Source organism: Lissotriton vulgaris, unplaced genomic scaffold, assembly GCF_964263255.1.
Source record: "Lissotriton vulgaris unplaced genomic scaffold, aLisVul1.2 SCAFFOLD_1057, whole genome shotgun sequence".
NCBI classification, from domain to species: domain Eukaryota; kingdom Metazoa; phylum Chordata; class Amphibia; order Caudata; family Salamandridae; genus Lissotriton; species Lissotriton vulgaris.
The window spans coordinates 561,504-633,592 of record NW_028250023.1 but is presented as its reverse complement, the minus strand read 5'-3'; positions in this window follow the sequence as shown (position 1 = coordinate 633,592).

Genomic DNA, 72,089 nt, shown 5'->3' with positions numbered 1-72,089 from the left:
GGTGGTGATTCCCAAATTTAAAGGTGATTTAACTATCACCAGAGCCCATCGGGTTCTGGCCCACCCACTTCCCAACTCTACTCTTCCTCGTACCATTTTGCTAAATTTTGCGGATGTTAGGATTAAAGAGCAAATCCTTTCGAAAGCTATTAAACAGAGGCAGTGTCCTGTAAATGCAACGGTGAAATGTCGGATTTTTTCCGATATGTCAGCCACTGCAGCTAGACGAAGGAAGGAGTTCGTAAAGATTCTACATCTATTTAAGGCTAAGGGGGCTCAGGCTATGATAGCTCAGCAGTCAAAGCACAGAGTTTTGATTAAGGGCAAATGTTATATGCTGTCGGATGTTCAGGAAGCTCAGGAGTTGCTTAAGGAGATGGGAGATGGATAGACAGGTTGGGATATTCCATCTTCCCACCCTTGCTCATCATCATTATGCTTTTTTGGGGGGGAGGAGAGCTAAGGGGCGGCTGAAGGGGTGTAATAACACGACACCTCAATGTTAAGGGGTAGAGCCTTGTGGCTAGCGTGGGGAAGGGGAAGTAGAGTAGGAGGAGAGCCACAAGCTGAGGGGGGTTTAGGGGTTGGTGGAGAATAAAAAATGAAGTACTTGATGTTGTAAATTTCTCCTTTGTCAAGCACAGAGGACAAAGAATTGGCTTTTCTTTTGGCAAGTCTAGATTGTGGGGGTTTATCTTTGTTCTATTTGAGGACAATAGAAGCTGTTTGTGTAAAGTTAAATGTCTTTTAGAATTGGGTTGATAATTGTTTCTTTTAATGTGAATCGATTAAACAACAAGAAGAAAATGCGTGCAATAGAAACACGGATTATGACTGAGAATCCCGCAGTAATATTGCTACAAGAAATCCATATTCCAATCTCAAAAGTTGAATAATTCACTGTGCTTAAAGCTTGGGCCTCATACCGTGGATTTTCTCTATTTACCGAATCTCAGAGAGGCGTTGCACTTTTTTAAAACAAAAATCCGCACGCTGAAATTATTCAGACAGAAGAAGGAGGTCAAGGCCGCTGGTGTTGGGCTACATGTAAACTGAAAAACAGACAAATACCTTTGACTTTTGTTAGTTTGTATGCCCCTCTAAATGATAATTCTTTTATTAATGAAGATTTGTTTCAGTCCTTTTTAATGGTGGGAGGGGATATTGTTATTGGAGGGGATTTCAACATTCTTATGAATTTAAAATTAGACTCCACTACCGTTATAAAAAAACAGTCTAAACCTAAATCACTTAGATCTATTGTTAATAATATGAGGATACTGAATCTTTGTGATCCATGGCAGCTACAGAATCCTTTAAAAAAAGAGTTTACGTGCTGGTCAGGAAGATTTAAGTCATCTTCTCGTATTGATTTTTTTCTTGCTTCTACAAAATTAATTTTTTTGTATCAGAAGATTTTACGTCATGGTTTTTCCGACCATGCTATGTTAATTACTGAGTTTTTTTGGGGGGAGAGTAATAGAACTTCTAAACGGTGGGTCTTTAACAAGATATATCTGTCTGATGAATCATGGGTAGCATCACTTAAATCGGAGATAGGAGAATTTATCGCACGCAAAATTGGTACTGCTCCTCTTCATGTTGTATGGGACTCCTTGAAGGCTTTTATTCGGGGAGTTATTATAGGAAAAGATGCAATGGAATCCTCTCTTACTAGGAATAAGAAAGAAAATTTGCAGCAAAGAATACAGGTGGTAATAGAACAAAGATATAATCCTTCGGGTAGTGTACAGAATCAATTAAACATGGCCAAGCGGGAGCTTAGTGCGCATTATTTCAAAAAAAGTGAGGAGATTTTCTGCATGCAATCACAAAAAATGTGTGTACATAGCAACTTTACTGGTAAATTTTTAGCTTGGCAGATTAAGGAACAAGCAGCGGCTAATATGATTCACTCGTTAAAATCCCCAATCACCCACACGGAAACTTCAGACTCTGGAGAGATAGGGTCAATAATGCTTTCTCATTATGAAAATATTTATAGCACACTTCACAATACAGATCAACAAAAGTTAAATGACTTTTTAAATAAATATCCTCTTCCAAATCTTTCCCAAGTAGACCAACATACAATGGCAACACCATTTTCTACGGAAGAAGTGGAACTGGTATTAAAAAGTCTTCCCCACGGGAAGGCTTGTGGTCCTGATGGACTTCCTCCCGAGTTTTTCTTGGCTTTTTTTAGCTCCTTTTCGGAATTTTTTCTGTTATTATTAAACTCTATGTTGGAGGGAGGTCCAATCCCAGTTTCCTTTTCTTAAGAGGGGGAAGGAATCTAAGGATCCTAATTCTTATAGGCCAATCACATTGTTGAATTCGGACTATAAAATTGTTACAAAATTACTTTCAATTCGTTTTAATAATGTTTCCGCAGAATTGATTCATCCTGACCAGACTGGATTCATTGCAGGTCGACATCTTTTCACCAACACACATTATTTGATTGAAGCTTTAGAATATTTTGAAACTCGAGAGATTCCTGCCTTAGTTATACTTATGGATGCGGAAAAAGCTTTTGATTTACCGGTTTGGGAGACACTTTTTTTTATTTTACAGCATTTTGGGATTCCATCACAAATTATTAATTTAATTCAGAAATTATATAGGGGCGCAAAATCTAATATTATTATTAATACAGTTACTGTGGGCTCGATTGCAGTTCAGTGAAGCGCAAGGTCGCCCATTGTCACCTGTCCTTTTTGCTTTCTTTATTGAGCCATTAGCTGCCGCAATTCGGAACTGCGTTCATATTTCTCCTCCCATAACAGCTATGGCCAAGATCAAATTATACGCGGACGATATAATGTTACTGATTAAACCTGAAATGGATTCTCAAACACAGGCTCTTTTAATTTTTGAGGAATTTGAGGCTCTCGGGGGATATCGAATTAATAAAAAGAAAACTGAGATTCTAGTTTGTGGTGGCATAGATCCCGAACTTCACCCTGATATACAAAGTTGTATTAATAATAGACCGAAGAGATATTTGGGGGTCTTTTCTTCTGCCTCAGTAAGAGATTTGTATTCACTGAATTTTGATCCCCTTATTCAAAAGGTCTGTAACATGTTTGTACTTTGGAACGTACTACCACTATCTATCCTGGGCAGGGTGGCTTTAGTTAAAATGTCATGCTTCCCCTATTTAATTTTCTATTTTCTACGATTTCTTTTTCTCTGCCTGGCTCATTCTTTTTAAAAGTTGAGTCCTTATTCTCAGCCTTTGTCTGGGCAAAAAAGACCCCCCGAATTGCAATTAATACTCTCTACGAAGACACAGACCAAGGAGGTCTTGCTTTACCAAATCTTAAAGATTACTATTGCGCATATTTCGCACAGTATCTCTCAAGATTTAAACAACCAGTTAATGGTCAGACATTATTTATGATTTTTTTTTTACCTTATTTGTCAAGAGATTAAAATTCCTTCCTGTTGCAGATTCTCAAATCACCCAAATTTGTGCGTTATAAGGTCCTAATCTGGTTTTTTTTAAACGTGGCGCTATGCTTAAAAGATATCCACTCTCTCTCCTGAATTTAACAACTTCACTAAGTAGCGTTTCTTCATTCTTAGGTTTGAAAGTTGGGTCTGAAACTGTTGCTAACTGGGGTAGAGCAGGGTTTTCAATGTTGTTAAATTTTGTGAAAAATGGATCATGGATTACTCTGAATGAGATGGCAAGTTTAATCCAGGGGAATTTTCTCTTGATGGGATCGTATAAATTGATTTAAAAATCCCTGGGACAAATTGATCTAGTACTAATCAGTCAATCCTCTCATCTGACCAATGATCTTTTTGGGTCCTCATGCTCTAAGAACCCCAGTGAATGGAGTCGCTGCTTAGCGCAAAGTAGGGAAGGAGAGCTAAGTGCTAAAGCAATTAGGAAATGGCAGAAACACGAAAATTCAGAGTTGACTCCTAATACTAAGAAAACTATAAATACATTTAATTTTAGTGTTTTGAGAGGCGCCAACTGGCGAAGAATGCTTTTCTTTAGTAAATGGCTTTTATATCGTACCCCAGCGGTTATTTCTAAAATGTATCCCAACACTCCATCTATTTGTTTTAGATGTAGACAACAAGGTTTCGCTAACTGGTCTCGTATAAGGGTCCACTGTTCTAAAATTAGGAAATTTTGGCACAATATTTTTGCTTTGCTTCAAATTTATTTAAAGACTATTGTTCCTTGCTACGTTAATTTAATATTATATGGTTTTGATCCAGAACTTAAATTGTCTGAATAGCTAGCTAAACTTCTTTATATCGTTATTGCAGTGGCAAGATCATTGTTACTTCAGTATTGGAGGTCAGAAACGGTTCCCACTACAGATGAGTGGTTTCAAAAAATTTAACGAGTCAGGAAAAGTGAATATGTATATGCACAAAGGATCGGGGGTTGAGAAATTTTTCAAAAATATGGAAATCATATTTCGATTAATGGATACTTGTATCAGGAGATAAAGACAAGTACGTCTTTTATCTCGATTTGATGTCTGTATTATTATTTTTAGTTCCAATATATTGGTTATGTTAGAGTATTAAAGCCTTATCATTCACTGTGTATTATTTTGTTATGATGTAGAATGTCAAGTACTTCAATAAAAACTAATTTAAAAAAAAAAGGAAGAGAGAGAAAAAGCTTGCATCCAGGAAGCACAGTGAGAAAACAGAGCAGTGTGCCCACCACATGAAGAGTTTATAAAAAAGAGGGTACCTGGCCACCAATTCACAAAACTGCTTATTTTTTTTAGCAGATTTTAGGTGCAAAATATTCAGTTGCTGTACCTTACTTCATCAATTGTAATCATTTAGAAAAACTTTAAAGCAACATTTTGGTTTTCATTGATGCATTCAAAAGATACATTCTTAATTTTTGAAAAGAAAACTTGATCAACCAAAGTCCTTTGTGCTTTGTTTCTTTTAAAGGGCAGATTAACTATGGGGAAAATAAAGTTTGAGTTCTCTCTATGGGTATGCTTACTGCTGGTAAACCCTCCAGTCAAATTTAGTTCCCTCAGAGGTTCAAAGGAAAAATGCCAACGTGTTTCCAATCCCCTTCAGAGTTTGGAGAATATCGCCAGGGCTATACCACGGTGTAATCTGATATTTTTAAGTGGTTTTCACTCTTGGTACACCATCCTTTATGTAATTAAGCTAAAATGGACGGGTAATTGGCAAATGACAGTTTCAAAAGCGTGTATTCAAGACGGATGTCAGTGAGACGTCGTTGTTCGTGTAGACCGTGGTTCAGCCCTGTCGATAATCCCCAAACTCTGAAGGAGATTGGAAACGCATCAGCATTTTTCCTCTGACCCTATGAGGGAACTAAATTTGACTTGGACTCTCAAGAGGATTTACCAGCAAGAAGTATACCCACAGAGAGAACTCAAACTTTCTTTTTCCTATAGTTAGTCTGCCCTTTAAAGGAAACAATTTGCTCAATGGCAATCCAATTATTAGAGGGAGGGTGGCAGAAGGAAGAAACACACCTGTACCAGTTTGTAACAATTTCTTTGTATTTCAAACAAGACAGATAATACTGTAAATATATCTGCGACGTACACACAATATAGAAAGGTGCAATGTGTCCCAAGTGATACTGTGAGCGAAACAAAAAAGAAATTGTTACAAACTGGTACAAGTGTGTTTCTTCCTTCTGCCACCCTCCCTCTAATAATTGAATTGCCATTGAGCTTTTGTACTGACTAAGTAATATGCCACAGGAACCATTGTTTTCTGGATAAACGCATTACCCTGGTTCCGTTGTGAGTAGGGTTTCCCTTGTTCTCCTTTTCGCTTTAAAGGAAACAAAACACACAGGACCTTGGTTACAGGCAGGCTGAGTACTAGCAATCACGGCTGGTGTAATTATCTGTAAATGCACATGAGTTGTAATGTTATGTATTAATATTTCTTAATGTTTTGTTATATTTTGAACAATTTTGTTCCATATGTTGATCAAGTTTTCTTTTTGAAAAATGAAGAATGTATCTTTTGAATGCATTAATGGAAAACAAAATGTCGCTTTAAAGTTGTTCTAAACGCTGGGTGAATTGGTGGCCAGGTACCCTCTTTTTTATAAACTTTATTACGTCCTACCAGGCCCCCGTAATGAACGTGACCCCTTTGGTTTGTCACCACATGAAGAGAGCATCGTTAGGAAGAGGGTACTCATTGAGGAAGAACCAGCGGTAGAATTAAAATAGAGGCTTGTGGCTGGTATCCGAGACTTACAAAATATTCAACGTAGTGGATAGGATGATTGGGAAATAGGAGACCAAGGTAGCCTGGTGCTGACCCAACCAAGACATAGGAAGATGACACCTTTGCACTTGCACGAGGGGCAGCAGCTGCGAAGATGTACACTGCTCCACCCGAACGCAAGGGATAGATAAACTAAACCCAAGGGAGATCGTGTAAGGGGAGATCTTTGCGCATCCATTCACCTACCTGCTAGCCCATTGGACTGAGGAAAAAGACCAGTACAATAGATCTTTTTTAATTTTATTCATTATTTATTTGAGTTTTATAAAGCGCTGGCTAAACCCGGAGGTATCAGAGCACTTTACATAAGGAAACAGCATGTTACAAGTTAACAATCTTTCACATTAGTTCCAGCATGATTACGTACTCAAGACAGGAGTTACTAGCAAGCAAGAAAATCAAGACCCAACAAAATACCAAGGAGAGTTGGGAGACCACAGGAAGGAGACAGCAGCGGAGAAACTGATGAGACATATGTCCAAAGTCCAGCTGGGTAGGTGACGGCCCTAGTGGTGTGCCAGAGCCAATCTCCCCTATAGCTGTCGGAGCACTCTACTGGGAATTGGCCATGTGATTCGTGCTCAGCCGGCTTAGTGTGAAGATCAGGAAGTGACCGAAGGTCATTGAGTCTGGAGACGGACGAGTGTAGAAGATGAGGGTGGCAGGATAAGAAAGGGAATGAGGATAGGCTGCCATGTTATAGTCAGGCAAGTTGAGTCAGATTGATCTCATGGGGCCCAACATGGGGTCAGGCAAGTGGTTCTGCCCCTGGTGTTCCATTCGACCAGTCTCAGGTGGGCATCTGCATCTTTCTGTGGTTTTCAAAGCTGCAATGTTTCTCGTGACAGGGCTATGGGCTCAAATGGGCTCAAATGGAGCGCCCTTTGGGGAATAGGGGACGCCTCCTTCCGCTACTGTAGAGGGTCAGGCTAGTGAGAGGGTCCAGAGTTATCCCGAGGCATTGTGTCATCACAGGCACCATTTCAAAGTCAGGCAGCGCCGATTCCAGTTTGAATCAGACGTCAGTGGAAAATTTACATTGCCCTGGCAATTCACGCCTGTTTTTGTGCCTGCCGCCGCACTCAGATAGCCGCTGCAATGCCTTCCTGGGCGGCCTGCACCTCTCCTCATGCTGTGCAGCATTGAGGGGAAAATGGTGGCCACGTCTTTTTTTTTCCGCGGCGATGTCATTCACTGGGCCATTGGGCACCACTTTCTTCCCCGATCCCCCGGGAGTAGGTCACGCCAAGTCAGGTACTCTACCGATTGGATATGTCTGCAGCAGCTCCAGCTAGAGGATATTTGCAGTGAAATAGGTCACTGGTCAATGGAGCTCCCGCATTGAGCCAGCCATCCAAGAGCGCCTGGAGGTGGAAGGTAACGTCCAGCTACACTTCTTCCAGCATGGTAAATCACCACCCGGGGAGCATGGTGTTTGGCGTCGGGACCTGCGGGGGAGCAGCGAGGTGCAACGGCACTCACTCCTGGGTCGTCCAGCGATGTGTCCTCGAGGCTACCAACCATGCACGCCAGGGGTCCCGGAGACCATCTTAGCACTGTCCTCAGTGTTGGGATGTGCGGGTTAGTAGATGGTGCAGCAGCACTCAGCCCTTGGATCGTCAGGTGATGTGTCCCTCGCAGCCGCCACCTAGGCTTGCCAGTGGTCCCTAAGACCGTCACTGCATGGACATCGCAGCACCGCAGCAGATTGAGGCGGAGGGGCTGCAGAATGTTGAGACGAGGTAAGTTTCAAATAGGTTCGGGTGATCCAGTGCTACAGGGCACCGAATTCAGGGAAGAGAGAAGGGCAAGTGGCGGGGTAAACCAGGGATAAACACCGATACATTAATCCCCAACCTAGAGCTCTTGCAGGAGAGCTCCTAATCAGCGTCCCTTTTGCCTTGGCCGGAGGAGGGATCGTTGGAACCAGCGTACATTACTATAGCAGAAGATTGCATCCGACATGGATAAGGATATCCCAAGTGGAACCTCCCTTACAAGCCGGAATGCCTAAGAAGATGGGAGCTTCATATTAGGGATAAACCAGTTAAGCTACCCAAAGTAAGAATGTACCCGCTACTACAGAAGGGCTTGTCCGTGACCATTGATGTGCCGTGGCTCGAGTGGATAAAAAATGACTAAGGACAAAGTTACCGCCGTTGCTGGATTGAGCAAGGAAATGGATCTCATGAGAAAACTGTGAGAGTAAATGTAGCGATAGGTGATATCAAAAGTCTGCTAAGCTGTTGTTTATTTTTTTAATATTTTTTTTGTTTTTTTCAATGGATCAATAGCAACACAAATTATAGCATATGCACCAAAGTGCCATTACATAGAATATGCAGTTTTAGGCTAAAGGCATAACAGGTTATGCAGGTCTATGCATAAACAACAGGCAAGACAAACTAGAGAAGAAGCAAGTCTAGGAGTTTAAAGTTAACCGTTGTGATAAGTGCTGCATTGTGTTATCCCACCCACGAATGAAAATAAACTGTTAGCTTGAAGTGAACTCTGGGAGGGATGGTAAGGGGGGATGGGTGTGGTTCTAGTGCTGTGATGGTAGTAGGGAGCGCGGGTCTAGGCACAGGTAACTGGCAAAGGGATCTCTGGATGTTAACACTAGTGAGAATAATGGGGGCCTGGGCAGGGCAGCACTCATGGGGGGCTGGGGTTAGTCAATTATGCTGGGAAATGTACCTACCTTGGTACCTATAGCGGGTGCTAGAACTGCGGGGTTCGGAATCTTTGTCAGTTGCTTGCAGAAGTGCGTGAGCAAGATAGCCGAATGTGGAGAGATGAGGCATCAAGGCATCCGATGTACCTCCTCATACCGAAGTGCTTCCTCCTCTGCAGCACCCCATTTGCGTGCTGCTCCAGTCCATGCGTTCACTGGGGGACCTGCTGGTGCTCACCAGTGTAGTGTGATTGCTCGCTTGGCTAACAGCAGGGCTAGGACCCGTTTAGAAAAATATCCAATTTTTATATACTTAAGACAAGACCAAAAACAATAAAAAAAATCCACAATATTATACTTCAAAATCTTCACTTATAAAAATATGCTTTAAATAACTTCCTTGATGTTGATAGCTCTGTCCTGGGCTATCACGGCATCGTGAACAACAAATCCAACAGTTTTGGCTGACCGCAGGGTCGCAGGCCAACTACGGTGTCGGGAAGACCCACAAACAGTACCTTTCAGAGATGCAGGGTGATGAGACCCTTGTGTCATGTGCTTATCTAGGTTCCTGATCGATACTGTGACCTTATGCCCCTATTCGGCTATAAAGCCCTTTTATTCCCTATATTGGCATAACCGTTCAAGTGCGATTTTCTGAAAAGTCATCTCTGGCCTCACACGAGCAGAGCCACAGAGCCACATTCCAGCATGACTCTCTGCTACTTCCTTTGCGACCAATTAGTGCAATGACAGAGCAGCAGTCACTATCTGATATTCCTAGATAACACTCCGAGTTCTTCAACAAGATAAAAACTTAGCAAACCTGGAAATCCCCGCTTGCTATGTTTTGATTAGTAATGGAACTCTAATGAGCAACTGATAACTATCACTTCCTAGTGACATCTTTAATTGACGTCTTATGTCCAGCAAACTTGCGTCAAACCCGGCACCTGTCAGGTATAAATATTACCAACGTTGCCTTAAGCAATGAGCGTTGCCTGTTGCTGATGCCAGCTGCCTTCATGACCAGTGTTGGTAACAACTAGCACTCTGTCGCTGCAGCCTGCTATCCTGTGGTGGTGAAGCTACTGATTACCATTATCGCCGCTACAGCGCGAACTGTGGTTCAGTACGCTTGAGGAGCCGTGCAGCCGTCCTCTGCGAAGACATCCAGCCCAGCTGCCCGCGGACGCTGTCACCCCTCCTTCCTCGACGCGCTGAGAGAAGCCGCTGCCTTTCTCGTGCAGAGAAATCCAGTCCCGGCGCTTCCGGTTTACCCTCGCAGGTGACTGGGATATCGAGAGAGACCCCTGAAGGAGATACCAATCCTCCATCATTCTATTCAGAGGTATGGTGTTGACTAAACCCTTAGAAGAGAATTCTTGAAACAAACCTTGGCAAAACCAACTTAACTTAAGCTACTTACTTACTCCCCCTTCTCACGTGTTAGGCCTAGGTCAGGCACACTGGGGTAGGCTTAGTTAGAAGCACCAGTTGAGTATGTTAGCCTAATGTATATATGACTGTATATATGTTTTATTACTTTTAAACCATTGTATGGCTAAGAAACCATATCAATGCTTTTACAGTTCTATTTCGCAATTCTTATCTTACTGTACGTACTTTTTATAATAACAGTTATTGCAATTGTGGCAATACATTTCTCTTGTATGAGAAGAAAGACTGTTCAATAAATGTTAACCTTTATTGATAAACGCCCGTCTCTCTATTCTCTACATGTTGTGAAAGTAAACTGCACCAGACTGACTGAGTGAAATCTATGTCTATTGTTTCACACGACCCTAGAGATCGACTCTTGATCTGAGGAGCAAAGTTGTCATGTTGCACGGTTGTTGGAAAACTGAATCCCTTCTTGTCTGTGCCAGGGAAGCTGATCACTTCCTATGCAGAGAAGAAAGTTTCCAGTGACCTCTGAGCTAGTTGGTAACACAACCCAATTAAGTTTAGCATAGTCAGTGGAGGCCTGGAATATCCGCAGTTCCACGTCGATACTACTGTTTATGTTATTCCAATGCGCAGGGCCTAGTGGGAAACTAGGAACTACACTACATGGCGCCCTAACGTTTGGTAAGGCGATAAACTAACGTAAGACTTGTAGAGTAACTCAGTCGTGCATATTTCACACCCCTTTCTCCCGTAAAAACTCCAATAGACGTCTGGAGTGGGTGAAAGGTTAAAATCCGCCCGACCTTAGTAGGAAGAGATTCCTATGTAAAGCTCTGGTTTATTCAACGTTGAAGGATACAGTGTTCCAAAATATTGTGCACCTAATCTTTGTCTCCTTGGAGACCTACTCTGCAAACCTCGCATTTTTACAATGCCAGAAAACGGCACCTCTGGGGCCGCAGTAGATGCGACTCAGCAAGGTCCCGAATATACAGACCCGGATGCTATTATCATCCCGGTCCAGTTAAGAAGATCTATAACGTTAAAACTTATAGAGAATGGACTGACACCTCAAGGTGGTACAGTAATTTTCGTGATAGAGGCTCACGAGTATCGGCAGACAGAGGTATTCTATTCATGGATAAACTTTCCAGCGGTAAACGCTATAACACAAGAGTTTCACTATTACAAAATAGAGGAACCTCCGGGAGAGTACGCTCCTTTCGAGGAGATTGAAATCCCACTTAAATTTCAAGAGCACCTGCTCTGGTTTAATGGCGCCCTAAAACACAATGATCACATAACTAGGCTCGGTCCACTAGGTAGACCAGGAGCCACGTGGCCTGTTCTAGCCAGCTACACACCACATCCTGACATTGCAAAAATGTCTAAGGAAGAGCTGTTAGCACAGCTAAACACATTAATAAAAATACATAGGCAATTAGTCCAATATGTAATACGGACTGCAACAGTCCAGCCAGCTGTTAATTCACACCAGCTGACCCCTCATCAGGGGAACACAAATAAAATTACACCACAGAACATACAGTCATGTCTTGGTAAAACACCCGTAAAACGGGAACAAATTCCTTTCTGGTTAGCCCAGAAAATAACTCAAATAGAGGCAGTATTTCCTGATACTACCCCTATTGAGAAACACAGAATCTTGACCATCTGCCTTCCTATGGGAATCGCACCACACGTGGAGGACTGCGACACTTGGGGTACAGTCTTTGCTTCCATTTACACAAAAACACACGGTGTTCCGTCTATGGCGGTAATACCAGACGTGCTAAAACAGATTCAAAATGAATTCGGTCCAGAACCCGCTTTAAATCTAGGTATGAAATTACTGAAAGACTTCAAGCAGGTCACGGCTATATTATTAGCCAACGTAAAAGGAGAAGCAGCATCTGTGGCGATCCGCCAGAAGTTGAAGGAAACAGATATAAAAGATCCTGTTGAGCTTGCAAAAATCATAGAAAAATGCTATGAAGAATTAGGTAGAGACAGCTTGGGTGGAAAACCAGTTAAGCCCCAACTGCTCGAAAATCCTGAAAAATTATTTATTAAAAATAATTTAAACACTCCTAAAAAGAGCTGGGATGGAAATAAACAATCCACTCCCAAGGAAAAAGTTTTCCAGTCCAGAGGAAGGTCTCCTCGACGGAGGGAAAGAACTCCGACTCGAGAACGCCAGTCTCCCCAACGGGAACCCTCTGAGAAAAGATATAACCTTAGAAATAGGGATAATATAAAAAAACCTGATAGATATCAAAGTATTGATACACGTCCCTCTCGATCTTCTCCACAGAATTCGGAAAGAAGAGGACGGTCAGACCCAGGAGAGCACACCAAGTCCAAAGACAAGGAACCTGCTCAAAATAAGAAATCTCAATTTCAGAAAAAGAAGGTAGCCAGTATTAGAGTAATCAACCATGCCGAGAATACTGAGGACACAGTTGAAAAACGGGGAGTGGGCATTGACAATGTTGGACAGTGCAGCAGAAATAAGTATAGCGCGCAAGAACTTGATGAGTCATCTGGAGACAGTGGACACGAATGAATACATTCAGGTTGAAACTGCCGACGCCAGACTTAGCGAGCCCCATAAAATATACGAAATAACATTGCGTATGGAGGGTGATAAGACTAGGAAAATTAAGAGTCTGTTTTGGGATAAGCTCTCAAAAGGCTATGATATTCTGTTAGCTGAAAAAGATTGGCCCCCAGAGTTTGTCAGGGAGTGCCCTCGTGGCGAAGAAGTGATTATGCCTGCCTTCTCGAATCACATACCGATTCACAAAAAATATACATATGCTAGGAAATGGGCAGTAGCCCAGGCACCTGCATTGTATAAAAATCATGTAGGATGGGATGAGGAATCTCCGCCTCACAAAATCCAATTAAAAAGTGAACCAACTGCCCAACGGCAGTATCCCATAAGGCAAGAAGCTAAAAAACAGGTCAGGGAGATCTTAGATCAACTTGAGTACCAGGGGGTGATTGAAACATGCACCTCTCAAATGAACAATCCTTTGTTTCCTGTCTCCAAGCCAGACAATTCATATCGTCTAGTTTTGGACTACAGACACCTTAATACGTGTTGCAAAACTTTTGCAGTACAAAACTCGCATAGTGCAGCCCTAATGAATAATATAGTTAGGAAAAAATATAAAACGACATTAGACATTTCTAATGGTTTCTTTTGTCAAAACATTGCACCAGAAAGCAGATACTTGACCGCTTTCTCCGCATTTGGGTCGCAGAAAAAATTCTGTCGACTCCCACAGGGGTTCAAGAACAGCCCAGGACTATTCTCAGCTAGAGTAACAGAGTTACTACAAATCTATGATGATGAAGCATTATCTTACGTAGATGATATTTATCTCACAGACGACGACTTGGATACTCACTTGAAAAGAGTGAACACCATTATACTTGGGTTCGCAGCAGAGGGTTACAAATTCAACTTTAAAAAGTCAAGAATTGCCCATCTGACAGTACTATTTTTAGGGTACGAATTATCAAGTGAAGGGAAAAGCCTAGCGGACAACTTCTTAGAGAAGTGCGCTGTACTCCAAGCTCCAAAAACGCTGAAGAATTTACAATCAATACTAGGTTTTCTGAATTTCGGAAGAACTTACATCCTAAATTACGCAGAGAGGGTTAAACCTCTCTACGAACTAATAAAACCTGATTTAAAACAAATCAATTGGACTCAAAAACACACAGAAATTTTGAGATCACTGCAAACAGACATGTTAGCTAAAACAAAATTAGATACACGTGACAACACGATCGATCTTGTAATCCGAGTCATCCCAGGAAGATGCGGATTCACGTACCTAACCTCTAATGAGGGAGAAAAGGTACCTATTTCAATTAAATCTCACTTGTACACACAAGCAGAAAAAACATTCAGTCGCACAGAAAGAACTGTGAACGCAGTGCAAATCGCATTAGCAAATGAAAGAGAACTAGCACACGGCAAACGGATTAATATCCTTACAGCGGAATCCACCTTCGAGGCGCTATTCAGCCCAGTAAACCTGCCTACAGTGTCACTGGATCCGAAATGGATACAGTGCATAGATTCTCTAGGAGCGGGAGACGTGAAATACTATTTCGCCCCGCAATACGAAGAACTGAATGATTTAGAATATGAAGAAGAATATCCTCTGCCAATCGAAATCCTGCCTCTCCCACAATACGCCTGTATAATCTATACAGATAGCTTTGTACAGCATTTTAATGTAGAGAGTAAATCCTACAATACAGCATGTGCGATCATTAAAGGTCGTTGGCTGTGCGGTAAATTCAGACCGAAAGTAACAAAAACTGAATCTGTAAGAAACTGTTCGGTTCAAAGAACTAAAATCAGATCTTTAAAGATGGCGCTCGAAAATGCAGAACGCGAATTCCCCACACTTATCGTGTGCGATTCTCATTTTTGCGTCAATTCTTACAATAACAAACTGCAGAGTTGGATCGAAAACGACTACAAAGATGACACAGGTGCCACAATAAAGCATAAAAAGCTCTGGAACGAGGTAGCTCTTTTACACAAAGAACTACAAAAGACTCACGTGATTCACGCACAGAGTCTTCGACGTGATGGCGTTCACGTTGCAGGGAATTCATTGGCTAATACAGCCACCGCGGAAGCAACTAACCCGGCTTCCGTAGCCACAAAAAAGCGTACAGATAAGTATATAGACGGGGAAACCATGCTGGCAGTAAGAACGACCGTAAAAGGCGACTGCGCAGCACTACCCGTAAACTATCCACTCAATTATGCATACATAATCGATGCAAACTCCGTTCCTTTTGCTCGAATCCCTGGAGTGGGGGATAGAGTAATTCCAAACAGGAGCAGGAGGGGCTTCCTCCTACTGGAAGCACACATGGGGTTGGGTCTGAAACACCAAACAATCAAAGCCTCTCTGAAAGAATTACAATCAGAGTACTGGTGGCCAGGAATGAGTATAGATATTCAATGTTTTGCTCAAAATTGTGAAGACTGCAACAGAGATCGCAGTAATGAACAGGCCAGGGTAGTTTCAGGATCCCTTCTAGACAGCATAAGGCGGTCTATCTGCGCAATCAAAGAAGAGAAGCGCGTCCCAGTGTACAACGTTTAAGACGAAATACACTTAAATAATGAGGCCTCCAGCACTCGGCTGACGCTAGAACAGTTATAAAAGATTAGCGAGTCCATATCGGCACATACGCAATTACCACGTTCCATTCTGACCAGGGTCCTGCTTTCAGCTCTCGAGCTTATAGGGAGGCCATGGCTAGCATGGGAATTGGGTTGCGGTATTCTTGTCCGTCGCACAAGTGTGATAGAAGGAAAAAACCGGGATATAAAGCAATCTATAACAGCGAAGGTATTAGGTTCAGGCGCTGGGTGGGTCAAACATTTAATAAGTGTCCAGACTAGTCTTAACAACATGCCAAGAAATTCTCTAAAAGGTTTCAGCCCATACGAACTATTGTTCGGAATTAGAATGAACGTTCAGGACCTCGATAGTCAAATGTCAGTGGTACAAGAAGAAACAAAGCACTTTGATGTAAAAGACCGTTTGGCTGTTTTACAGGAACTGAATGAAACAAGAAAATCATTAAGCAACATAAAGTTAAAGCAACAGCCAAATACCACTGACGAGGCACCACCCGCAACAGCCCCAGCAAGGCCTGTCTGGATTCCAAAGATTGGGGATCTAGTCAGAGAAAAGATCGCGGTGAAGAAGGAATTTGGGCCTTCTTACAGAAAAGCAGTACCTGTCTTGGCAGTCACCGGAACAAGATCAGTTGTGCTACCGCCCCTTGCTGGTAAAAAGGAGAACAGAATCGTGTCCATCGATCTGGTAAAACCACAAGCATGTGGCCTATAATCAACAGTAGGCCCAGTGGACTCCCAAGAAACAACAGAATACCCAAACTTGCAACAATCCAAGAGGTTCAAACTGAAAGACTCATCACATTCGATCAGCCTGCAGTGCACAATGAAGGACTATGCAATAATGCCATGGAACTCGTGCCTCTTGAAACACAAATTGAAACAGTTTGTCAAGAAACAACACCAGTCTACAATGATGTGGCATCAGAAAGTGCTACCGAGAGACAGATTGAAAGAACAATCCCATCAATTGACAGAACTGCCTCTGGTTATTTCATCAACTTCGACAACTTCTCTGAAGATTTAAACGACCCCGAAGTGATGCCAGAAACAAAAAAGTATTCTAAAGAAAATACAACAGGACTCCTTCAACAAATCAAAGAACTATATCTGGATTCACCGTTGATTGAGCATTGGATTATCTCAGGGGTATTCATACTCCTACTATGCCTAATTTTAGTTTTAATTTTAGGGAAGTTCATTACAATTGAATGGACACAGCAAGTCAGAACATCAACCTAGTCCTGAAACCACACAGATCATCCCACGTGAAGAAAAGAGAACTGTCAACAGTAAATGTCACAGCAATTCCAATACCTGGTGGGGTAGTATGGGAAAAAACAGACTATGAGATCTATGGTCCGGTAGAAATCCTGAAGTATCCTCATCAACTAAAGGTTTCCTTAAGTGACTTTGTTACACCTAGTACATTCTCTGATGATTGGGACTTTAACAGTATTAATGACATGATGTCTGATTTAGTAATGTCAGCTAGATTCACAGATCATGATTATTTACAAGGTTCATCTAGTTATGAGCAGTTATTCTGTTATACCCACTATGGGGATCATTACTTGCATAAATCTGCACAGCCTAGAAATGTTTTTATGTATAACCAATGGGAACATTGTTCTACACCACCTAAAAGCAGTTCTAAAGCATTTTTTGAGAAATTCAAATACTTCTCAGGGTTTAACACCAGTGATGCAGAAACGTTTTATTATAAACTGTTAGATAAGACAGGAATGAAAACAATGCTGACAAATTCTAAATTGATATATTCAGAAGCATTTTATGACAAAATGATGACATTTGGTTTTGATTATTGGAAACATAATATTGAAACGAAAACAATTTGGGGTACAAAAGATTGGCAGGTGCAAGGCTTAGAAGCACTGTTTAGAACCTGCATGATACCAGAACAAATGTTATTTTTAAATGACACTGTACACCAAACATCTTGTCTTGGCCTAGCTAAGAACAAAGACCTTAAAACACCGTCTATACCAAAGCCAATAGCTGAGAATGCAACTGCAGATAATGAGTTAGACGTGTCACAAATTTTACATTTCAACAGAACACATCCTGATTGGAAAAAGTGGTTAATCTGGCCCACAGACACAAATAGCTGTCAAGATAGGTTCCTGAATAAAACACAGGGGTTAAAAATGACCAGATTAGACCCTAGATACTCCCAGAGACAACATCCAGGGATTGTAACCACATACAGTGTAGGGAAACTCTGCCTAGAATGGCTAACTACATCCACACTGGCTGAAATTAAGCAACACTTGTCTTTATTAAAAGATGGTGCTGATTTGCGCGATTTCATTCTTGGACCACGCAAACAGCGTCAAAACCGTTTCATAGCGACCAGCATCTATGCTGCTTACAACGAGGCTTGGAAAGTAAAACAAATTGAAACTGCTGAAAAGATACGAGAAATTGATCGTATTAATTTGGAGAAATCACTTTCTGTGGTAGACAATGGGTTAATGACTCTGTCTTCCAGAATATATTCTTTGGACAATATTGTATCCTCTGCCTTTGATGTGATAGACAGAGATTTGCTAATGTTACAACATGGCCAGTCTCAATTACGCTCTATTATAGAATTAGGCTGGACGCTGCAAAATCTTCGTTCAGGCTATGTGCCTTGGCGTTTAATTAACACAACGTCATTATTTTCCATTTTTAACCTTACTGATAAACAGATCAGTTTGGCACAGAAAGGAGCAGACTATACAATCTTGAGCATCGAGAAACTCGAGCGATTACCATTGACAATGTCAGAGAGTCCTGTCATTGAATGGATAATACACGGGATTATCACAATTCCGATAACAACTTTCCGATTTCATAAATGCCTTGAATACATACCTGCTGGCCAGTATGAACAATTGGGTAAGGGATATATTAAATCCGAATGGAAATTACCATACACTCATTCTTGCTATAGTGACAGCGACAAAAATGTATTTCTTAGTGGTGACAACTGTAAACACTCACTAAGCGGTATACTTTTGTGTCAGGGTATTAATTTACACGGAGCATGTGATGGAAATTCAAACAACCTCTCATGCCACCAGCTAGTCACACCTGCAACTCAGATAGAGCCCTTCTTTATGCAACTCGCAAACGGGAGTTACATTTTAAGAACGGATCACAGGTGCTGTGGCCTCGCGCCCGGACTAAGTTATCTAGTAGAAGTAACGTCCATGGTCAAATGCTGTATGCAAGCATTGTTTCCGAGCGGGTCTCCAGACATAGTGACTCCCATCTGGCCTCGTCTGAATCTCTATTCTATACGAATTGATACATTAAGCAAAATGAAATCTGTGCTTTTACAGACAACAGTGCCTATAACGTCATCTAAAGAGACGTATGATCTTCTAGTCGCAAGGACGGCTACTGAGGTTCATGACCTTTTATCAACAAATTGCCCCGTGCATTTCGTACAAATGCTCGACCAACTCCTTAACATGTCTAGTGCAACAAGCATCCCAGGCATATTTAAGACAGTCTTTACGGGACTGCTAACACCCTTCCAGGCAATTTTGGGAATCTTTCCTAATTTTGTGCACTCCATCTTTGGTGGTATTCCACTATTTTTGGGACTCATCGCAGGGATTCTATTTTTGACCCTCCTGCTTCGTTATGGCAAGCCTCGGCTCAGACATAGCTCCCATGGGAATGGAAGAGACAATCCTAGCAATGCGCTACAGGGACAGGATAACTAACGTCCTCGGATTGGCCAGGCTGAGAGATCTAAACATGACCTGGTTCCTTTCATTCAGACCGATATGGCAAAATTGCATTTTACCTGTGCTACGGTGTATGCTTTGCGGCGAGGAATGCGTGTTGGACATCTGTCTTTCACTTCCATCAGCAGTACCAATGGACGTCGATACTTTGCTAAGTCCAATAACGGCTCACGCATTGTGTTGTCCCCAGCGGCTACCAATCCTGATGACGGCATTCGTGGAGACTCCTGTACTACAGCCAAGTGGTAACAGTGGAGCGAGTGACAAAAGCAACATCATCCAGGTACAACGTTCTGTGAGCGGGACTGGTACTGTCTTCGATGACAGCAATCATTCTCACACCTGCCAAGTTACAGCGCTATCTAATTTGGTTGAACTATCACCTGATTTTGTAGACCAATTCTTTGCGAGCCTGTCTGATACGATGTTCTCACCCATAGAGAAACAATAACCTTTTGAGAAGCTTTCCGACACACAGCGTTCCTATGAACTCTGGATTCGGCCTTCAGTTTTGATCAACAAAAAACTGCCAGGAGCTTTGGTAAAACTGATTTTTCTTTGAATTGGACAATTTTTAAAATATTGACCTTTTTTTCTTTTTGGCACGAACAATTCTTTGCTTAACGTAAAAACTATTCTTAGAGAACAGAAGCTTCACACTTCTATTTCTAAACACATCTAGAGACATAACAACATTACACCAGCCTCTAGCACACATGTTATTACAATGCATTTTTATGTGATGATTTATCTCGCATTTCTTCTGTCAGAGATACTTCATGTGTAAATCTTTTGCATAATCGTTCATTGATTTTATATGCAATACATTTTGAATGATTACTATGCTTTAAAACTACGTACAGTACCTAAATTCCATGTATTACAAGTACGCCTATTTCGAATGCATTTATGTATTTTGGGGTGGGCTATGTTACACAATGTTACACATGCATCTAATTGCTTAGTTTTAGTAATTTTGATGAACATGAATTCGTGGAGTGGGTGTCATGTGCTTATCTAGGTTCCTGATCGATACTGTGACCTTATGCCCCTATTCGGCTATAAAGCCCTTTTATTCCCTATATTGGCATAACCGTTCAAGTGCGATTTTCTGAAAAGTCATCTCTGGCCTCACACGAGCAGAGCCACAGAGCCACATTCCAGCATGACTCTCTGCTACTTCCTTTGCGACCAATTAGTGCAATGACAGAGCAGCAGTCACTATCTGATATTCCTAGATAACACTCCGAGTTCTTCAACAAGATAAAAACTTAGCAAACCTGGAAATCCCCGCTTGCTATGTTTTGATTAGTAATGGAACTCTAATGAGCAACTGATAACTATCACTTCCTAGTGACATCTTTAATTGACGTCTTATGTCCAGCAAACTTGCGTCAAACCCGGCACCTGTCAGGTATAAATATTACCAACGTTGCCTTAAGCAATGAACGTTGCCTGTTGCTGATGCCAGCTGCCTTCATGACCAGTGTTGGTAACAACTAGCACTCTGTCGCTGCAGCCTGCTATCCTGTGGTGGTGAAGCTACTGATTACCATTATCGCCGCTACAGCGCGAACTGTGGTTCAGTACGCTTGAGGAGCCGTGCAGCCGTCCTCTGCGAAGACATCCAGCCCAGCTGCCCGCGGACGCTGTCACCCCTCCTTCCTCGACGCGCTGAGAGAAGCCGCTGCCTTTCTCGTGCAGAGAAATCCAGTCCCGGCGCTTCCGGTTTACCCTCGCAGGTGACTGGGATATCGAGAGAGACCCCTGAAGGAGATACCAATCCTCCATCATTCTATTCAGAGGTATGGTGTTGACTAAACCCTTAGAAGAGAATTCTTGAAACAAACCTTGGCAAAACCAACTTAACTTAAGCTACTTACTTACTCCCCCTTCTCACGTGTTAGGCCTAGGTCAGGCACACTGGGGTAGGCTTAGTTAGAAGCACCAGTTGAGTATGTTAGCCTAATGTATATATGACTGTATATATGTTTTATTACTTTTAAACCATTGTATGGCTAAGAAACCATATCAATGCTTTTACAGTTCTATTTCGCAATTCTTATCTTACTGTACGTACTTTTTATAATAACAGTTATTGCAATTGTGGCAATACATTTCTCTTGTATGAGAAGAAAGACTGTTCAATAAATGTTAACCTTTATTGATAAACGCCCGTCTCTCTATTCTCTACATGTTGTGAAAGTAAACTGCACCAGACTGACTGAGTGAAATCTATGTCTATTGTTTCACACGACCCTAGAGATCGACTCTTGATCTGAGGAGCAAAGTTGTCATGTTGCACGGTTGTTGGAAAACTGAATCCCTTCTTGTCTGTGCCAGGGAAGCTGATCACTTCCTATGCAGAGAAGAAAGTTTCCAGTGACCTCTGAGCTAGTTGGTAACACAACCCAATTAAGTTTAGCATAATCAGTGGAGGCCTGGAATATCCGCAGTTCCACGTCGATACTACTGTTTATGTTATTCCAATGCGCAGGGCCTAGTGGGAAACTAGGAACTACACTACACTTGAACTCACTCGCATTGCAGGTCGAGCTCCTTTCTGATGGGATCCGGAGTGCTGATACCACCAGGCGTCGTGTGCTGCGATGTGCTTTGCCCTCAGGTCGCGGTGAGAACAGCGGCTCGGTGGTGGCATCAGATGGCGTCGTCGGTGAGACCATGGTCGCGGTCCGAGATGGAGGTGGTGCTAGCAAGTCACGGTGCAAGCAGTGGCGTTGTCGTTGCTGAAGCGCTGTCGTCGGCTGACGAACTGGAGTCAATGACACTGGCGTCGGTGGCCAAAGCTGCGGTGTGGGATGAGGGCGGTGCGTCGTGTAACTTACGAGCGGTACCCCCGAACCACAGTGCAAGCAGCAGCGTCGATTTCGGCAGGAAGTGGAGGCTTCAGTAAGGCCACGGCGTCGTCGTGTAGTTAGGAGGTGCAGAGTGCTGGCCCACAGGTCACAGTGCGAGCAGCGGCTCTGAGATGGCATCAGCAGCCGTCTTTGGTGAGACCAGGGTCACGTTGTGGCGTGGCTGGCGGTGCCCTCTGCAGTGCCAAAGCATAGGCATTAAGCAAGGCGGTGCGGAGAGCGGTGCCCACAGGTCGCTCTGTGAGCAGCGGCTGGGTGATGACATCAGCAGGCATCGTCGGTGAGTCCAGGGTCACTGTGAGGTGTTGCAGCAGTGCTCTCTGAGCTGCCCTCTGAGCTGCCTTCAGGACACAGGTTCGGCAGGATCGTCATAGACGTCCTTGAGTGGCGTTCTTTGGGTTGCAGCACAAAATACACATTCCCCAGAACCTGAAGTCTTTGCTGTTCCTGAGACATCGTGAACAGGGGGCAAGCTCTACCTCAAGCCCTTGGTGAGTCTCACCAATTTGGTTGCAGAAAGTCCAGTCCAGGCCTTTCACTGCTCAAGACAGAAACAGCCACTGCAGGTCAGCCCAGCAAAGCACGCAGCAAAGCGGTCATTCCTTTTAGCAGCATCTCCGGCTCTTCTTCTGTGCAGTCTTCTTGATCCAGATGAGTTCTAAAGTTCAGGGGTCTGGGACACAGCATTTGTACACAAAAAATCCTTTGATATGCCAGGCAGAGGGTGTCAGTGTCCGACCAGAACCAGTTGGGCCTTCTCTGGCATGAATTCCTGGCAGGAGGTGGAGACGGCTTTTCCAGAGACAGACCAGGCCCTTTGAGGTGCAAGGAAATCTCCTACCTCTTCCCCCATCGTAACCCAGGTCTATGTAGGCCTTTCCGGACCTATCTAAACTATTGGGAATCACACTGCTTCCCAGCCATCTGTCGTCCAAAAACCAGACAGGCAATCCACATTCCAGCAGTGGCACACGGGATGGCCGAGCAAAATAATACCCACTTTCAAGAAGTGGCCTCTGTAGTCTCAGGATGTAAATGACACCATCGCTAAAGGCTGCGTCTTTAGGCGCTGAGTTCAGGTGTACCAAACTTCATTCACTTATACCTTTTTTGGCCTATGTACATGGGTGGCACAATCCGTGCTGCAGTCCCACGAGTAGCGGTTGAATCACAAGCCCCGGCACCCGCAGTGCCCTTTACTGTGGACTGACAAGTAAGTCACACATTCAATCATAACACCATTTACCACAGGAGCACCAGCGCTTTACCACTGATCATCAGTGCAAAAAGCACGCAGAAACGTTATACCAGCAAAAACAGAGTCAAAATCGGGAGGGCAGAAAGCAAAAACTCAGGGGAAACACACCAAAAGATGCCAAGTCTAACAACAAGTGACGCATTAGGTGTGTGGCATCGTGGGCAAGCAAAGTGCGACTCTGGGAAGTGGTGATGGAGCTGCGCTGGCGTTAGATATGCCCAATGTAGGAGGAAGAACTGTATGATTTTTTTTAAGTCTTTTTATTAATTACCAATGAAGCGACATTCATAATTACAATCAAATGGGATAGATCCAATTTCACATAGTTATACATACCAAGATTGGGGTAACCAAAAGGTTCTCATATTTGGGAATCCTCTTTGCTCATAATGATACTTGGGCACAAACTGTAACAGCGAAAGAATAGGTACTCTTAAGAACAACATCTGCCCTTACTAACTTTACTAGGAAATTAGGAAAAAGACCACCTGAGGAGCTCATTAAAATTTACAAGGCAAAGTGTGTTTCATCAGTAGTGTATGGTGCAGGGGTTTGAGGGTTTACCAATCTGCTGCCTGTCCAACGCATGGAAAACTCTTTCTTAAGATACATTTTATCTGTTCCAAATAGTTCTTCATCATGTATATGTCATGCGGAGCTGGGACTTCCCTTCATCTCTGATTTAATCAAGCTCGAGCCTGTGTTTTTATGGCACAGGCTCTGGACCAAAGAAGAGGCAAAATTAAAAAGAGATATTTTATCCGATACTTTGAAACTGGAAGGGGCTCTAAAGATCCCATGGATAAGATACGTCTGCAACTTTTTAAAAGATCTTGGCTGCTTAGACTGTTTTATTAATCCTAGAACTATGCAGACAATAACAAGAAAAAAATTAGGAAAACAGGGCCTTTTGTTGTTGGACACCATTAGAATGTCTTCCAAGATACTGAAACCCACAGTTCGGTACAAAAGGGGGTGGTGATGGACGGAGCATCTGAATCAATCAAACACTCACACCCAGTCAAAAGATCTGGGTTTAATCCATCACCGTTCTTTAGCCCACTCTGCCACCCCAGTTCAGACATGGCTATATGCAAATCAGTCTGACCCTGTGCCTCATGGGAACAGTCCGGCCCGAACTGCCAAGCCATGTCTTCCCTGGACCGGAAACAAGCTTCCGAGGACCGGTTTCTGGCATTCCAGCCGTCTTCAGCCCAGCTTGCTTGAATCCAGTGGCAAAGTGAGCAAGGAACTCACGTCTGAGCATACCCTGCCACACTTATGGCGGCCAAAAGCGGTACAAAAGGGGGTGGTGATGGACGGAGCATCTGAATCAATCAAACACTCACACCCAGTCAAAAGATCTGGGTTTAATCCATCACCGTTCTTTAGCCCACTCTGCCACCCCAGTTCAGACATAGCTATATGCAAATCAGTCTGACCTTGTGCCTCATGGGAACAGTCCGGCCCAAACTGCAAAGCCATGTCTTCCCTGGACCGGAAACAAGCTTCCGAGGACCGGTTTCTGGCATTCCAGCCGTCTTCAGCCCAGCTTGCTTGAATCCAGTGGCAAAGTGAGCAAGGGACTCACGTCTGAGCATACCCTGCCACACTTATGGCGTCCAAAAGCGGTACAAAAGGGGGTAGTGATGGACGGAGCATCTGCATCAATCAAACACTCACACCCAGTCAAAAGATCTGGGTTTAATCCATCACCGTTCTTTAGCCCACTCTGCCACCCCAGTTCAGACATGGCTATATGCAAATCTGTCTGACCCTGTGCCTCATGGGAACAGTCCAGCCCGAACTGCCAAGCCATGTCTTCCCTGGACCGGAAACAAGCTTCCGAGGACCGGTTTCTGGCATTCCAGCCGTTTTCAGCGCAGCTTGCTTGAATCCAGTGGCAAAGTGAGCAAGGGACTCACGTCTGAGCATACCCTGCCACACTTATGGCAGCCAAAAGCGGTACAAAAGGGGGTGGTGATGGACGGAGCATCTGAATCAATTAAACACTCACACCCAGTCAAAAGATCTGGGTTTAATCCATCACCGTTCTTTAGCCCACTCTGCCACCCCAGTTCAGATATGGATATATGCAAATCAGTCTGACCCTGTGCCTCATGGGAACAGTCCGGCCCGAACTGCCAAGCCATGTCTTCCCTGGACCGGAAACAAGCTTCCGAGGACCGGTTTCTGGCATTCCAGCCGTCTTCAGCCCAGCTTGCTTGAATCCAGTGGCAAAGTGAGCAAGGGACTCACGTCTGAGCATACCGTGCCACACTTATGGCAGCCAAAAGCGGTACAAAAGGGGGTGGTGAAGGACGGAGCATCTGAATCAATCAAACACTCACACCCAGTCAAAAGATCTGGGTTTAATCCATCACCGTTCTTTAGCCCACTCTACCACCCCAGTTCAGACATGGCTATATGCAAATCAGTCTGACACTGTGCCTTATGGGAACAGTCCAGCCCGAACTGCCAAGCCATGTCTTCCCTGGACCGGAAACAAGCTTCCGACGACCGGTTTCTGGCATTCCAGCCGTCTTCAGCCCAGCTTGCTTGAATCCAGTGGCAAAGTGAGCAAGGGACTCACGTCTGAGCATACCCTGCCACACTTCTGCATAATCAGCTGATTTTAACTACTTTTAACCTTCAACCCTATTTAACTTTTGTACCAGGAGTTTACGATAGGTTTTTAATAACTAGATTTAGGTTGGGGGTATTCCATAGACTAGTCACTCTACCTACAATGAACGACTGGTCTCAAAACCTTCAAATCTGCCCCTGTGATAATGACTCCAACCAATCTACGATTCATGTGGTTTTCTTTTGTAGATTCGATATCCATGCAAGGAAAATATATTCAGTACCAGTTTTAAAATTGTTTGGGTTCGTCAATGTTGACCTGCTCTTCTTGCGCTACAACATCTGGATAATGAGCACAGTATTTTTAGGATTGTAATTTTTCTGAAGGAAGTTCAGAGTCAAAGGAAAAGTATGCTTATTTAATCGATTCTAATCGGACAAAGGTGTCAATTTAATTCTGTTTTAACTTTGAAATGTATTATGGATTATGTGTATATTTGTAGGATATTTTTTACTTTTGAGCTGTCTTATATGTTTTTATGCTTTTATGTGCTTTTATGATTGTCTGATATAGCAATCGAATAAAGCTCTCTTTGACTTGACTTGACATGCCAAGTGCAAGTGAACCACACAGGTCTTTGAATGCTATAACAAATTTACTAGGGCGTATCTGATTCAGCAAGAGAGGGAACAACTGTCGGGGTACAGAGATTACCACGATATTCGGTCCATTTGCTCCAGATAGAGGATAATTTTTTAGGCCATCCTCTTGCTACATATGCCATGTTTTCCCTTATTATGCACCAATCCATGTCATCCTTCCAAGACTCCACTTTGGGTGGCACATTTGCACCCCACAGCCTAGTGAGATCCCTCTTGGCTACCATCAAACCTAGCGTGGCCCATATTTTGTCTCTACTATTCAAATTAGTGGGTTCCTAGACATTCAATAGACATTGTTTGGCCTCCACTCCCATATCCTATCCTGGGACTTCACCAAGACAGTTGTGTATACCCTTCCAGTAATTCTGAATGTGCACACATTCCCAGAGACTATCGATGAATGTACCTACCTGGCCACACTGCCTTCGACACTGTAAATCAGTTGCCCTACCCATACTGACAATGCTTAACCCCCGTAATATATATTCTGTGGCGAATTTAGAGTTGGAGCATTCTCAGTCAGGAAGAGATTGCAACCTCTCTTGGGGAAGCTCCTGCTTCCTGCCATTCCTCATTGTCCAGATACAGTCCATCCCCTTTCCAGTGCTCTCGGATCCATCCCAAGGGGTCAGGAGCATTATTAATCCGTTTCTTGTAAGTCAGGGACACAGCTTCTGTCTGCATATATCTGTCAAGCAACCTATCCTCCAGCGGTGAAGACTCTGCCAGAGATACTCCCCTCGGTAACTGTGATGTTAGTTCATGTCTCACTTCTATGTACCTTAAGTGTTCTGTATCCACCATTTCATATTCTTGTTGCAGGGTGGCAAATGATATCATATCTCCCTTCTTCCAAAGGTCTCCTATCTTTGTGATCCCAATCATATCCCACTTGTCAAATACCTTTGTGTTCTTCAGGGTGTCCAACTGCTCCGAGTCCCATAGGGGGAAGCCTAGCTGAGCTTCCGTTCCCAGCCTAGACTACTGTTGACCTGGACCGAGTGTCCAGTTGGTCCCTTTAAGGGAAATTTTTGGGGTTTAGAGTAGAGGGCCATGTTATAGTTGCTGCCGGGATGGAGCCAATTGTTCATCCTGTAGCCTGGATCATCCTAGAGACGGTACGTGCACTGATTAATGGCCGCCAGGTGGGCCGCCCAATAGTATTTTTTGATGCCGGGGAGTCCAATCCCGCCGTCATACAAACTTAGCACCAGCTTTGGGAAGGCTAAACGTGGACGACCATCCCAGAGCAATCTCTCTGAAGACTCTACACCGCTTTGAAATACTTTGCAGGGACTGCGTCCGGGAGGTTCTGAAGCGCATAAAGAAAGCGCGTAGGGACATCATTTTAAACAACGCCGCCCTTCCCAGTAACTAAAGCAGAAGCGTTTTCTAATTGGCAACATCTCTACCCAATCTCTGCAGTGGGAGGAGCAGGTTACCTTCTTATCTCTTTGCGGAGTCTTTTGCGATAAATATTCCTAAATACTGGAATCCTTCTGCCTCTACCTGCATAGGGCATCCCCTGGGCAAGGGGGGTCCCCCATGTAGGACATACATCAGGGTTTTTCTCCAGTTGATTGTATATCCGGAATACTTCCCAAAAGTACTCTGTGGAGGGAAGCCTTGGGAGATGCAAGGTACAGCAGAATATCATCTGCAGAGAGAGATGCGGTCCTCCCACGTTTCGGCCCACTTCAATCCCCGAATTACGGGGTCTCTGTGAATCCACGCGGCAGAAAGTTCTAGAGTCGGGGTGAATAGCAAGGGAAACCATGGACAACCCTGCCTAGTCCCGGGCCCCAGTGTGAATACATCCAATTTTTTATTGTTAACAACCATCTGTGCAAAGGATTTCGTCAGCGGTTCCCAAACTTTTTTGACCCGTGGCTCCCATGGCCTATTGGCTGTTGCCCACGGCCCCCCATTATGTTACTTTCTTTCAGCTGGTGGGGGATGTAAGCCCTGACTCTAGAGTACTTTCATTTTTTTCCGCTGAAAATAACTGGCGTGAAGCCAATGATCATACAGCCTCCCTCCTGCAGCCCCCACAGTGCCAGCCGTGTGCACATTCACAGTGCAGGCCCTTCCCTCCAGCCTTTGCTGGACACTGTGTGCCAGTGGTGCTCCTACAGCATCTCAGAGACAAGGTATTTACCTTTGGCCTCCTCTCGGTATGTCCACAGGGCCCACACCATGTGCACGTGGAGCAGTGGTCATCCTGGGCCTGCTCCCACTTCTCATCCCAGTGTGGAGGGATTCACCTTGCGTCTGCTGCTGCATCTCCCCTCAAGCACCGCCAGTGTCCAGGGAAGGAGGTGATCACCTTGGCATTGCTGCCCCATGTGCATTCTATCGCCCTCACAGTGCCGTTAGCACTCATTCAATGCCACAGCAGGAGGAGGACGATAACCTGGTGCCCGCTGTCCATCTCCACTAGGCCCCTCAGTGTGCCAGCACTGTGCCTCGGAGTGGAAGTTTCTGGCTAATCAGCCGTCATCAGCCTTTACATCATCCCCTTTAGTATTGTTTTGTTCGCCATAAGTTGGCAGGGAATGCCCAGACGTGGGTCCCTTGCTCACTCAGCACTGGATTCAAGCTAGCCTGGCTGATGAGGGTTATGAACCCGAAACCGGTCCCAGGGTGCTTGTTTCCGTTCCAGGGAAGACATGGCTTGGCAGTTCGGGCTGGACTGTTCCCATGAGGCACAAGGTCAGACTGATTTGCATATGGCCATGTCTGAACTGGGGTGGCAGAGTGGGCTAAAGAACGGTGATGGATTAAACCCAGATCAGTAAGGGGGGTGAGTGTTTGATTTGCTCAAACGCTCCGTCCATCATCCCCTTTAGTATCGCTTCAGGATTGTCAAGGCCTGCCATAGGAGTGACTTATAGGTTTATATGTGTCTGTTGTAAAAGGTAGATATAGATATACTATATCTCAGTGTGGGGTGCTTACATCGCCTTACCCAGGATGCAGTAGCAATCCTGTGGTGCCATTTTGGAAGGCTTCCCAGGGGTTGCATAATACATGCTTCAGACCCTGGTAGGCCTCTGCGGTACCTATGCCCTTGGTACCTAGTCTACCTTATACTAGGGACTCACAAGGGTACCCAGTAACCAATCTGGGGTGTACCTAAAGTACATGGTATCAATTTAGAGAGAGAACAGCTGGGCTGTGGGTCTGATTAGCAGGGCCACAGCCAGACTAAAGTCGAAAAACGAGTGAAACTCAGCAAATAGTGGGGGCGACCATAGGAAGCAGATCCTACTCTCCTACAAGGGGTGTGCCGTGCCACAAGAATGAATTGGTTTCATTGCATTGTGCCTCGTGTTTAAGCCACGCACAAATATTTTTATGTGACAAAGCAAAAGAGTTCGGGATAGACCCCTGCCTTGGAAAATCCCCCTTCGCCCCTAACTGGGCCAAGACCCTTAAAGATTCACATTTCAGAGACGTTTACTTTGCACTTTATCATGAAGTGTCTGGAAAGACTGAGGCTGGGGGATGTGTTCAGATGTTTCTCCACCTCGCCTTTCCTTTGGGTGAATGTTTTATTCCTCGGCTCCTCCCTGACGGTGTTGAAGCTGCACGAAACCAAGCCCTGGCAAAGCAGATACAAGAAGAAACCCTTCATCTAGCTGAAACCAGTCCCAGGTGGACCCTCTAACTTGCATCCAGCCCTTCGCATTTCATGCTTCGAGTCCGTCAGAGAGAGCTCAGCACAGACCCCTCATGAAACATGCCTCCTGTCCAGGGCAGCATTGTGCACCCTGGGGCAGATTTACAAGCGCCTTACGCCTCTTTCGCGTCACTTATACCATGTTAAAAGTGACGCAAAACCGGCGCAAGGGGTTTGTGTCTCTGGCACGTGCACCCTATACAGGCGCTTTGCTTTGATTGGTTCTCATTACTGAAACAATGAGAGGACAACATGAGTGCATATTTTTATATTTTGGGAGGCAGATTTACAAGCCCCTTGCACCTCTTTTACACCACCGTTGCATCACTTTTGTGACACAGCGGCGGAGCAAAGCCAGCGTCATGCTGCGTGGTATTTACAACCTGACGCATCTGGGAGATGCATCGCGTTGTAAAGCCCTCCGCCACATGTACACGTTTTGGAGCAGGGGGGGGGGTCGTTCCGGCGCAGGAACGCCTCCTAAAAGTGGCTGAGTGAAATCTACAAGATTTAACTCAGTCACTTTTAGGGCCCATGCTGCGTCAAAACCCTGCGCCTGCTTGAAGCAGGTGTAAGGATTGACGCAGCATGTGAGAGATAGGGCACCCCCGAGCCTTGCTGGAGCTGCGTCACGCTTGAGACGCAGCTCCAGCAATGCGCCGCCTTTTCGTCGGTGATACGTCACGCATCTGCCCATCCGAGCGCCCCGGTGCGCCGTATTGTAAATGCGGCGCATCAGTGGTGGCGCACGGGTGGGCAGATGCGTCGCAACTCTTCTGGCGCATCCCTGCTGATTGGCAGAGGTGCGCCAGAAGTCGTAAATCTGCCTCTATATATTTCATATTTCATTCCATCGTCCCAGAGGCCGAAAGGTGTCTGTGTTTATTGAAGGTCGCTGAGGGATATTCTCTTTGGTGAACAGTGACATGAAATAAGAGGCCATGTTTGTATCAAATGAATGAATGAATAGACTAAAGTTTACAGACTCTTGGATTCTGCTTGTACCTGGTGAAGAATCCCCCCCCCCTCGTCCCCCCACACTCGTGATGCACGTGTCCCGTGGCGTGCGGTACGTGGATTCCCCTCAACAATGTCTAAAACCTATAGAAATACAAAGCATCATCGCGCGCTCTCCTTGTCTCCATGGGAAATGTATATTTTTGTATTTCCTGGTGGAAATGGTTCTCGAGCGGAGCTTGTTTCTTTCAAATCTAAAGTTCATTGATTCGTTTTCGCCGCTTGAAGCTGTTCATCTTCGACCCCCGGAGCTGCGTCTTTTCCACGGAACAGCAGATAAATAAAGGCCTCTTTTACTCGTGTCTGATACACGCCGTCTGAGGTTGTTTCCTGAGGGAGGCGGGTGTCTGTCTGTCCTGGAGGCGGGTGTTTGTGTGTCTGTCTTGGAGGAGGAGAAATGCTTTACTTATTTCGAATACAATCCACAGGCTTCAGTGATGTGCATTGACCCTCACACACCTGCGCCCGGTGCGCTGCACCTGCTGCACAGACACGCCCCGCATCGACTGCGCGCCCCTCACACCAGCTGCCCCTGAACACTGGAAGGGTCTTTCTGTTTCTTTTTGCCTCTGTGCCTGGACAATAAATAATAACAGCTCCTTGGATGGATCGGTTGCCAAGGAACAGCCCGAGGCAGGAGGGAGCAGAGGATGAAAGGAGGAGAGGCCTGTGCAGGGGTACAGGAGGGGCGCAGGGCATTAAAGCCCCTGTTTCCCATCAGCCCCCTCGGCGCAAGGACTCAGGGTGCGAGCAGACCCTGCCCCCAGACCCCCCTGGAAGTGTCCGGACTTTCATAATATTTGGGATAAAGGTGAGACCCCCCCTCTCTGCCTCCATCAAGGATGGGTCCTGGTTCTCCAGCTGCGCCTTGGGGGGCCCCGGGGGCTTGGCACAGCCCCCCCTCCCTCTATGGAAGGCGTCCGTGCGCTTGAGCCACCGTCGGGGCCTCAAGGCGCTATAAACATGAGGGTCTGCGGTGCTAAAGAGGGGCGCGGCATAGCAGGGCCCCCCTGACCCGACAGCCTCTGTGTCTGAGGGGCCCAGACAAGACCCTCTCGGCTAAGGGCCCCCAGCTTTAGAAGCACTGTTCCTGGGGCAGCGCCTGGAGGCAGCGCATGGAGGCAGCGCTCGGAGGCTTCTGAGGGGTGTAGAGGAGGCGAGTCCTATCCTGGAGAAATAAGCATCTGGACTGTAAAGAAGAGTACAGTGCTGGATACAACTCGTAAGTGTAGATCATCTCTCTGGCTGGGAGCGCGCGTGTCATCAGGGCAGGCACTGAACATGAGGTCATGTCGCGAGTAGCTTTGAACCTGGTAAGGATGAGTGATGTGTGGTGGGCTTGGAGTCTGCAGAGACCTCTTTCTTGATGTCGTGAGTAGCTTTGAACCTGGTAAGGATGAGTGATGTGTGGTGGGCTCGAGTCTGCAGAGACCTCTTTCTTGATGTCGCGAGTAGCTTTGAACCTGGTAAGGATGAGTGATGTGTGGTGGGCTTGGAGTCTGCAGAGACCTCTTTCTTGGTGTCGTGAGTAGCTTTGAACCTGGTAAGGGTGAGTGATGTGTGGTGGGCTTGGAGTCTGCAGAGACCTCTTTCTTGATGTCGCGAGTAGCTTTGAACCTGGTAAGGATGAGTGATGTGTGGTGGGCTTGAAGTCTGCAGAGACCTCTTTCTTGATGTCGCGAGTAGCTTTGAACCTGGTAAGGATGAGTGATGTGTGGTGGGCTTGGAGTCTGCAGAGACCTCTTTCTTGGTGTCGTGAGTAGCTTTGAACCTGGTAAGGGTGAGTGATGTGTGGTGGGCTTGGAGTCTGCAGAGACCTCTTTCTTGATGTCGCGAGTAGCTTTGAACCTGGTAAGGGTGAGTGATGTGTGGTGGGCTCGGAGTCTGCAGAGACCTCTTTCTTGATGTCGTGAGTAGCTTTGAACCTGGTAAGGGTGAGTGATGTGTGGTGGGCTCGGAGTCTGCAGAGACCTCTTTCTTGATGTCGTGAGTAGCTTTGAACCTGGTAAGGATGAGTGATGTGTGGTGGGCTTGGAGTCTGCAGAGACCTCTTTCTTGATGTCGTGAGTAGCTTTGAACCTGGTAAGGATGAGTGATGTGTGGTGGGCTTGGAGTCTGCAGAGACCTCTTTCTTGATGTCGTGAGTAGCTTTGAACCTGGTAAGGATGAGTGATGTGTGGTGGGCTTGAAGTCTGCAGAGACCTCTTTCTTGATGTCGCGAGTAGCTTTGAACCTGGTAAGGATGAGTGATGTGTGGTGGGCTTGGAGTCTGCAGAGACCTCTTTCTTGATGTCGTGAGTAGCTTTGAACCTGGTAAGGATGAGTGATGTGTGGTGGGCTCGAGTCTGCAGAGACCTCTTTCTTGATGTCGTGAGTAGCTTTGAACCTGGTAAGGGTGAGTGATGTGTGGTGGGCTTGGAGTCTGCAGAGACCTCTTTCTTGATGTCGTGAGTAGCTTTGAACCTGGTAAGGATGAGTGATGTGTGGTGGGCTTGGAGTCTGCAGAGACCTCTTTCTTGATGTCGTGAGTAGCTTTGAATCTGGTAAGGATGAGTGATGTGTGGCGGGCTCGGAGTCTGCAGAGACCTCTTTCTTGATGTCGTGAGTAGCTTTGAACCTGGTAAGGGTGAGTGATGTGTGGTGGGCTCGGAGTCTGCAGAGACCTCTTTCTTGATGTCGTGAGTAGCTTTGAACCTGGTAAGGATGAGTGATGTGTGGTGGGCTTGAAGTCTGCAGAGACCTCTTTCTTGATGTCGCGAGTAGCTTTGAACCTGGTAAGGGTGAGTGATGTGTGGTGGGCTCGGAGTCTGCAGAGACCTCTTTCTTGATGTCGTGAGTAGCTTTGAACCTGGTAAGGGTGAGTGATGTGTGGTGGGCTCGGAGTCTGCAGAGACCTCTTTCTTGATGTCGTGAGTAACTTTGAACCTGGTAAGGGTGAGTGATGTGTGGTGGGCTCGGAGTCTGCAGAGACCTCTTTCTTGATGTCGTGAGTAGCTTTGAACCTGGTAAGGATGAGTGATGTGTGGTGGGCTCGGAGTCTGCAGAGACCTCTTTCTTGATGTCGTGAGTAGCTTTGAACCTGGTAAGGATGAGTGATGTGTGGTGGGCTCGGAGTCTGCAGAGACCTCTTTCTTGATGTCGTGAGTAGCTTTGAACCTGGTAAGGGTGAGTGATGTGTGGTGGGCTCGGAGTCTGCAGAGACCTCTTTCTTGATGTCGTGAGTAGCTTTGAACCTGGTAAGGGTGAGTGATGTGTGGTGGGCTCGGAGTCTGCAGAGACCTCTTTCTTGATGTCGTGAGTAGCTTTGAACCTGGTAAGGATGAGTGATGTGTGGTGGGCTCGGAGTCTGCAGAGACCTCTTTCTTGATGTCGTGAGTAGCTTTGAACCTGGTAAGGGTGAGTGATGTGTGGTGGGCTCGGAGTCTGCAGAGACCTCTTTCTTGATGTCGTGAGTAGCTTTGAACCTGGTAAGGGTGAGTGATGTGTGGTGGGCTCGGAGTCTGCAGAGACCTCTTTCTTGATGTCGCGAGTAGCTTTGAACCTGGTAAGGGTGACTGATGTGTGGTGGGCTCGGAGTCTGCTCAGACCTCTTTCTTGATGTCGCGAGTAGCTTTGAACCTGGTAAGGGTGAGTGATGTGTGGTGGGCTCGGAGTCTGCAGAGACCTCTTTCTTGATGTCGCGAGTAGCTTTGAATCTGGTAAGGGTGAGTGATGTGTGGTGGGCTCGGAGTCTGCAGAGACCTCTTTCTTGATGTCGTGAGTAGCTTTGAACCTGGTAAGGGTGAGTGATGTGTGGCGGGCTCGGAGTCCGCAGAGACCTCTTTCTGGATGTCGTGAGTACCTTTGAACCTGGTAAGGGTGAGTGATGTGTGGCGGGCTCGGAGTCCGCAGAGACCTCTTTCTGGATGTCGTGAGTAGCTTTGAACCTGGTAAGGGTGAGTGATGTGTGGTGGGCTCGGAGTCTGCAGAGACCTCTTTCTTGATGTCGCGAGTAGCTTTGAACCTGGTAAGGGTGAGTGATGTGTGGTGGGCTCGGAGTCTGCAGAGACCTCTTTCTTGATGTCGCGAGTAGCTTTGAACCTGGTAAGGATGAGTGATGTGTGGTGGGCTTGGAGTCTGCAGAGACCTCTTTCTTGATGTCGCGAGTAGCTTTGAACCTGGTAAGGATGAGTGATGTGTGGTGGGCTCGGAGTCTGCAGAGACCTCTTTCTTGATGTCGCGAGTAGCTTTGAACCTGGTAAGGATGAGTGATGTGTGGTGGGCTCGGAGTCTGCAGAGACCTCTTTCTTGATGTCGCGAGTAGCTTTGAACCTGGTAAGGATGAGTGATGTGTGGTGGGCTTGAAGTCTGCAGAGACCTCTTTCTTGATGTCGCGAGTAGCTTTGAACCTGGTAAGGATGAGTGATGTGTGGTGGGCTCGGAGTCTGCAGAGACCTCTTTCTTGATGTCGTGAGTAGCTTTGAACCTGGTAAGGGTGAGTGATGTGTGGTGGGCTCGGAGTCTGCAGAGACCTCTTTCTTGATGTCGTGAGTAGCTTTGAACCTGGTAAGGGTGAGTGATGTGTGGTGGGCTCGGAGTCTGCAGAGACCTCTTTCTTGATGTCGTGAGTAGCTTTGAACCTGGTAAGGGTGAGTGATGTGTGGTGGGCTCGGAGTCTGCAGAGACCTCTTTCTTGATGTCGTGAGTAGCTTTGAACCTGGTAAGGATGAGTGATGTGTGGTGGGCTCGGAGTCTGCAGAGACCTCTTTCTTGATGTCGTGAGTAGCTTTGAACCTGGTAAGGGTGAGTGATGTGTGGTGGGCTCGGAGTCTGCAGAGACCTCTTTCTTGATGTCGTGAGTAGCTTTGAACCTGGTAAGGGTGAGTGATGTGTGGTGGGCTCGTAGTCTGCAGAGACCTCTTTCTTGATGTCGTGAGTAGCTTTGAACCTGGTAAGGGTGAGTGATGTGTGGTGGGCTCGTAGTCTGCAGAGACCTCTTTCTTGATGTCGTGAGTAGCTTTGAACCTGGTAAGGGTGAGTGATGTGTGGTGGGCTCGTAGTCTGCAGAGACCTCTTTCTTGATGTCGTGAGTAGCTTTGAACCTGGTAAGGGTGAGTGATGTGTGGTGGGCTCGGAGTCTGCAGAGACCTCTTTCTTGATGTCGTGAGTAGCTTTGAACCTGGTAAGGGTGAGTGATGTGTGGTGGGCTCGGAGTCTGCAGAGACCTCTTTCTTGATGTCGTGAGTAGCTTTGAACCTGGTAAGGGTGAGTGATGTGTGGTGGGCTCGGAGTCTGCAGAGACCTCTTTCTTGATGTCGTGAGTAGCTTTGAACCTGGTAAGGATGAGTGATGTGTGGTGGGCTTGGAGTCTGCAGAGACCTCTTTCTTGATGTCGCGAGTAGCTTTGAACCTGGTAAGGATGAGTGATGTGTGGTGGGCTCGGAGTCTGCAGAGACCTCTTTCTTGATGTCGCGAGTAGCTTTGAACCTGGTAAGGGTGAGTGATGTGTGGTGGGCTCGGAGTCTGCAGAGACCTCTTTCTTGATGTCGTGAGCAGCTTTGAACCTGGTAAGGATGAGTGATGTGTGGTGGGCTTGAAGTCTGCAGAGACCTCTTTCTTGATGTCAGTGAGTAGCTTTGAACCTGGTAAGGATGAGTGATGTGTGGTGGGCTCGGAGTCTGCAGAGACCTCTTTCTTGATGTCGTGAGTAGCTTTGAACCTGGTAAGGGTGAGTGATGTGTGGTGGGCTCGGAGTCTGCAGAGACCTCTTTCTTGATGTCGTGAGTAGCTTTGAACCTGGTAAGGGTGAGTGATGTGTGGTGGGCTCGGAGTCTGCAGAGACCTCTTTCTTGATGTCGTGAGTAGCTTTGAACCTGGTAAGGGTGAGTGATGTGTGGTGGGCTCGGAGTCTGCAGAGACCTCTTTCTTGATGTCGTGAGTAGCTTTGAACCTGGTAAGGGTGAGTGATGTGTGGTGGGCTCGGAGTCTGCAGAGACCTCTTTCTTGATGTCGTGAGTAGCTTTGAACCTGGTAAGGGTGAGTGATGTGTGGTGGGCTCGGAGTCTGCAGAGACCTCTTTCTTGATGTCGTGAGTAGCTTTGAACCTGGTAAGGGTGAGTGATGTGTGGTGGGCTCGTAGTCTGCAGAGACCTCTTTCTTGATGTCGTGAGTAGCTTTGAACCTGGTAAGGGTGAGTGATGTGTGGTGGGCTCGTAGTCTGCAGAGACCTCTTTCTTGATGTCGTGAGTAGCTTTGAACCTGGTAAGGGTGAGTGATGTGTGGTGGGCTCGTAGTCTGCAGAGACCTCTTTCTTGATGTCGTGAGTAGCTTTGAACCTGGTAAGGGTGAGTGATGTGTGGTGGGCTCGGAGTCTGCAGAGACCTCTTTCTTGATGTCGTGAGTAGCTTTGAACCTGGTAAGGGTGAGTGATGTGTGGTGGGCTCGGAGTCTGCAGAGACCTCTTTCTTGATGTCGTGAGTAGCTTTGAACCTGGTAAGGGTGAGTGATGTGTGGTGGGCTCGGAGTCTGCAGAGACCTCTTTCTTGATGTCGTGAGTAGCTTTGAACCTGGTAAGGATGAGTGATGTGTGGTGGGCTTGGAGTCTGCAGAGACCTCTTTCTTGATGTCGCGAGTAGCTTTGAACCTGGTAAGGATGAGTGATGTGTGGTGGGCTCGGAGTCTGCAGAGACCTCTTTCTTGATGTCGCGAGTAGCTTTGAACCTGGTAAGGGTGAGTGATGTGTGGTGGGCTCGGAGTCTGCAGAGACCTCTTTCTTGATGTCGTGAGCAGCTTTGAACCTGGTAAGGATGAGTGATGTGTGGTGGGCTTGAAGTCTGCAGAGACCTCTTTCTTGATGTCAGTGAGTAGCTTTGAACCTGGTAAGGATGAGTGATGTGTGGTGGGCTCGGAGTCTGCAGAGACCTCTTTCTTGATGTCGTGAGTAGCTTTGAACCTGGTAAGGATGAGTGATGTGTGGTAGGCTCGGAGTCTGCAGAGACCTCTTTCTTGATGTCGTGAGTAACTTTGAACCTGGTAAGGGTGAGTGATGTGTGGTGGGCTCGGAGTCTGCAGAGACCTCTTTCTTGATGTCGTGAGTAGCTTTGAACCTGGTAAGGGTGAGTGATGTGTGGTGGGCTCGGAGTCTGCAGAGACCTCTTTCTTGATGTCATGAGTAGCTTTGAACCTGGTAAGGGTGAGTGATGTGTGGTGGGCTCGGAGTCTGCAGAGACCTCTTTCTTGATGTCATGAGTAGCTTTGAACCTGGTAAGGGTGAGTGATGTGTGGTGGGCTTGGAGTCCTCAGAGACCTCTTTCTTGATGTCAGTGAGTAGCTTTGAACCTGGTAAGGATGAGTGATGTGTGGTGGGCTCGGAGTCTGCAGAGACCTCTTTCTTGATGTCGTGAGTAGCTTTGAACCTGGTAAGGGTGAGTGATGTGTGGTGGGCTCGGAGTCTGCAGAGACCTCTTTCTTGATGTCGTGAGTAGCTTTGAACCTGGTAAGGGTGAGTGATGTGTGGTGGGCTTGGAGTCTGCAGAGACCTCTTTCTTGATGTCGTGAGTAGCTTTGAACCTGGTAAGGATGAGTGATGTGTGGTGGGCTCGGAGTCTGCAGAGACCTCTTTCTTGATGTCGTGAGTAGCTTTGAACCTGGTAAGGATGAGTGATGTGTGGTGGGCTTGGAGTCTGCAGAGACCTCTTTCTTGATGTCGTGAGTAGCTTTGAACCTGGTAAGGATGAGTGATGTGTGGTGGGCTCGGAGTCTGCGGAGACCTCTTTCTTGATGTCGTGAGTAGCTTTGAACCTGGTAAGGATGAGTGATGTGTGGTGGGCTCGAGTCTGCAGAGACCTCTTTCTTGATGTCGCGAGTAGCTTTGAACCTGGTAAGGATGAGTGATGTGTGGTGGGCTCGGAGTCTGCAGAGACCTCTTTCTTGATGTCGTGAGTAGCTTTGAACCTGGTAAGGGTGAGTGATGTGTGGTGGGCTCGGAGTCTGCAGAGACCTCTTTCTTGATGTCGTGAGTAGCTTTGAACCTGGTAAGGATGAGTGATGTGTGGTGGGCTCGGAGTCTGCAGAGACCTCTTTCTTGATGTCAGTGAGTAGCTTTAAACCTGGTAAGGGTGAGTGATGTGTGGTGGGCTCGGAGTCTGCAGAGACCTCTTTCTTGATGTCAGTGAGTAGCTTTGAACCTGGTAAGGATGAGTGATGTGTGGTGGGCTCGGAGTCTGCAGAGACCTCTTTCTTGATGTCGTGAGTAGCTTTGAACCTGGTAAGGATGAGTGATGTGTGGTGGGCTTGGAGTCTGCAGAGACCTCTTTCTTGGTGTCGTGAGTAGCTTTGAACCTGGTAAGGATGAGTGATGTGTGGTGGGCTTGGAGTCTGCAGAGACCTCTTTCTTGATGTCGTGAGTAGCTTTGAACCTGGTAAGGATGAGTGATGTGTGGTGGGCTCGGAGTCTGCGGAGACCTCTTTCTTGATGTCGTGAGTAGCTTTGAACCTGGTAAGGATGAGTGATGTGTGGTGGGCTCGGAGTCTGCGGAGACCTCTTTCTTGATGTCGTGAGTAGCTTTGAACCTGGTAAGGATGAGTGATGTGTGGTGGGCTCGGAGTCTGCAGAGACCTCTTTCTTGATGTCGTGAGTAGCTTTGAACCTGGTAAGGATGAGTGATGTGTGGTGGGCTTGGAGTCTGCAGAGACCTCTTTCTTGGTGTCGTGAGTAGCTTTGAACCTGGTAAGGATGAGTGATGTGTGGTGGGCTTGGAGTCTGCAGAGACCTCTTTCGTGATGTCGCGAGTAGCTTTGAACCTGGTAAGGATGAGTGATGTGTGGTGGGCTTGGAGTCCGCAGAGACCTCTTTCTTGATGTCTGTGGGACGTGAAGCATGAGTAACTACCATCATTCTCTCACTGAGAAGAGGTGTGGCGCAGCGGCCAGGGAGACTGACTCTGGACCACGGGGTTCACAGTTCGATCCCGGCGGCAGGTTAGCCCAGCACCATGTGACTCTGGGCAATAGCTCGCTTCATCTTCCCGACAGCTCCCAGCGCCGGGACACCTCTCCGGAGGCAGCTGTGCGCTTTACCAATGTGTGTATTTCATTTCACTGGTGCTCCGCGCTCCCGCCGCTTCAACCCATTACTCTGACCCAGGTTAGCCACTAGCCAAGCGCCTCCTAGTCAGGTTTAGTTAAGGAAACCCTGACAGTTGAATTTAAAGGAGGAAGTTTTGGCGAAAGAAAATAATAAAATGACAAATTGCGCTTCGGATTGATTGTGGTGGTCATTGTTCAAAGGCCCCCCCCCCCCCCCCCCCCCCCCTCCGTGCACTTTGATTTCATTCAGTAATTCTTGTTTGATATCTTTTCAAAAACGTGCCCTCAAAATATTCGCAAAATGAACTTTTTCTTAGAAAGTGCAATTTTTCACTTACGCATAATTTCCCTTTAGGGAGAGTTGAATGAGTGAACTTGATGGTGTCTCCGCCAGAGGGTTTGGGATTATGGAGGGTCCTGTGGCAGGAGAAGAGCTCCTGCAAGACTGAAGACTGCAAAGAGCGCGGTCTGTTGTAAAAAGTACAAAGTGCAACGTCATTCTCTTGTTTTTAGGGGAAGACTCACAATGAATTCATCTTTTTATTGGTGCGTTTTGTATAGCTACATTTTGTCGAGCTGTGTTGTTATGAACAGATATTGGCTGTTGTAGTTGGTGCCTCGACATGAACCTTGTCGGTAATGTGTCCTCTCTGCTGGTATCGGAGCAGCGGACACCTACATTCCTTTCAGTTGCAACTTTGGTTTCCTTCCTGGGTCCTCGTAAGGCAGACACAGGTGTGTTTGTTTTGGTCATTGATAACACGTCTCGCCTTTTGTGCTGGTTTATTTGTTTTGATTCTTATTGTGAATGGGTGTGCATGTAATACATCTCTGAATACTACTTGCGAGGGAGAGACTTTGCCTCCAGCTGGTGCACCAGCCCACTGAATGTTACTGAATCCGGGGCTACATACATGTATCCGGGCTACATACATGTTTGTGGCTTAAAAAATGAAATAAGATCACTGCTGACGATGAGCGGATGCACTTTCCTGGGCCTGGTACGTTTACTCTCAGAAAGACTGCAGGGATTCTGCTGAGTCGAGGAACTATGCTTGGGACCATCGAACCTTAGTAGGCAGGGACTGAGTCATCGTAGCACCTTAGCACCCATGAGCACTGGACCGACTCGCTAACATGTCTCACTTGCCCTCCTACTCACAGAGGAGCAAGGGATTAGACACCCCAGAACACAACACTCCCGACTCTCAGCAATCGTGGTGACAGGACACACCCTTTCGCTCTCACACATGTTCTTGTCCACAGTAAATTCTGACAGAGACACAAGACAAGTTTACAATGTTTATTTTACCTATCATGCTCTGGTACGCAGTACATGTGCCAAAATAAGCAAGGAGAAGCCGAACACAAATACAGTCAGTCTAGCAAGTAATTCATAAATCATAAAAAGAGCTGCCATGATATCCGACAGGCAAAATAACCCCTCCCCTCCCACGGAAGCGAAATGATCACGCATCAGAAGATCTCTGGGTGTTTGCAGCAGACCTTAGCATGCACCGATGAAAGTTCTACATCACAGTTGTAGTCGCTGTGAGAAGTTGGCCTGATATATAATGTTCACTATTCTAGTGAGCACTCTGTATCAGTCCAAACAACCCTTATTGATGATTGGTTGTAAGTCAACCTTATAGACCAGCTATCCTAGTAGCGTGGATACGAGCAGTCTAAGGCTAAAGACTCGAGAGGGCGTGTTAAGCCAGCTGTTATACCATCACATATACCCCTTGAACACCAAGTGAAAGGACACCACACAAGTGTTATGAAAATAAACAGTGTATTTATTTAGGTCACAACAGTCCTGTACTCTTTATGAGGACAGGGTACTAAGCACACAACAAAACTCTTACGAAAATGCTTTAAGTTGCACAATTTACGCAAATGCCCGAGGGGCACGAAAAACCATATACTCTGAAAGTGGAATGCGAAATTACTAGCAGGTAAGTACTGTACTAATAGGCTTTGGAATCGCTAGGACTACGTTACTGAACCTTCAGATTACTAGTAGGAGGCCTAGGGGACTCAAGTGCAGAGTGTGCACTCTCACGCAGGATGCGGGACAAAGTCTATGGGAGCTAGTAAAAGCAAAAGTTAGTGTTCTCGGGCGAACCCGACCTGGTAGGGAGAAAACGAAAGTGGATCCTGACCCTTGGATAGTGAGGCTATGCTGGGGCACCGAAATGCCGAAGTTACCTAGCCCAGGGGCTGCAGCTGCATAGGTCTCAAAAGACGTCGGGAATCCTCGTTGACGAACCAGGAGCCTGAAGAAAGAAGTTGCTGGCAGGCGACCAGTGAAGATAGTTCGAGTGATCCAAGCCTGGATCGAAGATGGATGACACCTGAAAGCAGAGGGGACCAAGTTCGTGACTACTAGCCAGTAGTCAGGTGGCACCAGGAGGGCACCGGATGGTAGTCACCTCGACTAGGTGAGTGGGCGACGCTGGGCTCTGCAGTCTCACGGACCAGGAGGCGTTGTCGGCGACCAGGATGGAGGTGCGAGCTGTCCCACGATGGATGATGCTGTCGGCGTCGCTTGACCCAGGATTGGGCAACAAAGCCTTGGCAAATTCAAGCCCACGCGGTGGACTTAAAATGGCGTCTGGAGTGGACCAGGAGGGTCCAAGGTGCTCCTCTTTTGGAAGTGAGCAAGGGCCAGTCTGGGGCAACCAGACCAGCAGCAGTGATGTCGTCGGGCGTCGTTAAGAAGGCCACAATCCAGCGGGCTAGTAGCCAAACAACGCGGTGAGCAGAAAAAAGCAGAAGGGCCCCACGCAGATCGTGGAGATGCTGGGAGGCTGGACTTCGGTGCTGGAGCTGCTCAGGGTCGGGGCTTCTCGGACCCCAAAGCACTCACCAGAGGATCCCTCGGCGGTCGTGCTGGATCGAAGTCGTGCAGTTCTGATGATGGCCGGTCCCTCGAGGTCTCGTCGCACCTACGGTTCTCAGCTTAGCTGTAGAGGTAGGTAGAGGTCAGAGGTGCCAGGGAATTTGAATTTGAATTTGAATTTAAAATTTCTTATAGAGCGCTCATATACCTGCGGTTTCTTGGCGCTATTACTGACAGGATCCTAGTTAAAAAGCTGGGGGAACAGGAGAGTTGTTATTCGAAAGATTTCGTGAATAGGTAGGTCTTAAGTTGTTTACGGAATTGTGGGTAAAGAGAGATGGTGCGGAGTTCAAGGGGAAGAGAGTTCCAGAGGGTAGGGGCGAGGATGGCAAATTTAGAGCCTCCCCACTTCTTTCTCCGATAGCGTGGGATGGTGAGGAGGGACTGGGAGGACGAACGAAGTTCCCTGGTGGGGACATAGGAGACAATCTCGGAGGAGATGAATTCAGGTGCGAGTCCGTGTCGGGCCCGGAAGGTGATGGAAGCAAGTTTGAATTCAATTCTGGCTCGCACAGGGAGCCAGTGAAGTGATTTCAGGAGCGGGGTAGAGTGGTGAAATTTGGGGAGTTTAAAAACCAGGCGGGCCGCCTGGTTTTGGATCTGTTGCAGGCGACGCAGACTGTAGGCGGGGATGCCGGCATACAGGGCGTTGCCGTAGTCCAGGCGGGATACCACCATGGCCAGGATGATGAGCTTTAGAGCAGAGAAAGTGAAGAAACGGGACACCCTACGTATAGTGCGCAGTGAAAGAAAGGAAGAAGATACCACAGAGCTAACCTGGGAGTGAAGGGTGAGTTGAGAGTTAAGTTTTATGCCAAGTGTTTTAACTGAGGAAGCGGGGGTAGGAGGAGGGCCAAGAGAAGGGGGCCAGAAAAGAGGGGACCAGGGGCTGGATGAACCACCCGTCAACACCAACTCGGTTTTGTCAGGGTTGAGTTTGAGGTGATTGTGGTTCATCCAGTCCCTGATGTGAAGCATAACAGATTGAAAGTTTAGAATAGAGGAAGGAGAAGACAGATTGAAGACAAGCTGGAGGTCGTCCGCATAATTAAATACGTCGACCTCCATCTGTTGAAGAGAGAAGATTAGGGGAGCAATGTACAGGTTAAACAGGAGAGGAGAAAGGGAGGAACCTTGGGGAACCACGCACTGAACTTTCCGGACGTCCGCCGTGAAGTCACCCAGTCGAACAGCCTGGGTGCGGTCGCTCAGGAAGGAGGACAACCAGACCAGGGCGGTCCCCCCGATCCCCGCCGCTCCGATACGGGAGAGGAGGATGGTATGATCCACCGTATCGAAGGCGGCTGAGAGGTCGAGGAGCACAAGGGCCTGGTGCTGATTGGTGTCCATGCCCTCCCTGAGGGTGTCCAAGACCGACAGGACAACGGACTCCGTAGAGTGTGCGGGGCGGAAACCGGCTTGACGGGGGGCAAGAGCACCATGATTCTCCACAAAGGAGCTCAGAGCGCAGGTGACGTGGCGCTCGAGCACCTTGGCCAAGAATGGTAGGAGGGAGATAGGACGGAAATTGGCGGGGACAGAGGGATCTGCCCCGGGTTTTTTTAAAATGGGCACAATTACTGCGGATTTCAAAGGTTTAGGGACGATGCCTTGGGCGAGAGAGCTGTTAAGAAGATGAAGGGGAGGGTCAGGACAGGAAACAAAAATATGGCGGAGAATGTGAGCGGGACAAGGGTCAAGAGGAGAGCCGGATTTGACCAGGGGAACCAAGGTGATCAGGCTCTCCCGAGTGATAGGGGGAAGTGAGGAAAGCTCGCCCTTAGGGGGTGGGGCATTGGGGGTCGACAAAACAGGAGGAGGGTGGCGGGATGTTAGCCTTGATGGTGATGATTTTGTGAATGAAATAGTTGTTGAGGGAAGAACAGAGTGTTTCGGAGGGGGCCGGCTTAAGAGAAGTTCTGTCCGAGAACGCTAGGTTGTGGACGATGGTGAATATCTCCTTGGACTGGTTTTCCGCGGCTAAGATTTTGGAGGAGAAGTAAGATGTTTTTGCCTCCAAGATGTCTTTTTTATACTGGCTCAGGATGTTAGTGTAGACCAGTTTCAGGGTGGGGCAGTAATTCCTTCTCCATGCCCGCTCCGCGCGGCGAACTGTTAATTTGGTGGTCTTAAGCTCTTCGGTGAACCACCGATTGGCGTCCTTGTCGCGTTTGGAGGTAATGCGCTTGAGCGGGGCAAAAGCGTCGCGTCCATTGGAGAGCCACTGATCTATGGCGTCAACCTGGGAAAGAGTGGGAAGACCCTGTAAGGGGGGGAGGGACGAGGTAAGGAGGGAGGAGAGGTTCTCCAGGTTAACACGACCCCATGATCGGACCCAGGTGTTTTTAGGCCGGGGGGGCTTAGCTGGAGGGTGGATAGGAAGAAGGAATGAGATTAGGTGGTGGTCTGACCAGGAGCAAGGGGTAATAGAGAGTGAATCCACAGGGCAGTTCAGGGACCAGATTTGATCGAGTATATGACCTTTGATGTGAGTGGGGGAGGAGACGTGGGGAATGAAGTTGAGGGAGTGAAGGGTTTCGGAGAATTCCTTGGAGGATGGGCACTCCGCGAAATCGGAGGGCCAGAAATTAAAATCGCCAAGGAGCAGAATGGAAGAGTTGTTGATTGTGATGGTGGCCAAGACCTCCAAAAAATCAGGAAGAAACTGTGAGGGGGACTGAGGGGGACGGTAGGTGAGGAAGCAGGTCAGGGGGGGAGAGGTGGAAACTGTGCGGATCACCAGGAATTCAGTTGTCGCGATGTTGGGTAAAGATAACATTTGAAAGGGGAGATTGGTGCGTGCGATGACCGCCACGCCACCCCCGGCCCTGCCGGAAGGGCGATCCGCCCTGAGGGCATAGTAAGTGGCCGGTAGGGTGGATAGTAGGGCAGGGAGGGAGTCATCGCAGAACCATGTCTCAGTCAAAAAAAGAAGGTCGGGAGCATGGAGATCCAATAAAACTGAGAGTTCATGTGCATGGGCAACGGCAGACCGGGTGTTGAGATAAAAGGCTGTGAAGGCTTTGGGGGTAGATGGGGGAGCGGTGCTACAAGACCCGGAAGGGGTGTCAACTGAAGGGGAAGGACAGAGAAAGGAAGAAGCAGAGGAAAGACCAAGGGAGGAGATGCGAGAGCAGATAGAGTCCGAGATGGACCAGAGGCCCTGGCAGCAGCGAAGTTGGTCGGGGGAATAGATGATACGCGGGGCAGAGTGACGAGCCCCTAGCCCCGGCCGGTCGCGGACGAGCGCAGACGAGCTTGCCTTAAGCGCGCCTTCGGCGCGCAATCGTCGCGCCCGCTGCGCTCGTCCGCTGCGCTTCCTGCCAAGACACATGATTTATGGAGAAGAATCAGGGAATCAGAGGGGGCGTGGCCAACCGAGGGGGCGTGTCTGGAGGCGCGCCTCGCCCTCGTGAATGGCGGCAAGAAGGAGGGGTCGTTGCAGCGTGGAGCGCTGTTTAGAGGATGTCAGCACAGGTAGGTAGAGAGCAAAGTTGTAAAAACACAGTATAACAATCAAATATTTAAAAAGATAGCAGAATGTAGCTCCCGGCTTTCCGCCTCAGGAGTCCGTTGTCAGTGCAGCGCCCAGCGTTTGGCGCGCACTATTTATAGCGTGGCGGGGGGGCGTGGCCAACCGAGGGGGCGTGTCTGGAGGCGCGCCTCGCCCTCGTGAATGGCGGCAAGAAGGAGGGGTCGTTGCAGCGTGGAGCGCTGTTTAGAGGATGTCAGCACAGGTAGGTAGAGAGCAAAGTTGTAAAAACACAGTATAACAATCAAATATTTAAAAAGATAGCAGAATGTAGCTCCCGGCTTTCCGCCTCAGGAGTCCGTTGTCAGTGCAGCGCCCAGCGTTTGGCGCGCACTATTTATAGCGTACTATTTATTGAGGGAAGCCGGGTCTCGTCGTGCTGGTCGGTCGGATTCCTGAGGAAGGACGTGCAGCAAACCGCAGAGTTCTTAGATGGTGCCTGCGGATGCAGGGTGACTACTCCTTAGCCACAAGGAAGAAATCTTGAGAAGAGTCTTGAGTTCCTTTCGTAGAAAGTAGTTTCTTGATTCAAAGATGATCTAATTTGGAAGGGTCCCCGCTCCTGCCTTTATCCTAAAGAAAGGGGTGGGTACGCGACTAGGTCCTGCCCTAGGGGTGGGATCAGGAAGGGGGGTGGTTACACCCCTCTCCCATGCCGGACTTTCCCCAGGCCAGGGGCTGGTGTGCCCCTGGAACTGGTTCTAGCCGGCCTATGCGTAGTGAGCACCGGGGTGCCACTCTGCAGTCACCTTCCTGTAAAGCCCTGCCTACCCAGGATACACAAAACCCTGTCTGGGATGGTGCTAGCACCGCCCCTGACAGGAAACCCTTTATCCAAGCTCCACTCGCTGGAAGGACTCCCAGCAGCAGGAGGTCAGACTCGTGTCTGTGGTGGCAGCATCCATTTTGTGGAGCTGAGGCTTCAATTAACTTTAACCGGGGATCACAGTTACATACATGTCGTGTCCCTCTAGAAGGGTGGAATGCTAACCCCGTCACCAGAATTGGCAAGGGGTTAGTATTCCAATTCGTATGACACCTTACTCGACATGTTTTGATAAAGCAATACCAGAGATAGCATATAACCGCGAGGATTATAATGCACTTAAGAGTATATGGTATGCGTTATCATGGAACAGCTATTAGGACTTGGTTCCGCAAGCTGCAAACGGGCTCAGCTCATGCCAGAGCACCATTTCACACGATTCCACGCACTCTGCCTTCAGGATTGTCAAGGCCTGCCATAGGAGTGACTGATAGGAATCTGTGTGTCCATTTTTAGGGTTAGATATAGGTATACTATATCTAAAGCAAAGGGTGATTACACCACCTTGCCCCAGCTGTCATGCAGCCAGTTGTGTCAGATTTAGATGGCCATCCAGGGGTGGCATAATACATGCTTCAGCCCCTGGTAGGCCCTGGGTACACCTATGCCCTGAGTTACAGGGTCTGATAAGGTGGCCCAGTCCCAATTGGAAATGTACCTAAGGTACATGGAATCCATTTTTGAGAGAGAGCAGTGGTCCTGTGGTCCTGAATAGCAGGGCCCCAGGTCAACTAAGTCAGAAAACCAGCAAAACACCAGGAAAAAAGTTGGGGGTAACCATAGTCAGGTATCTACCTTCGTACACAACCCCCCCTCCCCCCCCCAAACGAAAGGAGATAAGGCTATCCTTGACCAGGTAAGCCTATATTGCCTGAGTGGCCATATGAGGTGGTACATGCACTGGCATGGTTACCCCCTGTATCATGGTCCACTAAGCAATCCCTCACCCTAAGGGTCTCTGAGGGTCTCCACCATAGGGAATCACTACCTGTGGTGTGCTTTGGCAAAGTAAGAGGCTGGTGTGGGAATGGAGTACTGAAGTGAGACTCCACTACTGTTGGGCTCAACTTCCTCCAATCACCATCCACCATATGTGCCTTTCTTTCCAGTACTGAGTTGCTATGAGCTCTCAGGGTCAACCTCTGGCTACCTAAAGCTGGAGGCTGAGTCCCTCTGATTGGCTTACTGGAGGGACAGGTCAGGTTTGGGGTTTTTAGGCCCCAGGTTTGGCTGTGCCCAGCAGTGTCCAGCTGTGGGAGTTCCCTAACTAAGTTTAAGGGGGATCCCTCAGGAGTCTGTTTTATTTTCACTTGGCTAGGTCTACTAGCTTCAGTGATCCTAATCTGTTGATTGGGGAGTTCTTTTGGACAGGGGGCCCTTTGGGGTCCACCACTGGCCTCCCTGACCTCTACAGCCCTGGGCTGACTGAGGCAGGTAGAGAGGGGCAGGTTACCTGCTCCAGACTGGGTCCCACCTTGGAAGGGTCCACTGACATCAGGGGCTCTGCCAGGCTAGGCCTGACTACCTCTGGGGCAGTTCCTTCACAAGGGGTCAGATTAGTTCCCTGAGGAGGCTGATCCTTTCCTAGAGTCTGGTGGGAGGGAGATTTCTCTTCCTCCTCAATACTCTCTGTCTGAGTGGAGTGATCCATTGTTTCAGGCTTCACAACCTCACTATCTGTTTGAGTAGAGGCTGAGACCATTACAGCCTTGCCAACCTTTTCAGGAGGGCACTCAGTTTGTGTTTGGGCTGTGACTGTCACAGCCCTCCTATCCTGTTCTGGAAAGTCTGTCTGAGCCTGGGCAGTGGCTACCACTGCCCTTCCAACCTTTTCAGGGAGGAATGGTGCTTGGACTGGTGCTGTAGCTATTACTGCCCCACTAACCTTTCTGGGTAGGCCTATCATTCTGGAGTGAGTTTCTTGCTCCACCTCAGCCCATGCTGAGATTTCCAGGTCATTCCCCAGTAAGCAATCTACAGGTAGGTTGTCTGTCACTGCCAATCTCATGGGCCCTGTGACATTACTCCAGCTGAGCTCAACTACTGCCATGGGATGCCTTCTTTTCACTCCATGAATGTCTGTCACCTGATAAGTGAAACCAGGGGTCAGTTGAGCAGAGGGGACCAGATGGTCAATCACCATGGTGATGCTGGCCCCTGTGTCTCTGTATGCCTCAACTTTCTGACCATTGATAAGGGGCTCTTGTCTATACTTTCCCAAAATGTGGGAACCAGTAGTGAAGTTGGCAAACCCCATGCCAGTCTCACAGACAAGAGTGTTGTTAGGGGACCTGGCTAGGCCATAGTCCACCTGGTCTCCCAAAGTAATGCCCACTACATTCTTGGGGGGCACTCCCACCACCTGGGGGATTACCACTAGTGGTAACAGGAGGTCTGGGAGTATTACCTGGGGGTTTGGTCTCCTTATTGTTGTTGGCCTTGGGACAACTGTTGTCACTTTTGTAATGCCCTACCTGTTTGCAGGTATGACAATAAGGTTTCTTTTGGGTTTTGGGAGAAGTTGGGGACCCACCCTTTTCAGAGGAATTTTGGGGCCCTGTGGTTTGATCAGAAGATTTATTCCCACCCTTCTCTTGAGGCTTGGTTGATTCCTTCTTTTGGTCACCACCCTGGTTCTTAGGCCTGACCCTGGTTCTGACCCATTTGTCTGCCCTCTTACCCATTCTTGTGGAGAGGTCAGAACAGAGTCTACCAGGTGTTGGTGTAATAACTGGTTCTGACAATTACTTAAGATTTGCTCTCTCATAATTAGATTGTACAATCCTTTAAAATCAGTAACCTTACTTCCCAGTAGCCAGCCTTCAAAAGCCTTAGTGGCACAATCAACAAAGTCAGTCCAATCCTGAGACTGAGTTTTCTGGGTGTCTCTGAACATCAACCTGTACTGTTCAGTGGTTAAACCAAACACATCAACCAGTGTGTTTTTCAGGACTTGGTAATTGTTAGCATCCTCAGCTCTAGTAGTGAGGAGCTTATCTCTACCTTTGCCTTCAAAGGAGAGCCACAAGATAGCTGCCCACTGACTCTGGGGGACACAATGTACAGTGCAGGCCCTCTCCAAAGCAGTCATCCATTTGTGGATATCATCCCCTTGTTTAAAGGGGGGCACTATCTTACTCCGGTGTCTAGTGTCTAAACTCCTGTCTTTTTCTCTTGGGAGAATGCTGCCACCAGTGGGATTTGTCCCACTCAATTCTTGCTCTCTAGCAAAGGCAAGTCTCTCTTTGGCCAGGGCCAGTTCTTCCCTTTCAATCCTCAGATTGACTTCCCTTACTTTGGCTTCATACACTCTCCTCTGAGGGGATGTCATCCCTCTTTGAGAAGAGGCCTGAGAGCCATTGGTTCGAATGGATCTGTTAGAGCCTCTGGATAGAGACCTAACTCGTCCATTCCCAATGTTAAGCTGACCTGAGAGGGGCCCCAGGGGTCTCCTAGTACCATTCTCATGCCTGCTTAAGTTGTCCCTAGTTAGCTGGCTAACTACTTCTGGACCTTTGTCTGCCTCGTCCCCAGATGGCTCTAGATCCTCATCCTCCTCTTCACCTTCTGCAGAGAGATGGATAAGGTCTGGGTCACCTGCGGTTCCCTCTAGGGGAGGCATGCTCCCATCTGGATGAGAAGGTTCTGTGTTACCAGCCCTCCTAGCATCATAAGTCTCTAAGAGACCAATCAGAAATGGGATTGTGGGGTTAGACCCCTGTTTTAGTTTCCTGGAGGTACACACTTGTCTCATCTCCTGGAAACTAAGAGCAGCATATCTGGAAGCGACCTGTGGAGGGTATACTGACACAAGGGGAGACTCAGATTTTCCTCCTTTGTCTGACATGCTGATTCTAGTGTGGTGTAAGTGATGTACCTACCTACACTATATGTTTGCCTACTGATCCCTTGCTAAGAGTTGTAGCCAAGGTGTGCTAAGCCTTGAGGAGCTACAACAGCTGGTTCAGTAGAACTCAGAGTATTCTAAGCTAAGTTATATGTACCTGAAGTACTTATGTGATCTTTCACAAGATATTCTTAGGATACGTGTGGTAAAACAACAGCAAGCTCAAATCCCAACCGCTGCTCACCAATGTGAGAAGTTGGCCTGATATATAATGTTCACTATTCTAGTGAGCACTCTGTATCAGTCCAAACAACCCTTATTGATGATTGGTTGTAAGTCAACCTTATAGACCAGCTATCCTAGTAGCGTGGATACAAGCAGTCTTCGGGCTAAACTCTAGAGGGCGTGTTAAGCCAGCTCTTATACCATCACATATACCCCTTGAACACCAAGTGAAAGGACACCACACAAGTGTTATGAAAATAAACAGTGTATTTATTTAGGTCACAATAGTCCTGTACTCTTTATGAGGACAGGGTACTAAGCACACAACAAAACTCTTACGAAAATACTTTAAGTTGCACAATTTACACAAATGCCCGAGGGGCACGAAAAACCATATACTCTGAAAGTGGAATGCGAAATTACTAGCAGGTAAGTACTGTACTAATAGGCTTTGGAATCGCTAGGACTACGTTACTGAACCTTCAGATTACTAGTAGGAGGCCTAGGGGACTCGGGTGCAGAGTGTTCACTCTCACGCGGGATGCGGGACAAAGTCTATGGGAGCTAGTAAAAGCAAAAGTTAGTGTTCTCGGGCGAACCCGACCTGGTAGGGGGAAAACGAAAGTGGATCCTGACCCTTGGATAGTGAGGCTATGCTGGGGCACCGAAATGCCGAAGTTACCTAGCCCAGGGGCTGCAGCTGCATAGGTCTCAAAAGACGTCGGGAATCCTCGTTGACGAACCAGGAGCCTGAAGAAAGAAGTTGCTGGCAGGCGACCAGTGAAGATAGTTCGAGTGATCCAAGCCTGGATCGAAGATGGATGACACCTGAAAGCAGAGGGGACCAAGTTCGTGACTACTAGCCAGTAGTCAGGTGGCACCAGGAGGGCACCGGATGGTAGTCACCTCGACTAGGTGAGTGGGCGACGCTGGGCTCTGCAGTCTCACGGACCAGGAGGCGTTGTCCGCGACCAGGATGGAGGTGCGAGCTGTCCCACGATGGATGATGCTGTCGGCGTTGCTGGACCCAGGATTGGGCAACAAAGCCTTGGCAAATTCAAGCCCACGCGGTGGACTCAAAATGGCGTCTGGAGTGGACCAGGAGGGTCCGGGGTGCTCCTCTTTTGGAAGGGAGCAAGGGCCAGTCTGGAGCAACCAGACCAGTGAGCTCCAAAAAGCAGAAGGGCCCCACGCAGATCGTGGAGATGCTGGGAGGCTGGACTTCGGTGCTGGAGCTGCTCAGGGTCGGGGCTTCTCGGACCCCAAAGCACTCACCAGAGGATCCCTCGGCGGTCGTGCTGGATCGAAGTTGTGCAGTTCTGATGATGGCCGGTCCCTCGAGGTCTCATCGCACCTACAGTTCTCAGCTTAGCTGTAGAGGTAGGTAGAGGTCAGAGGTGCCAGGGAAGCCGGGTCTCGTCGTGCTGGTCAGTCGGATTCCTGAGGAAGGACGTGCAGCAAACCGCAGAGTTCTTAGATGGTGCCTGCGGATGCAGGGTGACTACTCCTTAGCCACAAGGGAGAAATCTTGAGAAGAGTCTTGAGTTCCTTTCGTAGAAAGTAGTTTCTTGATTTAAAGATGATCTAATTTGGAAGGGTCCCCGCTCCTGCATTTATCCTAAAGAAAGGGTTGGGTACGTGACTAGGTCCTGCCCTAGGGGTGGGACCAGGAAGGGGGGTGGTTACACCCCTCCCCCATGCCGGACTTTCCCCAGGCCAGGGGCTGGTGTACCCCTGGAACTGGTTCTAGCCGGCCTATGCGTAGTGAGCACCGGGGTGCCACTCTGCAGTCACCTTCCTGTAAAGCCCTGCCTACCCAGGATACACAAAACCCTGTCTGGGATGGTGCTAGCACCGCCCCTGACAGGAAACCCTTTGTCCAAGCTCCCCTCGCTGGAAGGACTCCCAGCAGCAGGAGGTCAGACTCGTGTCTGTGGTGGCAGCATCCATTTTGTGGAGCTGAGGCTTCAGTTAACTTTAACCGGGGTTCACAGTTACATACATGTTGTGTCCCTCTAGAAGGGTGGAATGCTAACCCCGTCGCCAGAATTGGCGAGGGGTTAGTATTCCAATTCGTATGACACCTTACTCGACATGTTTTGATAAAGCAATACCAGAGATCTAAGTAAGTAAGTAAATGTTTATTGCATATGGTTAATTAAAACCTTTACAAGATTGAGTACAAAACACTATACGAACTAGCCTTGGTTAAAATGCATTTACACTCTTTAAAAAACAAGTTCTTTTTTTTAAAAACAGTGTTACATCGACTGCGGCCTGAGCCTCACCTAACATATCAATCGTTCGTACTTGGTCCGCACCATTTTTTTTCAGTTTTCTGGATTAGGAGGCTCGCCTTCTGTAAGAATTTGGAGGCCCTACAGGCCGTTTGCAACTGGAAACTGTTCAGTGCTAGCATGACGGCAGGCCTGCGTGTTCTGATTTGATAAAAACGAAATATTTGTAATAGGTAGTAACGTCTCAAACTAGCCAATGATGGACAGATGCACAGGATGTGAGTCAGTGTTTCTTCCGAACGGCCACACAGTCTGCATAGCGATGTTTGCCATGTTTGCTTCCATGCTGGGGTCTGATCCTTTGTGGTGTAGGTGCCCAGACGTATGCGAAGGAGCATTTGTTGTGTGGACGGTGTTATATAGTTGACTAGGTATGGTTGTGGGGCACTTCTCTCATACGTGGCTAGCACCGTCCAGCCATGTTTTTTCTTTGCGAGGGCGGCTTTGTCAACAATCATGGATTTTTGTTTTGCTGTACTGTTGGCTATTTTTTTGAAGGCCATAAAGGGGTGGTTTGTATTCCATGCCTCTCGCATATTAAGTTGTGTCAGTGCGTCTTCCAAAGATGTTTTCCATACGTTTTTTGCATTTGTTCGGTTGTTAATTTCGCACCAACAATGGCCCATCAGCGTGTCCTCACTTGCTGCCCTTAATTTCCAGCACATTTGTGGTATCCCGGCCTGCCTGACTTGATGCTGATTTGAAAGCCCAAATTCCAGGCGTACTTGCGCTTGTGATACAGACCTTGGTATGTAAAAGATGTATTTGAACAGATTTGACTGTTGTAAGTTCAAGAAGTTTGCGTCTTTGCCTCTGAATATCTCTGAACCGTACGTGAGGGAGGGTAAAAACTTTGCCTCAATCACTTTCAAGAGGTAAAGGTTGGAGGGGCATTTCAATTTTGTTTTCAGTAACATTAGAGCAAACCGTAGTTTATTGGACTGCGCTTTTCTATGCAGTTGGTGACTTTTTAATGACCAGCTTGAGTCGACCACTACCCCCAGGTACTTGTAAGAGTTACTTGACTCTATGGTGTTACCCGCGATGTGCCATTTGAAGGGTTGTCGTCCTTGCCGGGATGAGAAGCAGACTATCTTTGTTTTATTATAGTTAATTTGCAGGCGATTCGCAGAGATGTATTCATGCAATTTTGTGATGGAGCGTTGAAGACCCAAAGGGGTCTGGCTGCAGAGAACTATGTCGTCGGCATACTGTAAGCTCCTTATTTTGTATTGAGCTAGCTTTGGCGGGTCAGTTTGTGTCTCCGCGATGCGCTTATCAAGGTCGGCGGTGAAGATGTTGAAAAGGGTTGGGGCTAATACGCATCCCTGCTTCAGGCCGATTAGGGTGGGGATTTTTTTTGTTGTTCTATCTCCAGTGCCTAATTTGATCTTAACCCAGGTGGATGAGTATAATTCTATTATTGCTCGTAACAAGTTCGGAGGAGTGCCCCAATTGGCCATTTTTTGCCATAGGATCTCCCTTGGGACAGTGTCGAACGCCGCCTTTAGATCTACGAAACAGGTGTACAATTTTGTTGACCTTTCCTTTGCTCTTTCGACGAGGAGGTTTAAAGCTAGAAGATTACATGTGGTGTTGGTTCCGGGCCGAAACCCCGTCTGGGTGATTGGAAGGATATGTTTGGAACTAACCCAGTCTTCCAGATCTCTCAGGAGATTAGATGCGTAAATTTTTGCCTCCACGTCGATTAGGGCGATCAGCCTATAATTGGCTGGGTCTGTTCTTGCACCTGCTTTATATATTGGGTGTAAAATGCTCCCTCTCCATGATGTAGGGATGTTTCCTGTTTGAAAGGCGTTGTTGAACAAGGGAGTAAGGTATTCTGCCCAAAAGGATCGGTCAAATTTGAAGAGGCCGTTTGGCAAACCGTTTGGGCCTGGCGCACCTTTTGACCTTAGTTTTTTGATGACCATATGAACTTGGGATGGTGTGAACCGATGTTCTTCGCAGTTTTGGGCCACTTCTTGATTTTCATATTGTTGGTGCGGAGAATAATTTGAGTCCCATGATTGAAGGTTGGTCTGTTGTGTTCGCTCCAAATGCTGGATCCAGTCTTCCTGTAGAATGTTTGAATTAATGGTCTGTGCGGCTCCATTTGCTACTTTGTTGATATCTGCCCAAAATTTCCTGTTGTTATTTGATTTGCTTGACTCTAATAGTTGTTGCCAAGTTTCTGTTTGTTGTTTTAATTTTTCTAGCCAAACGTCTTTTTTATATTTTTGTCGTAGGTTGTAGATTTGGCGCTTGGTGTCATCAGCCTTTATCGTGCCTTTTCTTGATAACTTTCTTATTTCTTGGTTTAGAATCCTTTTTTTACTCAGTATTGAGCTTAAGGGCGCCTTGAGTGCCTTGCATGGTTTCCTTTTATTTGTGTGTGTTTGTCGGCCGAATCTTTCTGTTAGGGTGGTGATGATCTTTTCCCACTTATCCCGAAGAGACGGTTGACTGTTCCCGGTAGCCTCCGCATGCGCTCTTTTCGCATGTGCCGTTATTTCTTTGGCGTTCTTTCCGTTCCATACTAATCGCTTGAGATTGTATAGACACGAAGGTTCGGTCAGATCATTGCATGCTGATGCCCTAATGTATAGATGGCTCAGTACAATTGATTGTGGGCTGTGGTCGCTCTCCAACCGGTGAGTTATGCTGAAGGAAACCATTGTTTGTAAGACGTCTAAGTCCACTATGGTGTAGTCTAAAACGGCTTGGGCCTGTTTAGTTGTTCTGGTTAGGGACGCAGGTTGATCTTGGGGAAAGCGGCCATTAAGGACGATAAGTCCGACTTCGGAGAGCATTTGTGCGCACTGCTGGCCGTGCTTATCCTTTTTTTGATGGTATGATACCATTGGAGGGATGGATTTGTCATTCCGTTTATTTCGGTTGCTGTTAAGGGCATTGTCCTTAAGTAGAAGGAACATGTTCAGATCTCCTGACACCACCAGCCCCGCCTGTGGGTAAGTGGATTGCATTGATTTTAATAGCGCCTTTAGGGTCAGGATTTTCTCTGGTTTCTTCTTTACATCCGGATGTATGTAGGTGTTACAAATTACCAATTGCCGAGACTCTTGAGGGCCAAGAGGGCTTGTAGACGGATCGGGAGGTAGCTTGATTTTAATGCACTGGATCCATGTTTGTCCTGTATCAATGGTAACATAAGACCAGGGAATGCTGGTGTTCAGGTAGATCGATAGGCCTCCTGCGGCCCTGCCTGTGTTACCTCTTCTGATGGCCTGTAGTTGGATTTCTTTAAAGCCATCAATTTGTTCCGCGGTAGTTGACCAAGTCTCCTGGAGTAAGATGATGTCAAATTTATTTAGAAAAGCTAGTAAGTCAGCGTCTTTTGTTTTGCCACCCAACCCATTTATGTTCCATGAACATATTTTCAGATTTTGTGTTCTCGCTTCAATTGTCATATGGGCTGCTGGACAAGCTGTTGGGGGTAAAATTTTGCGTCTCTCAGTTGGTCCACCTAACGTGCCTTGGTGGATGATTCGTAGGTTGGACCATCCTCCCTTGGTGCTCTCTGAACAGCCAACTGCCCCCCGAAGTACTCCACTGCCTGGACGTGAACATTCCTCGACCAGCAAGGATAATGGGCCCGGATATCTCTCCAGTGGAACCGGTCTGATTTCAATTCCCCATTTTGCAAATATGTCTCTGTTTTGCCAAAATTCCTTGGCTATCATGGGATCCTTCCATGTTGCCACTGTCATTTCTCTCCCGTTGGGATTTGCAATTGGGTGAAATTCGATGCTTTCAATATGGTTGGTGTTCAAATGACTCAGAGGTTCTATCAGATTGGTTAGTTTTAGGATGGCACTCCGATTGAGAATATCGTGCTTCCCCCTTGAACTATAGTGCAGAATAATTTCGTGTATAAATGAGCCAGCTGGGTACATTAAGTCAGGGTCTTCTTCTTGCTCCTTGTTCCTTGGTTCGGTGATTGATTTGGCTATCTTGTCTGAGTTGCCCTGGAATGGAATAGTAGACTGGGCTGCTAGTTCAGGGGCGGGAGCATAATGAAGGGATATGGGGAGGTCGCAGCTTACGGTGGAGGGTCTTTGATGCTGCACCTTTGGGTGAGGAGTTCCGTTTTGTGCCTTTGTCCTTTTCCGGAAGTAGTGCATAATGCTTTTTTGTTCTGCCTGGGGATTCTGTGCTGTAGGGCCGCACTCCGGTTGCATTTTTGGATGTTCTTGTGTGGGAATGTGGACACTTTGGCAGCTGGCTGATTCTATTGCTGTAACTGTGTGGGGCAAACTTGGAGGTAGGGATCCCTGCCAATATTCCCCTTGCTCCTCCTGAACCTTAGTGCTTGCGTCTTTAAACTTTGGTTCTTGGGGGATTGTTTCTGGAATCAGGTTCGTTTTTTGACTGCAGGCTCCCAAGGGATCTTGGCCCTGGAGCCTGTTGGACTGTGGTGTTTTTTGTTTTCTTTGCAGCTTCTTTTGCCTGGATTTCCTTAATCTCTTGCGTTCTCGTTTTGTTAGAGAGGTAAATTGTTTTTGATGCCCGTAAGGTAGAGGGCCAGGATCCTCGCTCCCTAGGTTGGCTGGGTCCTGAGTGCAGTTGTCTTGGGGAGTGAGGTCTTCTAGAAGTGCAATGTGTACTGTTGGTAAATGAACTGTCGTTGGGAGTCCATCCGTTGCGTCTAGCCCAGGGTCCTCGCCAATTGAGATGTCACCGCTGGTTATGCTTATCAAGTTATCGGATAGAGTATCGGTGGAGTGAGTTTCCATGATGTCTTGGTGCTCTTTTGTTTTGTTTTGGACTTCCCGTAGAATGTCTGTTAAGATGGTCGGTAAAACTTTTAGTTGGTTCATTGTTTCTGAACACTGGCATTCGTGGAACGTTGTGTGTGGGTCTTTCTGAACCCGCTCTATGAGAGAATTAAGCTCTAGTATCTTGCAGTCTATACCAACCACGTGAGATGCCAAAATTTGTAGAAGGTCTATCTGTAGCTCTAATTTTTCAGAGTGTCGCAGTAATGCTGAGGAAATGGTTTCCATAATACTAATAAATGGTGGCCACAGCGGTGCCTGCACTGGTGGCATGTTGTCTGTTTGATTGCTAGAGGATGGTAAACTGGTCCTGACTTTTGCCCCTGGCTTATTCCGCCCCAGCACTCGGGGATCTCCACCATGACCTGTGCCTGGGCTAAGTGTTCCTTGTTCCCTTGTTTTTCGGGGCTCAGGTCCTTTAGGAGGGGTTGTTTTGGTTGGTGAACAAATAGAGAAATGAAGGGGGAAAAGTCCCGACGGACCATTCGGTGTTTGACAGTTTGCCTCATGGTGAATCATTAAACTGCCAGAGCGAATGCAATTATTAGCTTCCCGAGTTTCTGGACATGAGAGGGATTGGGGTTTAGGTGTTATTTGTTCCTTCGGTTGGCCATCTGGGCCGTCTGTGCATTTTTGACCCTGCTGTGCCTTGACTCCTTCCAGTTTAGGGGGAACCTTGCCTTTTCTGTGTTCGTCCCGATGGTCCTGGTCGTGTTGGTGCCTTTCGACCATTCCTGTGCTGGTTACGCCCTTGTCTAGTATGTTACTAATGTCCATTCTTGACGCTAGGTTTGCGGTCCCAGGGTCAGTCTCTGTCGTACAAAAGTAGGAACCCAGGCTTAATGAGCGACGCTTCGTTGGGAAGTTTGGTGTTTTTACCGTTGATACCTCTGCGTGGGAGTTTGCGTGGGTTGCTGCTTCCGTTAAGTTGATTTGTGCTTTAACTGTGTGTTTCCCAAGGGTTATAACTGTTCTTTCGTGGGGTATTGCTCAGAGGCTGCAAAACTGATGACATCGAACCCACTGACTGAGATGTTCTCTTATTGCTATTGGTGAGTGTGAGCTTCTGCAGCACGGATGGTGATGAGGGAAGGATTAAAAAGTCTGTGATCTTGGAATTTTTTAGGTGTGGGGTTGGTTGTGATGTTAATTCTGTGGGGGTGTTGACAGTTGTGACTTGCGCTTCTGCTTGGTCTTCATCAGAGGAATCGTTCATTTTGCTGGGGTGTGATTGGTTTCTTTTTTTAATTGTGGGGTTTATTCTAATTTTTCCGGATCTCATGATGGTACAGATTTTTTTATTATTTATTTATTTATTTTTTGGGAGCCTGCTTCCTCCCTTTTTTTACTTTGCTCCCTTCGGCCACTCCGCCTTCCGCCTTCCGTACCTCACCCTTGAGCTGACAGGGGCGGGAGGCTTTTGCGCTCTTGAATAAAAATGAAGGATGGTAAAAGTATGTAGTTGGTTAGTAGTTATGAAGTGGTGACGAGTTGGGGAGGCCAGCCCTGATTTGGGAGCGGATAGGTTGTGCTCTCTCCGGCAGGGGTTGAGGGGGAGGGTTTCTCCTGCCGTCCCGGTGGACCACTGGCTCTCCCCCTTTCTCCTTCTCTTTCTCCTTTAGCCTGTGATTCTCTCCGTGGGATGAGGTGATGGGATGATGAGATGGTAACTGAATGGCTACTGGGATCAATGGGAGAGGCGAGAAGTGGAAAAGAAAGTATGGCAGGACTGGTCTGCAAACGAGCGGAGCGCTCAGGGGGTGCCTCCCGCCAAATCGTACCTGGTCAGATTGGCCTAGGCTGCCCCCCCGGGCTCTTACTTGGCAGCTGCCTCTAACGGCAACCGCGCTCGTGCTTTGACCCTGGCCCCCGCCCTAAGCTCGGCTGGCCTCACTCCCTTAGGCCCCTTGGATCCTGGGGCTGTATGGCAGGGCTGTATGGCAGAGGCAACAAGGATGAGGAGATAACGCCGGGTTATACAATTGCTTACCCGTTGCTCGTGACTTGCCTGCCCAGAGCTGGGCGCGGACACCAGACACCAGTAATGAAACGCCCTCTGCGACCTTCCTCGGACGAAGCCTCTCCTCACCGCTCTTTTGTGGCTTCAAGTGTCTCCAAGCTAGCAAACAAGGAGGCTGGCGGGCAGGACCGTGGGTGGAGCGAGTCGCGCCGGAGCCAACCTTTTGCTGTATGGCCACTCGGCTCGGCACCTCGGCACCTCGACCTTAGGTTGAAGATGGGGCGAAGGTCGGGTGGCGAGTGGACTCCCCCTAGACCTGGACCTGGGGGCCCGCTCGCTATGCGCTGCACGCTGCACGCCGCCGCTGATGCAACTTTCAGCTCCAGCTGGTCTGTAGTCCTGCTCTGCTGGTGCCGCGCACGCAATCGATACCTAGCGGTTCCTGTGATTCTACCAAATCCCTGAAACCGTGATTATACATCTAATGCATATTCCACTCACATGGGAAATTGAACATGATACTGATCCAATACCAGAGATAGCATACAACCGCGAGGATTATAATGCACTTAAGAGTATATGGTATGCGTTATCATGGAACAGCTATTAGGACTTGGTTCCGCAAGCTGCAAACGGGCTCAGCTCATGCCAGAGCACCATTTCACACGATTCCACGCACTCTGCCTTCAGGATTGTCAAGGCCTGCCATAGGAGTGACTGATAGGAATCTGTGTGTCCATTTTTAGGGTTAGATATAGGTATACTATATCTAAAGCAAAGGGTGATTACACCACCTTGCCCCAGCTGTCATGCAGCCAGTTGTGTCAGATTTAGATGGCCATCCAGGGGTGGCATAATACATGCTTCAGCCCCTGGTAGGCCCTGGGTACACCTATGCCCTGAGTTACAGGGTCTGATAAGGTGGCCCAGTCCCAATTGGAAATGTACCTAAGGTACATGGAATCCATTTTTGAGAGAGAGCAGTGGTCCTGGGGTCCTGAATAGCAGGGCCCCAGGTCAACTAAGTCAGAAAACCAGCAAAACACCAGGAAAAAAGTTGGGGGTAACCATAGTCAGGTATCTACCTTCCTACAGTCGCTCTCTTCTCTCTGAAAATCTCCCTCCAAGTGTGTCTTTCACAAGTGTGTGGATACCTATATGACAAAGAGTACGGTTCCCAAAAGATGGATGCATCTGTGTGTTTTGTCTAGGTGCTAGAGCCTGACCAAAAAACAATAACAAGGGGTATTGTTGTTTGACCCTGTTCGATGTGTTCAGACGAGATCCCAGGAAAGGACAGAGCACAAAACCAACGGCAGATTCCTTGTGAAAGTACAGGGTGGCACAAAGCAAAGTGCGTTTGTATAGTAACGTGTGCAACGCAGAGTGCAGCCTGCTTAGGCTACCATTGGGAAAACAACAATGGGCCTGCAGGGGACATATGACACCCTCACCTTGGATCAGGATAGAAGCACCCAAGATCATGACAGAACTCAGCAGGGAAGCAAAAGAAAAGTGTACCTGCGTTAACACATTTCTCATTTAGTTGTCATGTCAGCCAGGCAAAAAAAATAGTTTAAAGAAAGTGCCCAGTTATGGCATGTCGTTGGGGACCAGGAACTGGGATGCCAAGTGGAAAGGCAGCGATTCCAGTAAGAAATCTGAACTTTCTAAAAGTAGGGACATCAGCCATCCAATTGAGCAGGTCACAAGAACAAACCTGCTCTTCGCTGCCAGACGTGGGTGGGACCAACAGAGAACAACCGTTGCTAACTTTGATGATGCTGAGATCCAGAAGGCGCTGTGCTGTTGCATAGGTAGCACCTCTGGTCATCAGCCGTAATGCAAGGCTATAAATCAGTTGCATACCGAAGGAATTGACCTGTAATGGGCCACTAAGGAATCCATCAACAGCTTGTGGTGGCAGAGCCAGGCAGATGTCCAAGGCCCATTCAAAGGGGCACCTGATACAATGAAACGCAGGTTGTACACAGGTGAAATAGGCGTAGCGGAAGGTTAAGTAGAACTTTTCATCCAAAGCTACTGTTGGACAGGCCACATGAAAGGCTTGCTCCCTCCCCGCACGACCAGACCCGAACCTGGCTCTTCAGGTGTTACACGCAACAACCACCCGTTTCCCGTCTCATACGGGACCCCTGCCCCCGGACATCCCTGCATCATGGGCCCGAATCACTACCGGCCCCCTCTCCCGGCCTGGGCGCCATCTTGGACATTGCACCATGAGGCCGCGTGGCCTCCGATCGACCCTAACCCTGGGCCTGGCCAGGCCCCGACATCCCAGCACCACCATCCACCCAGGAGGTGAACGGGCCACTTGGCAGGTCAATGGGAGAAAGAAGTGTCGATGGCTCTCCCCCGCCAGGTGCCGATCGCCCCCAGCTCCCCCAGGCGCTGGCTCCACCCCCCTGCTGGGTGTCTGGACTCCCTCATCCCGGACCTCCCGACCTCCAAGTGCGAGGGTCCGGACATCAAAGGGCGCCAGACCTATAACTGAGGCAGCTCCAGAGCAGGGAGGCAGTTGTATCCTGGAGTCGAGAGACGCAGTGAAAAACTCATCCTTGACGGACTACTGGCGCTGCCGTAGCCCTGCCTTGCGAACTATCGACCTGCCTGCTGGCGCTGCCGCAACCTTCGGAAACCTTCATCGTCGTCGGGACCTGCTGGCGTGGCCGCGGACCGTTTGTAACCACCACCTTCATCGGGACCTGCTGGCTCCGCCGTGGACCGTCGCTACCTTCAACCATCCCGGGACCTGCTGGCTCCGCCGCGGCCCGATCATCTAGAACGCCGAGCTCGAGGATTGTGAGCTATTTCATCTACCAGATTGGTAACAAGACTGTCCCGCTACCCTTTTCCCAACCAAGAGACTAGCATAGAGGGGACCCCTGAGTCCAGACCTCCTTGTACCATTTCACCGTACTTGAAGAATTGCTTATAAAGTAACGTTGAACCTTATCCTTGTGTGGCGTACATCTGTGGGGGGGAAGTTACTTGTCTGTACGATCGCTGGAGACGGCTCTCCCCGGAGACCTCTCCCCTTGTCCTCGGCCGACCCTCCCGGTCCGTCTAACAGCTACTAAAGGCCCCATTCCAAAAAGTTGCAGCATTCGATCACAGTACAGCTACAGCAATGCCTGCAGTGGCAGGACCACAAATGAAACATTCATTGAGGCATAACAGGAACAGGACAGAAATGTCACAAAGTACAACGAGGAGCAGCGGTAACCCACCGAACACGCTGGAAAAAATAGAATGTATAAAAGCGGGGTTACTCCAAAACAGTTTAAAAAGATGTCACAAGGTTGGCGCCCACAAGTTTAAACAAGTATTTGCAATGCAATAGGTCTTGTAAATGACAATGCCTTTTATTTGTCTCTTTTGCCAATTCCCACACAAATAAAAGGCATTGTCATCTACAACGACAATAGCTCAAACTCTTGTAAATGCGAGCTCCATTCAAAGAAGCGGCCGCCATTGTCCTGGGCAGCTCCAAAAAGTGAAAGCGTGCATGGCGCACTGAATGTTGCAGGAAAGCCTGCCGTGCCTGCAGCAGGATAAACCCATTCATGAAAATAGCGCTTACTGACTAAAAAAGACGTACCTTGTAAGAACCAATGTAACTGGGCCAGTCCTCATGGGAGGTGATAAATGAAGGCAAGCGGTACTAAGGAGGGGCTAACAAAAAGCCTTCAAATGGGAGGTGATAAATGAAGGCACAGCGGTACTAAGGAGGGGCGAACAAAAAGCCTTCAAATGGGAGGTGATAAATGAAGGCACGGCGGTACTAAGGAGGGGCGAACAAAAAGCCTTCAAATGGGAGGTGATAAATGAAGGCACGGCGGTACTAAGGAGGGGCGAACAAAAAGCCTTCAAAAGGGAGGTGATAAATGAAGGCACGGCGGTACTAAGGAGGGGTTAACAAAAAGCCTTCAAATGGGAGGTGATAAATGAAGGCACGGCGGTACTAAGGAGGGGCGAACAAAAAGCCTTCAAATGGGAGGTGATAAATGAAGGCACGGCGGTACTAAGGAGGGGCGAACAAAAAGCCTTCAAATGGTAGGTGATAAATGAAGGCACTGCGGTACTAAGGAGGGGCGAACAAAAAGCCTTCAAAAGGGAGGTGATAAATGAAGGCACAGCGGTACTAAGGAGGGGCGAACAAAAAGCCTTCAAAAGGGAGGTGATAAATGAAGGCACGGCGGTACTAAGGAGGGGTTAACAAAAAGCCTTCAAATGGGAGGTGAAAAATGAAGGCACGGCGGTACTAAGGAGGGGCGAACAAAAAGCCTTCAAATGGGAGGTGATAAATGAAGGCACGGCGGTACTAAGGAGGAGCTAACAAAAAGCCTTCAAATGGGAGGTGATAAATGAAGGCACTGCGGTACTAAGGAGGGGCTAACAAAAAGCCTTCAAATGGGAGGTGATAAATGAAGGCACGGCGGTACTAAGGAGGGGCGAACAAAAAGCCTTCAAATGGGAGGTGATACATGAAGGCACGGCGGTACTAAGGAGGGGCGAACAAAAAGCCTTCAAATGGGAGGTGATAAATGAAGGCACGGCGGTACTAGAGAGGGGCGAACAAAAAGCATTCAAATGGGAGATGATAAATGAAGGCACGGCGGTATTAAGGAGGAGCTAACAAAAAGCCTTCAAATGGGAGGTGATACATGAAGGCACGGCGGTACTAAGGAGGGGCGAACAAAAAGCCTTCAAATGGGAGGTGATAAATGAAGGCACGGCGGTACTAAGGAGGGGTTAACAAAAAGCCTTCAAATGGGAGGTGATAAATGAAGGCACGGCGGTACTAGAGAGGGGCGAACAAAAAGCCTTCAAATGGGAGGTGATAAATGAAGGCACGGCGGTACTAGGGAGGGGCTAACAAAAAGCCTTCAAATGGGAGGTGATAAATGAAGGCAAGGCGGTACTAGGGAGGGGCTAACAAAAAGCCTTCAAATGGGAGGTGATAAATGAAGGCACGGCGGTACTAAGGAGGGCTAACAAAAAGCCTTCAAATGGCTGAACAAGGGTGCCAGAATCTTGGGCGTCCAGAGCCACAGAGACTGTGGAATGGCCTGGAACAAAAATTGACAGATGAATCAAAGTACCTGTAGTTTTTGAACAGCTGAAAAGGGATCTTTTCAACACTGCTTAGGATTGCATTTCAGGGAGGACAGGCCCTTGATTCGTGGACTTTGAACACGGCTCCCATTTCACCAAAGGGGGTTGTTCGCCATAGCTTTGTTGCGCCGGCGTAAGTGCGAGACCAGAACTCCATAATCAATAAATGAGCCTTATGCTGCATACAGTCATATCTGGCACATCCCACAAGAGCCTGCTTTAGAGACCCTCACTCCATTGTAGGGCAAAAAGTACTTAGTACAAACTGCATTTGCACGGGGGTCATGTTTGTACACCGGATGTAGAGATGGCCCTAATCACAGGCAGACCATGTGCTTCTACTGGACACCTCAGTGCATTTGCCGTGCTTTGCAGTCAATTTTATAAGCAACTTAAAGTTGGGTGGGAAAAGCAGAGTAAGCACAATTTGAGCTCCACTCATGAGGAATGCAAGTCTAAAAGAGGACGTAGAAAGCCCTGGGGCCTATTTTTAAAAATAAAACAACCTATAAGTGAGGTCAATAGAGTTTGACTCAGGGTCACAAGGAATGTAGGGGATGGGTCAGTATCTAAAGCAGGGGTTTAAGTTGTGTGTGCCCTGCTCCACACCAGTAGTAATAATAACAAGCACTGATAAAGCCAATAGGTCAGGCTTGCTTTTTTTAGTCCAGACTGAAAGGTTTTAACAGAAACCTGCTACTAAGAAAAAAACAATGTTTTCTTTTTATTCAAAGGACTTTAATGTTTGATGAGTCAGTGTAATTTTAAGATGGTAATTAGTCCTGCATATGCAGTACAATTCAATCACTCACTCGATAAGAGGCGGAGTGACCCAGCAAACAGTCAACATGATGAAATGTGAGAGCACTGCTCATGTGTGCTGGAGTCAAGGCCTTTTCTATTTATACATTCATCACTGCCAACTGCAATATGAAGCCAGACCCAAAAAGGTCCGTCCTGAGACCTTTGTTTATGTTCTTAACTTTAAAATACTCATCTCGCTCTTGACAATGAGTGCAAGAAACCTCAAGTTAACCTCAGTGAGTAATGCAGCCCTGTTTACTTTCAGACATGTTACTGCCTTTTGTAAGGTTTGTGACCCTTCATGTCATTTCACAGATGACATCTGTAGTTTTGTTTTTGATGCAACATCTGCCTCATTTACACTCAATCCTGCTAACTCTGAGTTGCCTCAAGGACTCTTGTGGAGGGCAGAGTGTGGAGGGGAGTTCATAACTTGAAATCCTTCAGAGAGCTGGACTTAAGGCTGAATGAAGTGGGTTTTTGTACAGCCAAGACCCTGGGTCACACAGTGTTCAGATGGTCTGCTCCTATGTTCCTTGGACTCTTTGCAGGGCGTACTCTGGAGTGTGGTATATGTGCACACATGTCTCATTCTCTGGGAGAGAGTGAAGGGTGTGCACAGCTGTCACAATAACAAAGGACAGTCACAGCACAAATGGAGTATTTACAAGGAGGGTGTATCTGTGCAGTAGTGTGAGAGATAAGATGATGAAATGGAGGGCCCTTTAAGAAGGGGCGTGAAGAGGAGGGCCCTTAAAGAAGGGGCGTGAAGAGGAGGGCCCTTAAAGAAGGGGCGTGAAGAGGAGGGCCCTTTAAGAAGGGGCGTGAAGAGAAGGTCCCTTTAAGAAGTGGCGTGAAATGGAGGGCCCTTTAAGAAGGGGCGTTGTTAGAAGGGGCGATCCCAGAGGGCCAGGCTATGCTCTCCCGACCACTCCGTGACCCATCTCTCTCACAAATAATGCCGAGTCTTAACGTGAGATCCTCACCGGGGAGGACCTCGAGTCTAGGATCGTACACACTGAGCTCACACCTCACTTACGAACGGACACCACACCGTAGATTTCAATAAGCAAGTTCTTTATCGTAGTAGTAAAATAGCTTTATTTCGATATTTTCCATATCTTTAAAAGCAATACAAATACAGTTAAAAAACATTAAAATCCAATAAAAACAATAGCATGCAATGTGGACAGCAGGCTGGGTAGAAAAGTCACATAACAACAGTCCAAGTTACATTGTTTTTAAGCAAGGTATGAAAGTTTATTAAGTCTAATGCGCCATGCCCAGCCTAAGAATTTGGCCAGACCGCTGGCAAACAGGGGCCGAGGATCCGATTTTAAGATTCTTAAGGCCTCCTTGTGAGATCTAGTTCCAAGTTCTCTGCAGATGGGCTTCAGCCATCTGCGGCGGGGTACGGCATAGGTCGAGCATTCGAATAATAGATGCGGGACTGTCTCCAGCTTGTCCAAACAGCAAGGGCAAAAGGGAGTTGTCTGTGCCGGAACCTTCCAGCTGGCAGTCATTTTGCCCACTGGCAGTAGGACTACCCTGAATCTGAAATATAGGGCCCTATCCCAGGTAGATAGGATAGTATCTAGGTACGGCTCACAGAAGTGCACATCCTTCACCAAAAGAAATTCCGTCGTTGACCTGCACAGGTTGGTGTTGCTATTCCTGCCATTGATAGAGCGCGCAGTTCACCCGGGTCACTGGGTTTCCTAATTCTCACACGCACTGGGCCCTGGCGTGCACATTTAAACCAATGACTCGGTTTTTTGGCGTGAACCGGGTGAGGTTATACACGCTACTATGAGTAATTCGGGGGGTGACTTCTCACCACTGTTGATCCTGTACCTGACTTACCACAGGTACGTTACTACAGACGGATCAGGAGCTATCTGGGGACAGGTGACAGAGGTCCTAGAAGAGAATACACCTTATAATCCAAAATACATTGTCCACACTGTACCATAAAATAACCACAGACACCTGATAAGTTTAAGAGTTTATAGAAGAATTTCAAAGTGAATATGTCAAAATTAGCAGAATACAAAGTAACACATCAAGCATTAAAATCACAACCAGAATATATCCATGTATTAAAGCAAGGACCATTTGAGTATATGGGAACACTATGGGTAAGAGTATTAGGAACCAACTAATCACTGCAATGTTACACTAGGACCTGGGACATGAACGGGAACTATAACACTTATCTATGCTATCTTGCTAAGTTTACGGCAATCATACTAAGGGAAAAGGGAAAACGGGAACATACTAATAAAATAGGACAGTTTGGCAATTTTCTAAAGGTGGGGAGAGAAGTGGAACAATCTAAAAAACAATTGCATATAACTCGCTTTTCAAGGTGATAGAGCAATATCACAGGCAAGAGTGATTTATTAAGAAAACGGAAAAGAGAGAGAGAGAGAGAGAGAGAGAGAGAGAGAGAGAGAGAGACGCAAACCCACAATCAGATAATTACCTAATTCAGAATGAAGACCAACCCTGGCCACGGGTCAGTTTGGAAGGATGGGGACAAGGACCCTCAGAAAAGGAATGCCAGAATGCGAGCAGGTACAGCTCACGGACAATCAGGACAGGATACCCCTCAGGATTAGGTACAGGACTGGACCCACCAAGGCACGACCAACACCCACAGCTTCCAAAAGCAACACCTGCGTTGCCCCTTTCTGCAAGTAATCCGCCAGTAACCCCGATTGGGTTTTCGAATTTCCCAGTAAAGTGCTTCGCCAGCACTTAAGACTATTTCCACCCCTAGGAGTTTGTGGAAAGTATGGACAGAGTGCTCCGCAGCACTCAAGATTGGATCACCTATAGAGTTCGTAGGGTCAGTGACAGGTCTGCTATTCGGACAAGTCGGACAATTTTCCTAAGCTAAACTAGGGCAGTTATACTCTTTGGGGACCCTTAGACCACCCACCAATGTTGCAAGTGACAGCTTCCCATGTTATGATTGGTCAAAAGAGGTGGCCTGGACAATGTCACCTCCTAGAATTCAGAGTTCACATAATGCATATTTAATTTTCATTATCCGCCCCTTGGGTTCACGTTCCCATCATAGAAAATACAGTACTACAATGCAGTTCATAGTAGGTAGCAACAGTGTTGATTCTTTCAAGGTGAGATTCTGTCTCTCGGAGGAGCTTTCTCAGGCGCATTGGGCTTCAGGAGCCAGCTGGCTTGTTTCAGCTTCTGCGCAGTGGAGTTTTTCCCCGGTCACATGACGGAGCCCAGCAGAGCCTCAAGTATGGCTCCGCTCCCGATTTCCCAGCCCCAGAGACACGATACATGAAAAGTAAGCGAGAACAAATTAGAATCACATATAAAATGATCACACTGTATACCAGGCTAAAACTAAACACACCCCTTACTTTATAACTTCTATAGTATTACAATTTAGTGCGAAAAGACAGACAGACGAAAGCAGCGGTTGCAAGCATAGAGCGTGGTGAGAGACAAGCGGCCATGTTTGCAACAGTGCGCATGAGCACAGATTCCCTCCAGAATGCGAGTGCGTCACATCACATGGGTATGACCGACGCATGCGCAGACTGAAATTCAGCGAAGCAGCCGTTTCTTCTAGTGCAAGCTTTGTTAGTATGAAAAGACACACAGGCAAGCCTCTTGGGGACACCCGCGTGTTGGGAAAAATGCAAAATGAATGACGAACAGTTGGATTAATATGATTATACATTAAACGAGGTTCATGAGTGGGAGCAAGTCGCTTTACGTGCGAATCCTTGCTCCATCACCATCGGTCACCCAGCTCCAGTATAAGTTCTTTAGATTTGCCTTTGGTGGAGCAGATCTAGAAGTCCAAGCATCTTCGAGGCCCAGATCTGTGAGAAGGCACTTGACTTCCTTTAGCCACTGGATCTTCGCCCACCCGGGCGATAAAAGGATTTCCTTTAGACCATCTGCATAACTCGACAGCTCAGATACTCTCCAAATACGTGCCCATAGAAGGAGAGGACGCAACCTCGACTGATCGGCAATTGGGCGAGTACCCATGTCTAAAAGTAGAGGCAGAGTTGGTGTACTATAAGGGAGGCCCATCAAGTCCTTGTGAAATTTGCTTTCGGAGCGAGTCAACTGGACCACGTTCTGCACACCCCATAATTCTGCCCCATAGAGAGATGCACTGACACCACGAGCCCTATAAATATCAAGGATTGGTGCAATTGGTTTTAGGGAAGAGGCTCGCTGTTCTTTGAGAAGAGCCCCCACCACCCTCTTGTGGGTCAGCAGCATCTTTTGATGATGGGGTTTCAACTCATAGAGTCACAGAGGCGAATGCCAAGGTAATCGAACTCCCTGACCCTCTCTAGTGGAACCAGATCTAGGATAGGGGGTCTAACTGGCTTCCTCGGGGGATTAAGGACCAGGAACTTGGTTTTCCCTGCATTTATAACTAAGCCCCTAGAGTCGCAGAAGGTCTTAAAACTGTTTAGGAGACTCTGTAGGCCCACTGGTGTCTTGGAGATCAGGAGGGTGTCGTCTGCAAATAGGAGGGTAGGTATTCTTCTGCCAGCCAGGGATGGTGCATCTGATGGATGTTGCAGCAGGTGCTCCACCACTCCGTTGACGTACAACGAGAACAGAGTGGGGGCTAATACACATCCCTGGCGGACTCCTCTATTTACAGGTATTCGTGAGGTTTTTTGGCCCTGCCTGCCCCACCTGATCTGTGCAAAGTTGTCTGCATGAAACCGTATCAACATATCCAGCAAATACGGGGGAATACCTAGACCATCGAGTACACTCCACAAGTGATTGCGCGGGACCAGGTCAAAGGCAGTCTTTGCCCAGTACAACCACTTTCCAGAAAAGCATCATAAGTCGGAATGCTTGCTCGATTGTCCCTGTGCCAGTTCTAAAACCGGCCTGGAAATCAGACAGGATATGGTTCTCCTCGACCCACTGCAAGATCCTCCCTAGCACCACTTTTCCTGCCACCTTCTGGGTGGAATCCAGGAGACTTATAGGACGATAGTTAGCAGGGTCGTCCCGACTCCCTTTCTTGAAGATCGGGACGACCTCTGCGCCCTTCCATGAGTCCGGTAGAGCTGTGCTGGCCAAGCCAGCATGCATTATGGAGGCAATAAGTCGCCCCCACTCGGCTGGATTGAGACGGAGCAGGTCCCCCGGGATATTGTCGGGGCCCGCTGTCTTGTTAGGGACAAGACACTTAATTGCCCCTTCTACTTCCTTTGATGTAAATAGGAAGTCATCACTGGGATCTGTGCGAACTAGGGAGTACTGTTCCGG